The following is a 72089-nucleotide window of genomic DNA, read 5'->3' as shown; positions in this document are numbered from 1 at the left end:
CAGCAGTGACAAGACATGAATCTTCAAGTGGAAATCAATTTTTCATTTCTTCTATTATGAATCCGTTGGGTAATGAGTTGGATGAAATTCCTTTGTTTCATAAAATTTCTTTCAAAAATCACTCGTCCATAAATTGACCTTCTTTATTTTCCAAAGGCCTGCAAAAAAATGAGTGTCTACCTGTAATAAAACATTAAATCATGGAGAAAGAGAGGTGATCAGGCTTCCCTAATCCAAGAATTATGGGAAAAAACAACAATTAGTTACTCTGTATAACAAATCCACTGAGAAAATAACAAAGTAAAAGTTATTTGTCACCTGCGGGAGAGCCGTGGCCAATCATGCTAACCTGCAGTTTTTTAATTACAACTTCTTTGTTTTTCGACCAAATTGAGTGATTCCAAAGCAAAATGAGAGCTAATTCAAATTTTTATCTCCAATAGAAACATGTTTTAAAAATTCAATGATATGATATGTCAATTTTAGTTAAAACAACCTGCGTAACATAGTCATTTTCGATTACCCAGCTTAGACCAATAGTTGATATTTCAAGCATAAATTTTTCGTTTTATGTCGGATTCGAATGATTAAAATTGGAAATGAAAGTAGATTCATTTATTTATTTCCAATAGAAATAGGTTTTGAAGACAATAAGAATTGATAGGTCAAACACTGTAAGGAACAACAGGAAAGACAGAGTTTTAAGAGCACTGATTTACGATAGACAGTCAGTATTTTGATCATAACTTCCCCATAAGATATCAAAAATGAGTGATTCTAATTGCCTTGTAAACTAGATTCATAGGGGAATCTACCATAGAAACATGTTTTAAAAATTCATTCATTTAGGCCTCCAAAAACGGACTGTACCAACTCTGTTCCTGAGCTGCCCGCTAGACACCCTGTCAATGTTTTGGTTCTAACTTTTTCGTTTCAAATCCAAATTGAGTGATTAAAATTGGGTTGGAAAGTAGACATCATGTGCTACTTAGGATAGAAACATGTTTTAAAAATATGCCATTTGGTCCCTCAAAACATGTCTGTCCCGACTGTTTTTCCAGAAATTTCATCAAGCCGCAAGCCAAAAAAAAGATATTCAAGAATTTTTTCATATTGATGATAAAAATGAATATAAGTGTTTGTAGAATTATTATTTTTATTATAAATCATCTACATACATAAATGAATTGAAACATTTATCACCGATGTTGATTTCGATAGCGTGTCGCAACAAAAGAAACAACTATTTTTTCAAAAAAAATAAAAAAAAATGTGTTTGTTTTATTTATTTATTTATTTTATTTTCTCCACTATCCTACTCTTCTTTGAAAATAGAATATGTTTATGTATAAGAGTATTTCCAGTGGAACCATTTTAGAAATAAGGCCTCTAGTATGCACATACCCAAATTTGAAAAATGCATGTTAATGAATATTAGGGGTATGAGAAGCCAACTTCCCTTGAAAAAATGGTGTCAAAAATTGTTGAAGTATGGAGTGATGCTGCAAACAAGTGATGGAGTGAAACCAATCTTCAATATATCCTTTACTTTGTTGATTTCTCGTAGCCATCATACCATGAAGTTCTTGAGCTTTTAAAATGACTTCTTTATGCATACTAAAAGAAACCTCATTTTTTCCCATAACTTCTACAATTTTTGAATTTGTAACATTCTGAATCTCATTGTAAGTTTTCTTTAATGGCGCATGTGAGATAGAATGGGTGGGAAGGGTTGGTAAATTTTGCAGTTCAACATTGTAAGCATGTTGTACTGGTTTGTTATGGTGAGGGTGTGGAATTAGTTGAGCAGGAAAATGTGTAAGGAATGGAGAATTGTCATGATGTGGTTGGTTGGGTTGTGTGGATGGTTTTGATGGGCAAGCAAGATGTTGTGGAAGAGCTGGTGAAAAATATGGAGGATGTGTTTGTGATACAAGATGAGGGAGAGTAGTCATGCAATCATAAGGTGAACCATGCCAAACTTGTAGACAAGATTGGTGGTGGTTATATTGAGATTGACATGGCTGCCCTAATACATGAGGATTCCATAATGGATTATGCAAGTAAGAGAATGGAGAGGAAGTGTTTTGAACCATACCTGTAGGCCATGATTTCCATGGTTTTGACCTTGTTGCAGCTTCCTCATCTCTTTGATATGATACTTTCATCCTAGATAAGAAAGAACAACTATCTATGGTATGCTCCTTTCTGTCATGAGTGAAAAACACTTCATCAAATTCTTGATTTTTATGAACCTGCAAAACATCCAATTTTGCATTTAGAGAGCTAATAAAATCAACTTTAAATTTTTCAAGTAAAACATTGATTTTAGCTCTTATGTCTCCTGATCTTGTAGCGGATTTGGAAAACAAAGAACAAACATATCTAGAATTCTTACCAGCCTTGGAGATTCCTCTTGAATACCTTATGCACAACTCACAAACATCATCATATGATAACTGAAAACATCACCTTTTCCTATCAGATTTAAGATTTCTATAAATTCATCTTTGATTCCTTTAAGAAAGAGTGTTTTTAAGATCTCTTTTTCCAAATACTTATGTTTTAATTTTTGAAGGTTGTATTGAAATCGATCCACATAGTCCTCCAAGCTTTCATCTTCCCCTTGTATCATATTGAAAAAATCTTCATTTGCCTTGCAATAGTCTTCGTACTTCTTCAAGAATATGTTCTTCATGTCCTCCCATGTTTGGATGCAATTCCCACCTAGGCTCATAAACCATCGGAGAGCTGCTCCTTTCAGAGTAAGAGGAAATACTTTCAACCTTTGATCGTTAGTGTAATAATCATATCCTCTACAAAGTATTTCGAACTCAAATAAGAATGTATCTGGATCTTCATTTGTCAAGCCATGAAAATTTGGTAGAGAAGATGGGGGAATTATGTGCATTTGTGTCACTCCTCCTAGATCTTTGATAGGAAATTCAAAAGTAAAAATGTGATCCATTTCTTACCATAATAGAAGATGTTTTTCATGTGTTTCTTCAAGGCTCCTTCTTCAAATGTTCCTGTCAATCGGTTAGTGAAATGGGTGGTGGTTACATCACCACTTGAGTGAAATCATGAGATTTGTGTTTTGAAAATTTCTATTTTTTTGTTTTTTTTTTTTATAATCAATCACACAGAAATTCAAACATTTACCCTAAGTTCTTTGAAAGTTCTGCTGGAAAGCGGGTAGGGGAGCAGGGCTTCTACATTCTCCATACGTAGCTTCTTACCTTCCGTTTTTAATACCCAATTCTTTCCTAACAGGCACTCATCAGATGCACACTACTCTTTAAAAATGGCTACACTCTCCCCGGCAATGGTGCCAAAATGTCGAGCGATAAAAAGGTGTCTTTTAACTCCTAATTATCTTCACATTAATTGTCAACCCAGGGACGACTTTTTATTTCCAGAGTGTACTCAGTCTGAGGCGGCTATTTACTCAAGAGTAATGTTATGAAAGATGTAGTATAGTGCTCAAAATACAAAAGTAAATGAATGCTTGAAAAGAAATCTAACTACAACAACATAAACTCAAATGCTCTAAAATTCAACTATTCACTCAACAAACATCAATCGAGGATATAGTAGCAATAACTCATTCCTCTAGAGATTGATACAATTGAAATCAAACTAGGACAAGACAATCAATATGAGAACAAGGAAGCAGTAACCAATGTTCTCTACAGTTGACAGCCCTGCTGCACACCAAAGCAATCAATAATGTAAATAACAAGAAATGGAACAGCAGCTAGGAAAGGTAACAACAACTGAATTCAATAAGCAACAACACCTTAGTCTACAAGAATAAATGCAACAATCGTGTTCTACAGAAATCAAATTGCAATCCCCTATTTTTAAAGATGAATCGAATAGCACACGGTAAATAGAACAGCACTGATTAATGATAGAATATGGAACAACACTTGAAAGCCAAATACAAATGCATAATAACTTAACACACGACACACCCTAATAGTAACCTGATCTGGTAATCCACTTATCAGTCTTAGTTATAAAGAATACGATTGTATTTTATAATGGAACAACAACGTCAACAGATTCAACAATCGCAAGGAACTATAATCTCTAATATGAATTCAGTAATACCAATTAAAGAGTGTTACAACACGGTTACGCTGTAATTGAATAGCAATAACATTCTGTAAGGATCAACAACGTTATATCAACACTTAAAGGAACAGCAATGCATTGCAAAGTTGATATGATATTTCTTTCTTAGAGAATGAGATTACTCAATAGATCAAACGTAATAGAGCTGTGATGTCAAATAATAGAATATACCATATTATTGATTAAAACTGATAAGCAAAACCATGCACGAACTAAAGACATAATATACAGCAGCAACAGTAGCGTACTCCACTAGAGACTGGGCCCTTAGTCGCCAGCGGATGCTGCTGGGTTACTTCAGGATCAACGATGGAATGGCAACCAGATTTATATTAAAATATCAAAGCAGAGTTACAGTGGATTACAACAAGAAATCTCTCCATCTCTCAGCCATTATCCATTCTCTCTGCCATCCTCAATTCTTAATCTCTTATTCATCCTCAATTCTCCACCATTTTTCCATCATTTTTCCATCCCCCTCTCTGATCTCTATTTTCATTTAAATAGAGAGAGATCAGAGAGAAGTTACAATAAGGATAATACAACATGATTTCTATTACAAAATTGGTTTGCTTCTAACCAATTGATCAACAAGAGCAAGGCGAATTTGGCTTTGTAGCTGAGATTTCAAGGACGGCTGCAACAACAAATCTGAGAAAATCGTGCTCAAAGAACCCTGCGTTTCTCTCAGTACAAGCCAAATTTGGGCAAACCGTTCTTTAATAAAGTTAATTGGGTCCATTTTGGACAAAACCCATGTTCCATATTTTCCAAATTCGTTTTCATTTGCTCAAAATCTCAACCGCAAAACTATCACTTCTTATTCCAGCGAATTTCTGAGTTGGCACATTTAATGATCAAATCTTCAATCTAGAAATTATCTTGGAGGTTTAAAAATGGTGAATGATGTTACAACCAATTTATTGAAACTATCATTGATAAAATCATGCATAATCATCAATTTATTAGAAATAAAGGAGAATAAATAACATTTGTTCATAAGAGCATAAATCATCATAAAATGGATTTATATAATAAATTATAATAAATGATATGAAAAAGAATGGTAGAAATGGGTGGAATAAGCGCTCAAAAGTGATAATAATAATGGCATAACAACGGCCCAACACCATGTTAGATGTTTCTTAATGTTTTTTATTCGTTTGATCTTAGCTTCAAATGAAAATGGTAAACAACTCATCATACATACTAAATTAATGGGATGATATTGCACATAATTTATAGAAATAAACTGTAAATCTCATTCAAACTCTAGCTTTTTACCGCATGTTAAAAACTCTTCCTCTACAATTGACCAGAGCTCTGGCTTGAAACGCATTGGAAGAAACAAAAATGCCGATGTCCAAAATGTACACCCAGAAAGTTGTGTCGTTGTACTCATCGAGTGTAACAACTCCAGTTTTCCTCCTGCGCTCTGCGGCCACTACTCTCCTCCTGTGCTCTGCGGACACTGCGATGCCAAAAGTAATGAGATACCACGCTGTAATCGCGCAAACCGTTTCCCAAACGAATTTGTAACCATTTTGTAACCATCCTGATCGAATGGTTGAAACTTTTGCAATTGTCTAACATAGGATCCTATGGTGTACGAGGATGAAAGGTGGGCAAGGAGGGGAGTTCATTTAAGAGGGAACGCCTTACGGCGTAAATATTTATTTCTTATATTTTATTTTAATTTATTAAGTTTTTATTTAATGAATTTGTAATATAACGTATGTATTTATGGAATATTGAATAACACTTTTAATTTTATTAATAAATATTATTTAGAATATTCTATTGAATCTCTTCTAAATATATGTTTCCAATAAATAAATAAATATAAACATATTTGTATTAAATACTTCTATTATACTTACTAATGGAGATAAACTCCTTAATATCTTCATCTAAATCTTCAAGAAAAAAATGCCTATAATATATTAGCTTGATTGCCCCATAATCATATGAGCATAACTTGATGGATATAGCCAAAGATGCTTATGTAGGTTTATATTGGTAGATCATTGAATAATGATGTAATGTTTTAGGGATGGTGCTTCTCTATTTTAGCTTATTTTCTATGATATAAGAATAAATATTTATTTCTTATATTTTATTTTAATTTATTAAGTTTTTATTTTATGAATTTGTAATATAACATACATATTTATGTATTTATGGAATATTAAGTGATATCTTTAATTTTATTAATAAATATTTTTGAGAAATCTCTTCCAAATATATCTTTCTAATAAATAAATAAATAAAAACATATTTTTATTAAATACCTCTATTATGCTTACTAACACATATAAACTCCTTAATATTTTCATCCAAATATTCAAGAAAAAGAATAACTATAATATATTAACTTGATTGTGTCATAATCATTTATGCATAACTATATGGATATTACCAAAGATGCTTATGTAGGTTTATGTTCATAGATGACTGAAGAATGATGTAACGTTTTGAATGATGATGTAATGTTTTGAGGGAAGGCCCTTCTTTATTTCACTTTATTTTCTATGACATAAGAATAAATATTTATTTTTTATAATTTATTTTATTTTATTAAGTCTTTATTTAAAAAAATTTAATATAACATATGTATTTACCGAATATTGAGTAAGATCTTTAGTTTTATTGTGTAGTGAAGGTTGGCTTCTTCGCGCATTAAGGAAGAGTTTGATTGCGCTCCAGATTCGGAGAGTTGTGTCTCCATGGAATTTAACTGGGTCTCGTCTCTTACTACTATTCGCACCATGATCGCTTGATAGCTTGAACCACCAAAGCCCCGCAGGACTTCGTTAGTTGTATCTAGTTTTTGAGACCACGAGAAAGTCATAGAACTGCTTTGAAATCCTGTGAGGGAGTTTGTTAAAGACGGGTCGCAATATCACAGCTTCAAAACTACACATTTTCCCTTCCTTTGTGAGTCCAAATCAGCATTTGCATCATCTTCTTTTGCTTCCTCCTTGGGCTTCATTTCCATGATATCGACGATATTGCCGACCAAATAAGGAAGTTGTTTGTTCAGTTTGATTTTCTCTTGGTTCTCCTTTGTTGTATCTAACGATTTGTCCTCTGCGCTTCATCCCTGAGAACTCGATTTTCGCTATCCAGCATACGGGCTCCTCTGGTGAGCTCTTCTGTCGTCATTGAGGAAAGCTCGTCCTCTCGTTCAAAAATAGTGTCTTCACTCATTGCCATGGCCATTTTCACAAACAACGACCACAATTGAATTCGAACCCAGACAATCCACCAGAAGCGACTGACTCGATAGTCTCGACGCGCTTCTTCTGGGAGATTTCTGCACTAATTACTTAACTCATTTAGCATAACGCCACCCATTTAAACAGTGATTGAACACAACCCATATCGAGCCATTCCACCATTTCGAGGCATTTCACAGAGCTTCGCCATGAAGCATTCAATAAGAATTAGCTAGATTTATCGTTGTGCCCCATAGGTATTGTTAATGTGAAGGAAACTAATCTCTTCCCCACTTACAGCACTGTCTAGTACCATCTCAGCAGGAACACTGCCCCAGTATCGCCTCTAGATTTCGCTCATCTATCGGTCAGCGGGATTGCTAATTTCTACAAGGAATTTGACATAACAAATAGTATTCGAGCTACAGCAAACTAAGCTTGCATTATCGCTGAGTGTGAAAATGGATCCACCTTGCTAGCTGCAGCCAAGATGTCGTGGCACGTCAGGCCTAATATCAGCCTACAAACAAGCTCAACGTTGGGCCTAATATCAGCCTACAAACAAGCTCAAATACTAATATCAGCCTACAATCACTCACAAACACTAATTACTCTACCTTAAACTCTTTATATACCATATACATTGAGAATAAAGTGAGTAAATAGTTTTAAAAAATGGCTACTGAAATTAATCACCATAAATAATCATAACAAATTATAGGAAGTGAATTTCTAAATAAACATATAGTTTATAAACAAATGTAAATTACTAAACACTATAAACTAAAATGCATACATAACTTTTCTTTTAAACTCATTCTCTGCTTTAATAACATTGGTTAAAAAAAATGAAATTGTTACCAACATCTTTTTATTTTTAAAAAATTTAATTTATGTCGTAATATTATATAATATATTCTAAAATATTTATAATATTATTATATGATATAAACAAATATATTTATTAATTGGTATTACATAATATTTTAACACAAAATTATATTTATTAGTATTATTTTATATATATGTTAATTTCAGTTTTTAATATATTTATAATAATATTTTTCATAAATCAATAATATGACAAAATATTTAGATACAAAAATATTATATATGTGTACATGTTAACAACAAAAATATATTTAATAATTAGTATTACATAATATTCTAACACAAAATTATATTTATTAATATTATTTTATATATATGTTAGTATTATTTTTTAATATATTTATAATAATATTTTTCGTAAATTATACAAAATATTTAGATGCAAAAGTATTATATATGCATACATGTTAACCGCCAAAATTATTTATTGCAAAATATATTTTAAAATTTAAAATTTAAATAACAGATTAATTAATAAACCAAATATAACTTCAAAACACTTACAAACATTTCTCTGAAACTATATTTGAAGTATTAACTAAAGGATTAATCCTTTGAAGTATTAACTAAAGGATTAATCCACACATCAAGTAAAGTTCTAAAAAAAAATATCTCCTTTCATTTAAAATTCATTATTTGTTTTTATATTCATCTATGATTTAGTTTAACCACCTTTTTGAGGTCCAAGATTTAGTGTAACGACTTTTTTGAGGTGCACGGTGAAAATTAATTTATTCTCTTTTAATCACTTAAATGTATAACAATTAAAAATAAATCAATAGAATTCCTAAGAAAATCTCTGAAATTTCATTTAAAAAAGTGAAATGAGTCTAGAGTAAAAATCCCAAATTTATGACGAGTTGATGATAATGAACCTGGAGACGTTGCCCGTGGATAACAAACCTGCCCGTGGATAACAAACTTGCCACAAACTTGCCGCAGAGAAGCTTGAAAAATGAAAACATAAAAATAAAATCCAGTGAACTGAGTTGAAAGTTAAATCCCCAAATTTATGATGAGTTGAGGGTAACGCTCATGAAAACTATCTGACCCAGAGAAATTGCCGGTGGATAACAAACTTGTCACAAAGAAGTTTGAAAAATAAAAACATAAGAAGAAAAATCCAGCCATATAAACACAATTGAACAACCAAAAACCAAAGAGTCAAAGCAACAAACCTATACAAAATAATTCACGAAACAAACTTATACAAAATAATTCAAGAAACACTAATTGGTGGGGCATAAGGTGGCTAATCCTGCCCTACCCTGAGTTGAAGAAGCCGACAATGAAAGCGCATGAAAATTATAACCCCTGGACCATTGCCTGTCGATAACAAACCTGCCACATAGAAGCTTCAGAAAAAAACATAGGAAGATAGTCTAGTGCAATATAAACAGAATTTAACAACCAAAAACCAAATAGAGTCAGAGATTACTTGTTTTCTTTTGTTCGCCATTCAAATAGCATTCGAAATCACTCAAACGAAACAAACCACAAATAAGTCATAGAGCCATTGAAGGCTAAATTGGGATAAGCAATGGTCGTAGGCGATTTTCCTCTTGGTTGCAGAGCAGAGTGGCGACAAACAAAAACCCAACTGGAAAGAAAAATGAGTTTTCCTCTTGGTTGCAAAGCAGAGTGACGGCAAACAAAAACGCAAATGGAAAGAAAAATGAGTTCGAAACAATGGTAGCGTACCCTTTTCCCGCAAACCCTAAGCCTTCATACCGTTAGATCACTCACACCTTCATACGGTTGGATCACTTTGGATGATCCCTAGCGTGCAACCCTACATCACGTGATGAGCAGTGAAGTGGAGGCACGTGTATAGGATCGTATTACAGTTGTCATAAATGAAGGAGTCCTCTAACAATTTAGACAGTTGTGGATCAACGGTGGAGTACATCTGAATCGTCTAACATCAAATCAAATGGACAATAGTGAGACAGCAAAGACAGTAGGGGAGTTCATTTCAAAGGAAACGCCTTAGGACGTAAAAATTTAAATTTAATTATATTATTATTTATATTAGGAAAAAAACATATTATAAAAACATAATATAATTTGAAAAGTATAAATGAGTGTACCATAATGAGTGTACCATACTGAAAAGTATAAATGAGTGTACCATATTGAAAAGAAATTACTTTAATAAAGTTGTACCAGCACATACCTATAACTTAAATCTCAACTCCCAATCACATTTTGCTTGATTTCTCTATCACCATTAACTCATGACATCAAATATGGATTTGATTTCATTATATTATTGCACCATCCATCTTAATAGATTAATTAATGTGACTTCTAATCATGTTCTATTTGGAAAAAATTTCACTAAATTCTCTCTCCTTCATATTAAGTCCCCTCTTTGTACTTTCTTTCTTTATTTATGGACAATATTTAGGTTTGTAAATCTATTTTGTAGTGGTATCATGGGCAAGTGGATGTTAAACAAAATAAAATTTAATATATTTATTATTATAATTTTAATATTGCAAGGTATTGAAGTATTTTTAAAGGATCAAATATTTAAATGTGTATTTTTTTTCTAATTATTTTATTTTATGCAATGTATTATTTTTTTCATAATATTAATACTAATTTATTTTTAATGTTATGGCCAAGCCATATACTAAATTGGTTTATGAGGTTTTTTTGTTTGTGGTACAAGGGATCTATCTCCAATTAACAAATTGAATGTTAAATTTTACTGAGGTATACATACTTTAACTGCAATTGGAGCAGTAGTTGAGCAAGTGTCTACAAGTCTATCAACCTATGAAGATACAAGCTGATTGTAGACAAGGAAATCAAGCTGAAATGGCAAGAGGTCAATGATGCATTTGTACGCACATTTGGGGAGGACCTTGAAGCCACCAAGTTTATGTGAAAATCCACAAGTTCGGCTTGTACTGGATTACATGCAGGTATCTTGTGCTCCCATGCACGGACATGATACATTAGATCATCTCGCACACTGATCCTGAGACGATGACATTGAGCAATGTTAGCGGGATGGAGATTGCTACCTTCAAGGCACAAGATTATGATGATATGTCTCATATGTCGAAGCACATGATCACCATGGAGACTCCCTTCAGCATACCCAGCAGCAATACCAAAACCAGAGACATTTTGAAGAACTGGGTGAAGTAGCCAGCTAAATTCAGGATGACACCCAACCGGGTCTACAAGAAGAATATATTGCGAAAGCTGTATCAATACTTGGTCATCTTTGCATGTCATCTGTATGGCTAGAAAAGCACTGAAACCTTCCCACAGAGTTGGGTGATCGTGTTGGACCAACTGGCCAGAGAAGGCAAAGAATGCAACTGGTTCGACATGTTGGTTCACTGGCTGAAGGAAAAGGTAACAAGGGCTCGACAGCAGTATGCAAGCAGAAATCTACATGTCCGCCTACATCTTGGATGCAATCTGTACCCGTCAGGAGTTCCTGGGCTTGAAGTCGGCATGGACACTGACGGAAACCTCTATGAACACTTATTGTAAGATGTTGTCCGAATGCAGCTTCAGAGGAGTTATCACATAATTGTCCGATCATTTTGTCACCCTGGTTTATAAGATGATATTCGAATAAGGTCCACCCTACATGTTGAAGGCGACAATTGAGGCACTGATCTACATAGTTGATTGGTATGCCTCACCTTCCAGCACCTCCATACGGATGTACAACGCAAAGAAACCTTTGCATGTTCTACCAAAGTTTGCCTTAGACAAGCTCGTCATGCAGGAAGTATCATATCACATCTCGGTAGGATTGATAGCTAGGGTGCACCAGAAGAAGAAGGCACCTTGGACCGCTCTTTCGTTGCGAATCGGGCTATAAGAGATACAAAGTTTCAAGCATGAGGATGTCGAAGCAGAGCAAATGAAGAAATATCCATTCGACCTTCGGAGTTACAATCCATATGACCCACATTGTCTTGTGAAAGATCACTGCGTTAGAGTATAGTTTAACTGGATCCATGGGGCATTTCATTGGGCGGAGGAAGACCCATGGAGATATTGTTACAACTCCTCCAGACTCAATGAACCGGTTGGCCTCGATGTGGAATGGATAGCGAAGCAGCATCTCTGAGAGCACCAGAAGTAGTAGTAACAACAGAGGTGAACATACCAGTGCACGACAAGGGTAAGAGGAAGATTGTCGATCACATGGAGGAAGAGAAAAGCTGCAAGTTTCGAGTAGACCCACCTGTGCAGAAAGCAACTTTGGCAATAGAGGCGAAGAGGCAACATCGCAATAAGAGAAATGTGCAAAGGCAGAGAGAGAAACAGAGAATGGAGGAAACAGAGAAGGAGTTTCATGAGTTGAAGGAGAAACTTCAGAAGGAACAGGAGTTGCACATACATGAGAAGGAAGCGCAGCATGAACAGGTACAAAAAGGGATGCAACTTGTGCAGATAGATGAAACTGCGCCCATACAGATAGTAGACTCATCAGAACAGCTGGCATCGGGCAGATAGGGTGAACCATCGCAGGAGAAGGACTTCGTACACGAGATAGAGAAAGCACTTGAACATATGAATACAAATATGGAGCAACAAGAGTTAGAGCAAGACATCGACCTCATGCCTCACCACCAAGAGGTCAACCCACCAGCTTCATCGCATCCGAAGAAGAGAAAGTCCCAAGCGATGAAGGAGACATTGAAATCCTTAGAGACAATACAGAAGAGGAGATGCACAACATCTCATTCGACGAGTCCCAACATAGAGTTGTGAAATCTTGAAAAGTGTTGAATCCAGATGATCATACATCTCCTGCGTAGTTTGAAGAACGAGTGATCATGTCTGACGTGCACAAACATCCAACATCATTGGCCAATGCTACCAGAGCATATGCCAAACCCACTAACTCGAGTGTTCTGTTCCTGATAGCCTGAGGTTCTCTGATGTAACTCCTTCTCTAATATTAATATATATTAATCTTTTTTCGTACTGATAAAACAAAAAACAACTCAATTTTAATGGTATAGTTTAAGTATTAGTAATGAATTCAATTTTGATTGTATATTTTAAGTATCAATAATTAATTTGTATATTTTTTAGGATTTGACATAACACTAATTTTATAAAAAAAATTACACCAATAAAATCAGAAGGGAAACACTACCAATAAATTCAGATAGTTCTTTTTTATGAATACAATATTGTTTCTCAACATTGTCTTGAAACCTTGTATTCATTGCTATATTACATGTGCATTAATGACAATAATCTACAAGTCGCTAACAATTGATAAAAATACTAAGGAAGATACTAATTTTGGATTGTTGAGATCTCACCAGAAGTTAATAAAAAGACCAAGGAGGATACGGAAATGACAACTTGTATTTATTGAAATAAAATTGTGATAAGAGCGTACATGGAATGTCAATTGTTCCCCACACTTTTTAAGCATAAATTGGTTCAACCATTAATATGGGAGACTTCTCTTCTAATCATAGTAAATGAGGCAATAATGGCATTAAGAAAGAGCAACAAATAATTGTGGCTTATAATTGCTTATATAAATTAGAGACTATCAAATTTTCAACTTAACCCATGAAGAGTAATTAACTCTAGAGTCCCAAACTTATAATTTCCACATAGAGCCAATGAAGGTCCATGACCTTGATCATGTAATTGAGAATTTCTTCATATCTCAATCCTTAATATATAGATTTTGTCGTCATAATAATGAGTAGCAAGGATTGAATAGAAAAAATATTGATGTGGAGGCGCAAGAAAGGAGAAAAGACATAGAAATGCTTGCATCTCCACCTCTAGTAGATCCAAGGTCATCAATTGTGTTATTAATGCATCATGTTCATTATAACCACCGAGTCGAAAAAATGGAATACTGTGAGGGAAACTAAGCTAACCAACATTCATATTCTTGAAGAATATAGATACTTAATTCTTAAGGGAGTGTTAAAGCGAGAGAAAAATGAGCCATAGTGATATTTTCCAATTATTTGATAGAAAATCACAAGGAAAACATTAGTAAAAAAATGGGATAAAAGCTCCATAATAGAAGCAACAATAAATGCAACATACACAATGGTTTATTAAGTGATTAATGAATCTTAAGCTAGATAAAAAAGTTGAATGTAGGTTGACACCTTTGATTTAGAATTCATACACAAAGATTTCATAAGGGTATTGTTTAAGAGGAAGGAACATGAAAAACAAAATAAGGACATCCATGTAGTTGAAGAATATATCTCCACTACTACATGAAGGGCATTTTCAAGACATTTTTTTAAGACAAAAGAAATCTTTTGTCTTAAAAAGTCACTTTTTATTTTAGTTATTTTACATTAAAATTTAATATCAATTGAATTGTCTTAAATATAAAACTTAAGACAAAAACACTTTGAGACAAAAATATTTTAAGACAAAACTTTATATTTAAGACAAAAACAGTGTGAGACAAAAATATTTAAGACAAAATTTTATATTTGAGACAAAAACAGTTTAAGACAAAACTTTATATTTAAGGAAAAAATAGTTTAAGACAAAACTTTACATTTAAGACAAATACAGTTTGAGACAAAAATATTTTAAGACAAAACTTTATATTTAAGACAAAAATAGTTTGAGACAAAAATATTTTAAGACAAAAATTTATATTTAAGACAAAAATAGTTTGAGACAAAAATAGTTTAAGACAAAACTTTATATTTAAGGCAATGACCACTTAAGAAAATGGAAATTAAGACAAAACTCAGTTAAGACAGTGAACATTTAAGGCAAAACCATATCTATTTAAGAGAATATTATCTGACACCTGCAAAATACACTCTGATAGTGCGCCCTAAGTCCACTAGCTTGCACGCTACTATTGTCTCACGCCTATATAGAGGTTTTTATTTCACTTACCATTCACGTTATCTTATATAAAGACAAATATTTGTTGGGCTCTTTGTTTTGTGGTGTAGCCGACTCTGAAGAATGCGACAACTTTTCTTGGCAAGATCTCCAGGACATCAATTCCTCTTATGTCCCTTTGATCTTTGCTAATGCAATTAGAAACAACTTCTCTGTCATTGCATCCAGGAAGTTTCCACAGAGATTCCATGAGTGGGTAGGGGATAATTATATTTATAATTTTTTAAAATAGATATTCGAACCACATGAAAGTTAATCATATCAATTTCTTTAGTTTATATTATATTTTTCTTTTTTCATTAATCCTTTTAAATTAAATATAAAATTAGAATATGCTAATTATATTAATTTTTTAATTAATTATAAAATTAAAATATAACATTTTGAAAAGTTAGAATATTTTTAACTATTTTTTAAGTATTTAATTTAATGTATATTTATTTGAAAATTATATTAAAAATTACATAAAAGTAATAAATTAAAGTTAATTTGATTTCAAAACAATTACAATATATATACCACATTCTAAAAATATAATAAATAAATAGATTATAAAAATAAAAATATTGGTTTCCCTAACTCACGGGGATTTGAACTTTGAATCTAATGCTTTTACATAATACTCCATAACAAAGTGATTGTCAAATGAGTTACAATCCATGAGCTAATTTTTTTTTTCTAAATATATGAAAATTTTTAAATTACTTCAACTAAAACTTTGATATAAATTTGCAAGAAATTAGAAAGTAACTCCTCCTCCAACAATTGAAGGACGTCCTCTAAATAAGTAATATTAGTAATTGATATCATTTCAAACTGGGGAAATAGATTATTAATGAGGTTGAAAGAGTACCTCTAGAATAAACTTTAATTTAACCTAAAAATCCATTGTCATGCCCCTATAGTCACCCACATTGGAGGCCGACTTAGCGCACCAAGATGGCCCGTCATTATATGGTTGTGGTGCATCGTGACTCATTTCATCTCATCGATTTTCTAAATCTGAAACTACCTAATTCCACACTACACCTCACTTTTTATATTTCATAGTTATTAAAATTCATAAGTTTAACACTTATTGAAGTATGTAGATAATCATTCCATTCAATTATGCCTTAGCATAACCAATATAAAAATGATATGAATGAAAGTAATCTTATAGAATCAACAACCCAACTAGCCTAAAATTTGTCAAATATTCAAATGTCTTACAACCAAGTGAACTCTAGTCTCGTAAATCAATTTAAAAATTATATGACGCAGGAGGTTGATGGAATAAGGCTAAAGTCTGATAATAGACTACTGGTTAACTTAATAACCAATCAAATGTGTTATTTCAAATTCTGTACATGGCTTCTTTTTCCCTTGAGGGTCCCACTCGTTCACTAACACCATCGGTACCACTTGACTTTTCCACTAAAGCGAGTACCTCGATCTCTATCGTCAATTTTACTCTTCCAGATCCAACGGCTATCACTTCTTTTGATTGCTAACTAGCCCATAGATTTTCTACCATCGATTTTGTTCCGTCTGATCCAACGGTCGATAACAATATCAGGTGGACCACTTGCATGATGGTTACCCACCTGATAAAGCGGTTTTTCTCTCTCCTCCGGTTGCTACGTGTCAGGCGCTAAGGCTAATCGCTCGGACTCGGGATATTACCACTTACCACTTTTTGATCACCGGATAGACCACTTACGCTCATCAAATACAACCCACATGCTTAAATCTTAACTTTAAGAAAGACGCTTAAATGATGGTTTAGCGCTCTAACTCCAATATTAACCTTAATCACGAATTGGCAGCATTTAACGATAAATCACATAAATACTGATATTTATAAGTAACATATGAAAACAGAGAAATACTCATTAAGGTTTCGAAATGCCGATACACAGATGTAAATGAAATTTTGTACCAGGATTAACTCACAACACCAAACTCATTCAATTTATTCAACAAAATAAGAATTACAGGGTCTTGGCCCTCTTGGCTCAATTACAACAGTTTATTTGACCTCTGTATCAACTTCAAACCCTATCTCTGTCACACCTTTCGCTCACTCACTCAATTCCCTATCGTCTCAGCTAATCCCTCTCTATTACATTTTTTTTCCTTTTATGAGTCAAATCCTATCCTAACTGCATTGACAACTCGATCCCTATTTTAATCAATCTAACGGCTAAATCTCTATTCTCAATCTCTATTACACACCTACACTAACCACTTATATCTTAGTATAAAAATAATACAATATTCCAATTATTACAATAACTGAATACTAAGACAAATTCGAGGGATCCAATCCTCTCTACTAAAACTGATTTTTGACCATAAGGTCAATGAAATTCATCTCTTTTAGCCACAACATGTGAACATACAATCACATTGCTGGCTAAGTCCAGATGCTCCTGCATCAGATTCTCAGGGAAGAAAAGAATCATCCATCAGACTTTCAGGGCTTACTCCATACTTCTGCAACTCTGTTGTTGTCAACCAACTAGCATCCTCCACTGGTTGTCCCTTCCATTTGACTAGATACTGAAAATAAACCTGTCCTTTGGTTCTTTTGGATACTCTTTTTTCTAGCATTGTTTCTACCTCTTTCTTGGCTGTCTTCGGCATTTGTTCTTCCAAGTTCAAAGTTTGAACTTCATCTTCTGTAGCTTCCTTCTGTAGCTCTATCTCTATCTCTTTGTATGGATACAAATTTGCAACATTGAAGATAGTTGATATTCCAATCCCTTTTGGAAATTCAATTTCATAAGCATTAGTGGAAAACTTCCTCACAATTCTGCATGGTCCTATCTTTTTCATCTTTAACTTATTATAAGTCTTAGCAGGAAATCTTTCTTTCCTCAGGTATACCATCACTAAATCTCCCACTTGTAATTCTTTTTCTTTCCTCTTCATATCAACTCTCTGTTTGTATTTGCCACTGCTTTCTTGCAATCTTCCCTTAAAATCTTCTTGTAGTCTTTGCATCTGCTTTGCAAACTCTTCAGCTTTTGCACTTCTTGTCTTCTGTTTACCCAAATTTCTGAGCTCATACACACCTCTTGGATTCATCCCAAATACAATCTGAAATGGACTCATTCTAGTACTTCGGTTTGGAATGTCATTATAAGAAAACTCTGCTTGAGCAAGTGCTAAATCTCATTGTTTAGGATTTTGATACAGTAAGCTTCTCAATATGTTTCCCAAACTTTTGTTTACCACTTCGGTCTATCCATCTATTTGAGGATGGTATGTTGAACTGAAACTAAGGTTAGCACCTATTTTCTTCCAATGGGTTCTCCAGAATTGTCCAACAAACTTTGTATCTCTATCAGACACAATACTTACAGGAAACCCATGTAACCTTACAACTTCTGAAAAACAGATTAGCAATATGTGTTGCATCACTAGTCTTTTTAGATGCAATGAAATGTGCTATTTTGGAAAACCTATCTACCACAACATAAATAGAATCATTCCCTCTTTGGGTTCTAGGTAATCCCAAAACAAATTCCATACTAACTGCATCCCATGGTCGGTCTGGTATTAGCAATGGCTGGTACAATCATGTATTTTGGCTTCTCCCTTTAGCATGCTAACATATCCTCCACTTCTCAACAAATATCTTAACATCAGTTTGCATCTTTGGCCAATAGCAAAAAGCATTTACCTGAGCAAAATTTTTGTCTTGTCCAAAGTGCCCAAATAATCCCCCATTGTGTTTCTCCTTGATTATGTTCTCCCTCATAGAACATTTGGGAATGCACAATTTGTTCTCTTTAAACAGTAAACCTCCTTGGATAAGATAATACAACCACTGGCTTCTATTATGAACTATTGGATTTTGTACAGCTACATAAATATCTTTGAAATCTGCATCATCTTTATGCATATCAACCATTTCTTCAAATCCTACAACATTGACTCTCAATTATTGCACAATGAAACTTACCCTGCTTAGGGCATCAACAACTTTGTTCAACTTACCACTTGTGTGTTTTATCACAAAAGTAAAGATCTGTAAAAGCTCTACCCACTTGGCATGTTTCTAGTTCAATTTTGGCTGGTTGTTTATGAACTACAATGCATGATTGTCAGAATACAGTATAAACTCTTTTGGTAGCAAATAATGTCCCCATTTCTTTAAAGCTTGCACAATAGCATAAAATTCTTTATCATAAGAAGAATACTTCTGATTAGCTTCATTTAGTTTTTCACTAAAGTACATTATTGGTCTTTGTTCGTGAATCAAAACTGCTCCAATTGCAACTCCACTAGCACCTGTTTCAACTTGAAATACCTTTTCAAAATTAGGTAAAGCCATAACTGGTTTCTCTATAGTTTTCCTCTTCAACAACTTAAAATTTATGTCTGCTGCTTCTGTCCACTTGAATGGTTGATTAGTCTCCTTAATTGTTTCAAGAATTGGTGCACAAATCTGACTAAAACCTCTGATAAATTTCCTATAGAAACTTACAAGACCATGAAAGCTTCTTACCTAAAATATGTTCCTTGGAATAGGCTAGTTCCAAATTGCTTGGACTTTCTCTGGATCCATTTTCAAGCCTTCTCTGGAAACTACAAATCTCAAATAGATCAATTCTTCTTTCATGAAACTACATTTCTTTAGATTTATCTGCAGCTTCTCTTTCTGCAGAGTTCTTAAAACCAACTTAAGATGCTCCAGATGTTCTTCTTTGCTTCTACTAAAAACTAAAATATCATCAAGATAAACAATGAAAAACTTGCCTGCATATTCCTTCAAGACTTCATTCATCAATCTCATAAATGTGCTAGGTGCATTAGTGAGTCCAAAAGGCATCACTAACCACTCATACAATCCACTATTTGTTTTAAATGCAGTCTTCCACTCATCTCCCTCTCTAATTCTTATTTGATGATATCCAATCTTTAGATCTATTTTAGTGAAATAATTTGACCCACTCAAACAATCCATCAAATCATCCATGCATGGTAAATGAAATCTATACCTAATTGTGATCTTGTTTATGGTTCCAGAATCATGACACATTCACCATTCACCTCCTTTCTTTGGACCGAGTACTATTGATATAACACATGGACTAAGACTCTCTTTGATTATTCCTTTATCCATCAGTTCTTGCACTTGTCTTCCAACTTCTGCATTCTTTTGAGGAGTTAATTTGTATGCTGCTTTGTTTGGAAAACTTGCTCCTGGTATTAGGTCAATATGATGACTAATACTCCTTATTGGTGGAAATGCATTTGGAAAATCATCCACAATAATATCAGCTAAATAATTCAATAGAGTTTTGATTTCTTCAGGTAAATCATCTAAGTTTTTGGAAGTCAAAATTACCTTACGTCTCCCTATGACAGTAAAATGCATTTCTTTACCTTTTCCAACCTCTTGCAACAACTCCTTTCCACTCATCAGCATAACACTGTTTCAAGTTGTTCCTTTGTTAGCTTCATCCTTTAATGGGAGCAGTGTATGTTTATTTCCATCCTTCTCTAGAGTATAAGTATTTCTTCTCCCATCATGAATAACTTTCCTATCAAATTTCCAAGGTCTTCCCAACAACACATGGCATACATCCATTGGCATCACATCACATAATATCACATCCCTATAAGTACCAATCTGTATCTCTACCTTGCATTGTTCTGTCACAATAATCTGATGTCCTTTTCGCAACCATGATACTTTGTAAGGAGTAGGGTGTATTGTCTTCACTAATCCCAATTTTTCCACCATTTCTATAGAAGCAAGGTTATCATTGCTTCCAATGTCAATTATTACTTTACAACATTTACCTTTGGATTTGCATGTAGTTCTGAATAAACTCTCTCTCTCTTAACTGGTTCTCCAATATCTTTCTCTGCCTTAAGCAATACCCTTTCTAACAACAGGGATTATCCTACTTCAGCGGGTTCGTCCTTATCGGCAATTTAAGTTTTTTCTTCCTTTGCCTCAGCCACATTCACATTCCTCTGACTTGTTGCTTTATTATGAGGACAATCCCATGATCCATGTCCCCATTCTCCACATGTATAACACTGAATGTCTATTCCTCAGCCTCTTCCTCTGGGTGCAAATCTTCCTCTATTAAAGTCTCCTCTCTGTGGTGGTCTACTACTTGAACTTCCTGCTTCACTTTGAGGGTGTTGAAATCTTGGTTTGGTAGTCCCTCTACCTATTACTGAACTTCTTCCTCTATTCCTCTGGTTTTGTTTCCTCAACATCTTCTCTTCTACCTTCAAATTCAGCACTGATCTCATCCTGTATATCATATCTCAAGCCATTAATGTATGTGGCTACCTTCTCCATGTCATCTTCTGCATTTCCTGCTCTAATACTCATCCTATAAAACTCTTCTGTATATTCTTTGACAATCATTCCTTTTTGCCTTAAATTTTGTAATTGTTTGAAAATATTTAATTGATAATCTTTTGGCATAAATTTAGCTTTCATTTTACTTACCATCTTATCCCATTGTTTGATCTTGGACTTTCATTTTCTTACTCTGGACGTTTGTAGTTCATCCCACCAGATAGCTGCATGACCCTTCAATATGGTAACTGCAAATTTCACCATCTTTTTATCATCAACCTCCTCATAGTCAAAATATTTGTCCACTGATCTGATCTAGTCCATCAATTCTTCTGCATTGAGACTCCCCTCATAAAAAGGAATTTCCACCTTTGGTTTTCCTCCTACTTTAGCCAACATCTTCATAACTTTAGTAGTTTTGGTTTCCTCCTCTTCTTCTTCCTCAGAAGATTCTTCTGTAGCACTGGCAATTCCTTCATCAGGTGTCCTCCTCTATGCAGTCTCCATTATGTCCATTCTTGTGTTCAGACTCCAGATCTCATCTAGTAGAACTGCATTTTCTTCAGGTCTTCCTCGATCTATGCCTGCTACTCTCCTCGGTGGCATTTTTACTGCAACAAAACTCAATCTCTGGGCTCCGATACCAAAAATGACGCAAGAGGTTGACAGAATAAGGCTAAAGTTTGATAATAGACTACTGGTTAACTTAATAACCAATCAGATGCGTTATTTCAGATTTTATATGTGACTTCTTTTTCCCTTGAGGGTCCCACTCGTTTACTAACATTGCCGGTCCCACTTGACTTTTCCACTAAAGAGAGTACTTCGATCTCTACCGTCGATTTTACTCTTCCAGATCCAATGGATATCACTTCTTCCAATCGCGAACTAGCCCGTAGATTTTCTACCATCGATTTTGTTCTGTCTGATCCAACAGTCGACAACGATATCAGGTGGACCACTTGCACGATGGTTACTCGCTTGATAAAGTGGTTTTTCTCTCTCCTCTAGTTGCTACATGTCGGGTGCTAAGGCTAATCACTCGAACTTAGGATATTATCACTTACCACTTTTTGATCACCCGATAGACTGCTTCCGCTCATCAAATACAACCCACGTGCTTAAATATTAACTTTAAGAAAGACGCTTAAATGATGGTTTAGCGCTCTAACTCCAATATTAACCTTAATCATGAATTGGTAGCGTTTAACGATAAATCACATAAATACTGAGATTTGTAATTAATATATGAAAACAGAGAAATACCCGTTAAGGTTCCGGAACGCCGATACACAGATGTAAATGAAATTCTGTACTAGGATTAACTCACAACACCAAACTCATTCAATTTATTCAACAAAATAGGAATTACAGGGTCTTGGCCCTCTCGGCTCAATTACAGCAGTTTATTTGACCTTTGTCTCAACTTCAAACCCTATCTCTGTCACACCTTTCGCTCACTCACTCAATTCCCTATCGTCTCATCTAATCCCTCTCTATTACATTTTTTTTCATTTAATGAGTCAAATCCTATGCTAGCTGCATTGTCAACTCGATCCCTATTTTAATCAATCTAACAACTAAATCTCTATTCTCAATCTCTGTTACACACCTACACTAACAACTTATCTCTTAGTCTAAAAGTAATACAATATTCCAATTATTACAATAACTGAATACTAAGACAAATTTGAGGGATCCAATCCTCTCTACTAAAAATGATTTTTGACCATCAGGTCAATGAAATTCATCTCTTTTAGCCACAACATGTGAACATACAATCAAATTTCTGGCTAAGTCCAGATGCTCCTGCATCATTATAAGAGCACATAATTCATACAAACCTATCCTCAAATTTCCTATTTGATTTAATGCCATTGATCGTAACTTTGTCATAGATCAAAAACGTTTTACTTAATAGAAATAGCAAGGACTCTCGTATGCATGTAATGTATGAAGAGTTAAGTTAATTGAAGGAAAGAAAGTTAAATATAATATTAGAAGTCAAGTGAGTCAGGGTGAGGGTTAAAAAGTTAATGCCTTGTCAAAAAAAGCTAAGGAAAATAAAAATGTTCCTTTATGTTTAAGGGAAATTAGAAAAGTTTAGTTAAAGCGTCAAGTCATAGTTTTCATGAGGAAAATAAAGTTAGATTTTGCATGATTCCATATTTAATCATTTTAGTGCTTATATACTCATGGTTGGGTCATTGTAATGTGAAGTAAGAAGAGAGAATAGTAGCAGCTCGGTGGATGTATACGAGAGAATAATTAATGACTAGAACTTCTTTATTCAAGCAGAAGCTTGTGTACTTATTTGTCTTATGTTTGCATGTTTATCTTTGCTTCTACATAACAAGTGTGTTAGAGCAAGGTTTAGCAAGGTTTCAAAGAACCAAAGGATTTAAGAAGGCCATGAACTACTTCCACTAAGAGCCTTGGCTATTGTGAGTATCCCACAAATCAAAGTTTGCATCCATCGATCCATAAGTAGAAACTAGAGCTCGTTGAGAGTTTGTAAACCCAACTACTAAAAGATTAGACTGGGTAGCCTATAGAGCCACCACCATATCAAGAGGAAAGAACCACCGCCACTAACCAAATAATGAGTCTCCATCATAAGTTGTAGCCATGAGCCTCCATAAGAGTCTACGTAGAAGAGCTTAACAAAGTTGCTAGTAGTTGTTGGGAGCCACCGTTAAATTGAAAGTTAGAATGTTTAGTTTTAAAGATAATCAAGTGTATGTGTTATTCATTTATAGAAGGATGACACAATAAAGAAATAAGACAAAATACAAAAGAAAGACAACAGTCATGGGTCACAAATAAAGACTAAAGCAAACCAAGAAAAGAAATTGAAAGGAAGAGCCAAAGTATTTGGATGCATATTTTGCGATATATTTATGTACGACATGTATGGAGAGTACTAGTTGATAGTCAACATTTGCATGCCAAATAGATAAGATGGTAGGGTTATGGGTATTGAGTCGATCATCATTGTGAGCATGGGTGTATTTTTTCTGGCCATTGGTGTATGTTTGCAAGATCAATGGAGGCAAGTAAAGTCTACTAAGGTACACTATGATGAGGATAAACTACCCGGAACGATGATTTATCCCCAACGGAGTCACCAATTTGTTATGTGGAATTTTTCATCTACGGATAAACACAATTTCCCTAGGTGGTTAGCTACACCTAGAACAACAAAATTTAAGAGTTTAACCTTTTCCTATAGAAGATAAATAAGACAAGGGGCCTACTTGTTATCTTTCTCTTTCCCTTTGTCTCCTTTGTATGACTCTCGTCGCTCCTTCTCAAACTTAATCCGCTCGATCAGTACCTGCAATTATAAACAAAGGACAAAAACAAATCAAAGCAAGAGATATATCTACTATAAGCAAATGGAACCAAAACCATTTACACATATAATCATCATACATAAGAAAAGACTATGGGAAAAGGTGTAAACAACTTTATTAATTAGGAGGAAGAGTTACAACCATGAAGTTCAATCCCATGTCACTCATCCACCTTGAGTTCCATCCTTCATCACACCAAAAGCACAACACTCCCACAGCATAACAATACTTGTAATGATCTCAAAACTCACACCAACAGTATCTCCTTACAATTCTTCAAAGTCCAGCCCCTTTGATCACTTAGATGAGTGCTCAATTTATATGAAGATGGAGGTGGTTTTGTCATAAATGAGGGTATTGAATGGCCTTCCATACTTAGAGTTAGTTTCAATGGAGGAAGGGATGAGAGGATAGGAGGTTACTTAACTCATTCCCTATCCAATTTCGAGCTCATAGGATATGATAAGAGTGGAAATCTTCTAGAAGGCTCCAGAAGATAAGAATATTCCCAGAACCCTATGGAGATTTCGCTCAATCTCGCCCAGTGCAGGTCAAAGTGGGCCTAGGTGCTCTGCAGAGCAGGCTTGCATGGGCCTAAGTTCTCTACAGCGCACTTATCCTTGACCAAGGTTGCGCTGGTCCCTCAAGGAGTCATTTCAGGATATCTTCAGGCCATGAAACTTTGAGGGGAGGAGGTATTCAATGTGATGACTTGTCTAGGGCATGTAGTAATTGAATTAGGGTTTGATGAGCCCTAAAAGGATTGATCTAAATGTTGGGAGTGATGTGCCCAAATATATCTGTAACAAGGTTGAGGGTGCACTAGTAAGCCTGTAAGAGGCGAATTGATTGTCCTTCGGTAAAATAGAAGAGGGTGCATGCATGCCTACACCAAAGTTTGAGTTTTTACATTATAACTCTTATTTTTAGTTCTGGTTTATACATATTCTTTAATATCATTCGTTTCAAGTTTCAAATATAGAATAGGTTGCTCCGTTTTGCGAGTATGTTAAAAATTTTCAATTCTACTTGTCAGTGTTTTAATATTGAGTTTGGGAACACAAGTATATTTTTCTAGATTTGGCAGTGTAAGCCATATCGGCGGCCTCGCTAAATTATGCAAGTTTAATCACAGGACATAAACATTAGTTTTTGCAATTAGGGAACTGTTGAACCAAGTATTGGAGACCATACCAGAATAGTTAATGGCATACTCCACCAAAGATATGGAGAAATCATTTTTTCATGAGAAAAGATGATGCCCATTCCTATGTTGTAAATGCAACTCTTTATTGAGTCATGTGCACTATTTTGTAGGACTACGTGCTATGAGTGAATGTCAAAGGAGTTCACTTTGATCCTATGTAATACAGAAAAGAAAGACACATGATTCCATGTGTCAGTTGGATGAGCATTACATGTAAGAGAAATTGGTAGTGTATAACACTATGAGTTATGGTTTTTTCCCAGTTGTTATATAACTGATGAATGCTTGGATCCTAGCAATGATAAACGTAATTAAACTAATTCTTTCATTTAAATATGTATACCTTCAAGTCATTCATGATGTACTTTCAATAACTACAGTTCATCAATTTTTTTCTAAATAATAGAGTGTAAACAAAAAGAAAATACTGAAAAATTGAAGTGTTCTGATCATGGGATCTATACTGAAAGACTGAATCCATATTGAATGAATTGAAAAGAGTTATTGAGTCTGGGAACACAAGGATATAATTCTAGGTTTGGTAGTGTAAGCCATATCGTTGGCCTCCCTAAATTATACAAGTTTAATCACAAGACACAAACAATAATTGTTGCAATTAGGGAACACTTGAACCAAGTTTCGAGACCATACTCACTCCTTCACAACCGAATTTATAATATTATTTTCGTTCCTATGTCCAGGAGATAACTTTTCTATTATTAATAAATCCTTAAACAAGAAGGAGATGCACTGGCTACAATATGCATTCATTTGGCCTGGTTATACGCCTTGATCAAGATGGATGTTTTCATGAATCCGGTAGGTGTATAATATTCTTTTCATTCCTATTTCCAGGACAAAACTTTTCTCTTATTTAGAAATCCTTAAATAGGAATGAGATGTCGGGGCTAATATATGCATTCATTTGGCCTGGTTCTACCCGTTGATCTGGATAGATGTTGTCATGAATCCGGTAGATCTTTCCCATAGAGCGGAGCCAACTATGGAATAATTTTTTTCCAAAGAACCATTCAACTTAACCAGATAAATGGAGCTATATAGACAGATAAATTATAAGCAAGACTAGGCTCATCATGATTGCAAACCTCAACAAGGGAGGATAACCCTCCAAAAGGAAGTTTCCGAAACTCGAAATGACATTTCACCTAAATGTTGAATCAAGTCTATTATCTACGTAGTAGCTGCAAAACCCTTCAAATCCCCCCTACTGAAACTACAATTCATCAATTTTTTTTCTAAATAACAGAGTGCAAACAAAAAGACAAGACCCAAGAAAGAGAGCAAGCTCTTCCAATAAGTAGGTTTATAAGTGTACGTAAGAAAATGAAGATGTAAAATCATTGCTACCCTAGAGTATGGATACAAATTTAAAATTTTCCAACCTGGAGAGAAGACCCTTTGTTTAGTGCTTAATTCGTTGGGAACATAAATTTTAACTTTGTGCGTAAAAGAAAATTCCAAATATTGTACCTGTATGGTAAACATGAATCAGAGAGCGCAATAAAAAGATAGCCAACAACAAACAACAACAGTTGTAGCAACAAACACTGAGTGGAACAATACTGGATGGAACAACAAAGAGATAGCCAGACATAAACACTGTAGGAGGCAGCAACAACTAAATTAACTAACTTGATAACATGAGAGGCGAAAGGTTGTATGTGAAGGCTACGAATCTACAGAAGGTTGTATGTGAAGGCTGTGAATCTCATAGACTGGTATGAGATGAGAACTACATTCAAGGAGTGATAAGCAATAAGCCAGAACCGAGAATTTATACCATACCTAATAACTAATAACTACCAGATCATAACTGGGCCATAACCGGTTCTAATTCAGAGGCAGTCAGATTCGGATGCAGGGGAAAGTTGTCAACTGAGTAATCCTCCTCCTGACCCTCCTCGTCCGACAGGAAACACGTCCCTCCTCGTCCCGCAGGAAACACGACCTTGCTCCTACAACAAACAATGTATTCACGTCTGCCCCTCCTCTGCAGCAAAAGCGGCTATTCGCGACGCACGACAAGTTGGGTAAAGGGTAACCAACAATTAATTAATTATTAATTAACTAATCTTTAATTAAACGTTTTTTAATGTTTTATAATTAAATCCGACAGTAAAATATTGTTTAATCATCTAACAATGGATGTGATGGTCAAAATTAAGACAAAAAGACAGCTAGGGGAGTTGATTTCAGAAAAAAACACCCTGACGGCATAAATATATTTATTCTTTTTTAACTCTTCTAAATAATTTCCTTTACCATTCAATATAAAAATAGTTAAAATAAACCATATATTCATAAACAAAATTACTTTAAAAAAATATAAGAAATATTAATAATTTTCTTTAATCACTTCAAAAATATAAGCAATGCCAATAATTTTCTTTACTATTGAATATCAAAAAATTAAAACAAGATGATGCATTCATAAATGAAATCACTTCAAAAATATAAGTAATGCTAACAATTTCGAGAGAGGAATTTTTATCTTCTTGAGAGAAGAATGCAACCGATCTTTTTTTAAGAAAAAAATACTATTGCAAAATAAGGCCTCAAAATATATCACCTTACATCATTATTAAAATATCAATGTGTTTGTAGAATGTCAATTACCAGATTTAAAGTAGAGTTGACCATACAAACAACCGAGTATATGTGAGGAAACATGAGAAATAGTGCTCTAAGATGGTCTATAGTAGGAATGTTCCTATAAAAAAATCAATCATAACAAATCACAGTATTACCTCCTTTCAAATAATTTCGAAGATCCTAGTGGACTCTACCCGGGCTGTCAACAAAATTATAAAAAAAAAACCATTCGAACGCAACTAATAATGATGTTACGTATTTCTTCCCTCACATATTAACCGGAAAGAGACACATCAATGCCAATAGAAAATTCATCTGTGCAAACCATTCATTGCGATATTTAGATCCATGGATGAAATTACATGGTTTTTATAATTTCCAATAATTTTATAATATTGGAATTTCATAAATGATACATGGATTAGGTTTAGCTAAATATATTTACGTTCAATTCTGGTCAACCTGTAATGTTAGCAATGATTGTGGTTTTTTTTTTTTTTTTTAAATAAGTGAAACTACAATTTTTTTACGTTCAATTCTGGTCAACCTGTAATGTTAGCAATGATTGTGGTTTTTTTTGTTTTAAATAAGTGAAACTACAATTTTTTTTCGCTATTTTCAGGAGAGTAACAATTTTTATGTGTCCTAATTTTTGTTAGGAGTAATGTTTTGTTATTGAGATTGATTTTAATACATTTTTTTTCTATTAGGTAGACAAAGTATCTGATTAAATGAATGATTGATTGTGGGTGAAAACTCATTTATGGCAGTGTTTTATGAAGAGTTTGGTTGAAATTCATTTATTTATTTGGAACTTTTATCAGGAGTTGCTGTGAAAATTCATTTAGAGTAATTCTCTTTTGTTATTAGAATTGACAAGATATGAGAAAAAGTAATAGTCTACCTTGAATATTTAAAAAAAGAGAATTCATGTCGTTATAGACAATGTCACAGTGATTTTTATACTCGTTTGGAATAAACTACTAGAAAAATTCATGTATTAAGAAGCAACGTAAAGTTCATTTTAGACTACATTGGAATAAATTTAGTGTTTTTCAATTATATTGGAGAAGTAAAACAGCTCTAGAAAGTATGCAACAAACAAACTATTGAAAAAAAAAAAAACAACAAAAAGGCAAGATTACCAAATTATCTAAAAACACAAAAGCTCTAATAACACTAATAAGCATTGAATAAATCTAGCCCAAATTATTTTATAAATATGAACCACATATAAATACATTGAGATATATTGAGATATGAACTTTGATTTCCCCTTCAAAAACATTCAATGACTATTCATATTTACAATACATACTATTCACTACAATCTATAAAATTAGGTATCTAACAATACATTTAATTTTAAAATTCCAATTCTAATAGATTAATAAAATAATTAATTTTAATATACTAAATTTCAAATATTTATCTAATTTCAAATAATTTCTTTAAATTACACACTATTTTAAAAATAACATCATCATATTTAAGTAAAGTGCTCTAAAATAAACATGTCTAATAAACCTATATAATAATATATTGTAAATCATTCTCAAAATGAAGAGATAAATTTATAATATTAAATGATAAGATTTATCATTGCACATTAGAGTTAGTATTCTATAGGCTATACATGCTCTCAAGTGGAGATGATAAACCTCTATGTATACAAAGTTTCCGTATAAAGAGAAGATTGAGATATGATAATTTACACCGAGAAATGTTAGGTGGGACTATATATTGCACTTATCATAAAGTAGTTTAAATTTCACTGTGAAGTTATATTGTGGATCTGAATAACTTCTTGCCTTTTAAGATTTGTATTATAATTCAATTTTATAAAGTTAAATTAATCTTAAAAATTCAAAATCATAAGAATATGAAAAGACTTATCTTTGATAGTTAGTTTTTTTTAAGGTAGTTTTATTGAAAGTGCATTGTTAGAAACAAAATACAATAAAGATTTGCATTATAATTTAATTTTATAAAGTTAAATTAATATTCAGAATTCAAAGTTATAAGAATATGAAAAGACTTATTTTGATATCAGTGTTTTAAGGTAGATTTATTAAAAGTGTATGGTTAGAAACAAAATACAATAAAGAGAAGGGATGAAAGCAAAAGAAATTTAAGAATAAGAAATAGAGCAATAGAAAGTAAAGGATTAAGAAGAAGCTTGTTTGAAGATCAAAAGTTGCATTTGAGTTAATATGATGAATAATTTTTATAATGAATAAAAATGAATTACATTCATGATTATGAATGTAAATCTAATATTTATAATACTATCTTGAGTAACATAAAATTTCCCATTAAATTTTGGTTTTCCCACTTGATTTTCCAAGATAAATTTTGTGTCTTGGTTTTAAAAAATCAATGGTTGTGTGTATATTATTCCATGGATTCTTGTTTTGAATATGAAATTAAATTTATTTATGCACACCTAACATTATTCTTGAATTAATTTCTATGAGGTGATATTGAAAGGTATTGATGGTGTTCTCAATTTTAGATTTGCTAAAAAGGAATGATTTGCTTGCTAATTTCTTCATTTTTGAATCACTAAATTGTTAATTTCAATTTCTTTCCTATTTAAGTGTGTTGCCAAAAAGTAAATTGAGGGTTTGAATGATGTTGGGCGCCTTGCTAACATATCTACAACATTGTTGTATGAAATCATTGATGGGTGTATTTACTAGGACATTGTTAATTTCCTCTTCATGGGATCACTCCCACAATCATTGCTTGCATACTCCAACACTATGCATTTGATTTCCACCTATGAAAAATCAATTGTATAGTTTAGAATGGCCAATTAATTTTGAAATAATGACTCTAAGAGAGTAATAGTAGCTATATAATTAATTAAATGAATATTAAAATAGTTTTTGTTATTTAAATCTAAGAGTTAATCATGAATTCTTACCACAATTAGAGTATGTATGTTCATTGAAAGGGGCATTGTTTTTTATTTCATTTACTCTAATGAATATGGAAGTGAAATTCATATATACTCCATTTATTATCATAATTAAAGTTTTGGCATGAATGAATTTCTCGCATATTACTAAAATTGATGCATTCATATTTTCTATGGGTAGATTTACAATTGGTTAAGTGTTGTGTTAGCACATAGGAAAGGAAAAATTGGCTTCCATTCATATCTATGTAGACATATTAATACATAACATTGTGAATGATAAGTGTGTTCTTAATGAAACTCTATGTTGAATAATTTCATTGTTGGTGAGTTGATTACCTAATTAGAAAGATACAAAGGTAATATAATTGCTCCCTGATGGGCATTTGTTTTCCATTACAAATTTAACAAGCTAAGTCATTTAACTAGAACTATAATAGAGACCTCTTAGGCATGATGGAAAATAACAATTAGAGGACAAACTATATATTTTCCTTGAATCTAATCATATTGCAGAGAAAAAAAAATTATTAACATCGTAAGATCCTTGTTTCTCAAACATGTGGATTATAAATATTCATTTATGGATTATATTGGTATTAGAGCAGTTGAATCCATGACTTTGAAATATAGTTGTAGTACCTTGAGAAGAAAGATACTCTAGATAGGTAAGGAATTGAAAAGAGAGAGGATGGAAGAGCTAAGAGGTTTCACTATCCATATCTAATAGAAGAATCAACACTTGAAGGTGATAATATCATAGTGAGAAAATGAGCTTGAAGTATTGGCCAAGTTATAGGTCAATGCCTAAGAGACCAAGGAAGTACAAGCACATCCCATTATTAGTATAAAAGGCAACACCACAATTGAAGTGAACATGGTAATCTTACCCTCCATGAACCTTTCTCAATTTGTTTCTTAAGAACCCTTTGATGATTTTGAAAAGAAAGCCAAAGGCATTGATTCCAAGCTCATTAAACAAATGGGATATAATGTCCAAGGGATCAGAAAGAGAAATCATGGGATTCTAAAATTAATTGTATTTTAACATAGGCCTAAGCATAAAGGCTTAGAATTCAATGGAAAAGAGAGTTTGACATAATCAATGGTCACCAAATAACCTTTTCCAAGGCACAAAGGATCAAAGAATAAGCCATTTCAATTAAAAAAAATAGGTAGTGAAAAATTGAGTGGGAAGAAAACCATTCCAAATTGCTTGTAAAAGCTTGAAGGAGGGCATCCAAGAGATATCTCCACCGTCCAACTATGCAGCCACTCTTGGGAGACCAAGTTAATAAGCACAAGCATAGGCTAAAGAGGTATGCAAGGCATCTTTGGTTTGGTTTTGTTTTGTAAAAGAATTCACAATACTAATGTTTGTTGGCACTCGAGAAATAGTAAGATACCACACAACCCATTCAATATCAAGAACTTTTCCCACTATTGCAAGTAGGAGGATTCATTTGGAGCTTTATCCCAAAATCACTTAAAGAAAAATTTGGAGAGTGAAAGACAAGGGGAAGGAAGAAGGAGAAGTAAGTGCCTAAGAATTATGATAGTAGAAGATGTCATTAGAACCAATGCAGTTGGAAAAAAGATCTTGTCAAAGAAAATCCCTATTCAATGGTTATTTTCCATCTCGTCATAAAATCACCACTTTTTGGAGATCTATCATAAATGAATTAGTGGTGTTTTAAAGAGTCTATAGTAGCCAAGGGACAACTCTAACCTATGTTAGGAGAGGAGACAAGGGAGACTTTTAGGAGCTAAATTTTGCAAATGGGTTAATTTTCCATGTTTTTTCTAAAAGAAATTCACCAATTTCCATTTTTTCTAGAAACGATTCACTCAAATTTTATAAGATAAAATTATTTTACCTTAAAAGTCACCGAAAGTTAAAATAATTATATAAAATCCTTAAAAAATTGTATATTTTTACAAAATTCTAACTAAACATTTTATAGTTTGCATCTTAAAGACTAATAACATTCACCTAATTTTGTATACTTTCCATCTTTAAAATTAGCTAATACTCATATAGTTATAAAAAGAAATTAAAAAATAAGCTCAAATATTTAGGTGCAAAAAACATCTATAGAAATTATAATCTAAACCAAATTTAAATAAACTTTTATTATTTACACTTTGTAATAAAATTTAATTTTCTAGATTTTAAATTAATATAGATAATTAACTTTTTCAAAATAAATAAATATGTATCATTTTCCAATTAATATAATATTTTTTTATATATAAAATTTACATTTATATAATACAAAAATTATTTTAATTTTTATAAATATATTATTTAAATATTGAATATCAAGATATGTACATAAAAGATAAGCATTCTCAATTACAAAGAATTCATCTCCCAATTATAAAGATTAAACACTAAGCACTCAATATTATATCAAAATATATACATGATACATAAGCATTCTCAATTACGAGTTCATCTACCCATTTTAAAGATTAAGCATTGCCCACTCAATATTATTAAAAATATTCTTTAAAACATGACATTTGAACATCACTGCTAAATATATTGTATTATTTTATATTAGAAATAATTTTCAGAGGGGAAATCCCCTTTGAAGAAGCTTTATAATACATCATGATACATCCGAACATATCATGACAGCATCCCAGAAATCCTTACAAATGTTGCGAAAGCGCAACCCGATATGTAGTGCGTGTTTCGAACACGGGTGGGGAGGGCAACAGTGCACCATCCCAACCACCTGGGACAACAACGATACTAGAAATAATTTATTATTAAAATAATATTGTAAAAGTTTTAACAATCTCATAGAAGATTATTTTTTTATTGAAGTAAAATTAGAATTAAATGCCAAAGTTTAAATATAAAAATATTATAAATTACATAATAGAAAGAACAAATTGATAAAATAATGATGCACAAACTACTTGAACAAATTATATATGCATGCAAAGTTCAGATCTCCCGGACAGAGGTTACATGAATTTTCTGGTATCGTGCTAAGTGAGTTCATCACTGTCCATCATCCCGTTCCCAGATGATGGAGTCTCTATAATCTTACACTTTAAAAGTACTTTAATGTCATGTGGAAGCGGCACCAAGCGGTAACAACATCTAATGTCTAGATGCTTCAGATTTGTAAGTTTTCCTATTTCACCAGGCAATGATATCAAAGACACACAATTATAAATACTCAAGAATTGAAGGTGAACAAGATTGCCTATATCTTCAGGAATGCTCTGAATCTGAGTATTCCCTAAGTCAAGAAACTCAAGGTGTATCAATTGCCACAGTGATGCTGGCAATGATTTTAATGGTAATAGAGATAGGTCTAATACCTTCAAATTGGTGAAATTAAGGAAAAAGCCTTGTGGAATTTCTCTCAAATATATATTTTCTCCTAACATTAGAGAAACTACTTTTGGACATATAAATTCATTCGTCGGAGAAGATATAATATTGTTGTTGCGAAGTGATATCCGTTTGCAATCAGCACAGGCCTCCATGTCGGGGAAATGTTGAAACCTGTGACCTACCCTAAATGCATAATTTTCCTCTTTCTCGTCGATATAAATCCGCATATTGCGGAGAACATCGTGAACATAAATATAGGGCACAATAACTTCATCGATTTCATCAACCTCTTCATTCACCAAGGAGCGATCAAGAAGCAACTTTACATACCTGCACCCACTGTCTAGTAAATAGTCGTATTTGCAATCATTGGTCTTGACCAGACCTTCTGAGATCCACATTCGCACCAAACCCTCTACAGGAATTCGTGCATCTTCCTCAAACATGGCACAGTAAAGAAAGTAGTTTTTCAAATCAGCAGAGCGCAAAGCATGATAACTCCATCTCAATTGCTGATACAAATCTTTTTCAATTCTCGGATGACAAATTGGAAAATTTGGGTCCACCTTTTGCATTTGGGTTAAAGCAAACTTCCAGTCATTTATAACTGTGGTTATCTTCATTGTTGAGACTATTACATTTATCGCCAATGGCAAACCTTTACATTTGCTGGCGACTTCTCTGGCAATTTGCTCTATGTCCACTGGAACATGGCCGTCTTTGAAGGCTACTCTGCAAAACAGGGTCCACGCCTCCTCTGTTGGTAGAGGTTGTATTTCTATGGACATTTCTGTGTCCTTTTCTGCAATTAGATATCTATTTCGAGTAGAGAATACAAGTTTGCTACCCTTGCCAGTGCCAAATTCTACCCCTAGTTCTTTCAAATTGAGTCCACTCCACATGTCATCTAAAATCAAAAGAAATCTATTCGTCTTGAGGTAAGCATACAATTTCATCTTCCACACATCACTAGAATAGTTTGCTACATCTAAATGAAGTGCAGAAGCAATATCATTTTGTATTTGTTCAAATGTAAATCGAGCAACTATAACCCAAATCATATGATCAAAAATGTGACTAACCTTGATGGTGTTGTAGACTTTTTTGAGGAACACCGTTTTACCCACACCACCCATGCCGTATACACCAATTGTATGAAGGTGGTCATGGGAAACTCCCGTCAGCCAACCCACAACCTGTATCTCGGTATCTCTAATTTCCAACCCTACCAATCCGGTGTCTGGTTGGTCTTGAAGTAGTACGTCTGCCTGTTGTTGTGCCACCTGCACAATCTGGTAAGCATTTTTCATCACTAAAAGGTCTGACTGAAGGTCATCAAAGAAATCAGAACAAGAAGTTTTCCACTCTCGGATCTGTGTAGACATTCTGGGCTTGCAAACGAGGCAGTCAATACACTGCTGCAGCCAGGGGCGTAGTGAGTTTTGGATCAAGTCTCTGCCCTTTTCAACAACGTCTTGCATCTTTAACAATCGATTATTCAGAGAAATGGGGACCTCCCTCTGCTGATCTTGGAATAAAGCATTAATATAATCTAAGAAGCTCTTCATACACCATAATTACTCCTGTAGAAGCCAAGAATTTTCATCCAAGTGAATTACGTCGTTTATCTATTCGATGAGTTATTGGATGAGTAGAATCATAATAACGCTGCTAATGGTGTTTCCTGCGGTGCCGGTTACAATATCCATGTTGGAAATAATAATCCCAACCGCCTTAATAAACCACCTGACAGAGCAGAATCATAATAACGCTACTAATGGTGTTGCCTGCGGTGCCGGTTACAATATCCATGGTGCCGGTTACAATATCGATGGTTGAAATAATAATCCCAACCACCGCAATAAACTACCTGACAGCAGTCATACATGTCAGAAATTTTTGCAGGTTGCGTCTCAGCTTGAATATAGAAGATCTGAATTCAGACGCAAACCATTCAGAAACGCAGCAAAGGCATTTAAAGAATTTATGTACTTAAGTAAACAGATATGGGAAAGCATTAATTCAACAATGATCACACTCAACAACAACATCAAAATTAATTTCGCTCTGTCATGAATTAAATGTAAAATTGTATGTTAAGTTATATATGAATGTAAAAGTCCTTATGTAGAGATCAAACTGTGTAGAGAGGCTAGAGAGTAAGAGGTAAAGAAAAGAGCGCAAGTCCCTGTGGAGAAAATGGTGGAGCAATTTTTGGTGGGCGCGTGAAAACAACAGTTACTTTTACTGTGTGTTATTCCGCATAAGTTTAAATCTCTGTAAAATTTTATTTTGCTTGGTGAATGAGTCGCAGTCTCATGTAAATGTAATTTTCATGTTTAAGAAATGAATACTAAGTTTTAGTGTGTTTCTCCAAACCTATCCTGTTATTTTTGCTATGAGTATTCATTAAGTGTCTAGAATAATTCCGAGGTGCGCGAAATCCAAGTCTGGGAAATTACCCTCGTGGTGCGCAAAGATAGCTCCGCGAAATCTGCTTCTCATGCGTGGCGAAAGTCACAACTCTCTGCCTCTCCCCTCAGCGAAAATGAAAATTAAATTTTCCAAATATTTCTAACATGGTATCAGAGCAGGTTAAACTTTGTTAGTGTAAAAACAAGTGTTTTTACTAACAGTAAAATTGTTTTTGAGCGCACATTGTTTTTTAGCATATTTACTAGTAGGTAGAAAGTTTGTTTTTATGCTCAGAAATGGCAACATCAAGCACAAGCTTGATTAATCCTCAAATACCTCAGTTTAATGGCAAAAATTATGATTATTGGGCTATTACAATGAAGGCCATGTTTTCTTCTCAAGACATTTGGGATTTGGTGGAGAATGGTTTTCAAGAACCAGCAGATGCAGCAACATACAATGCCTTATCTCAACCAGAAAGAGATGTGTTATGGGGCAACAGGAAGAAGGATTCAAAAGCCCTGTTTTATATCTTTCAAGTAGTTCATGAAAATATTTTCCCAAGGGTTGCAGCAACAACGAAGTCGAAGCAAGCATGGGACACCCTCCAGACAACGTACCAAGCCATGGAAAAAGTCAAGACAACAAAGCTGCAAATGCTGAGGAGAGATTTTGAAACACTTTGTATGAAAGAGTATGATAATATAGACTCGTTTTTTACACATGTAAATGGGTTGGTTACTCAAATCAGGTCTCATGGTGAGACACTTGAGGAAAGAAGAATAGTTGAGAAAGTTTTGAGAAGTCTACCAGCAAGGTTTGAGGGCATTGTTGTGGCCATAGAAGAAACAAAGGATCTCTCACAGTTTACATTGGATGAGCTTAATGCATCACTAATTTCTCATGAACATACATTGAATAAAGCAGCAAGCTCCTCATTAGAGCATGTGTTCAAGACACAAGTATCATTTGGTCAAGGTCGAGGCAGAGGAAGATCATATGTTAGAGGAAGAGGAAGAAGCCCACACAGAGGTGGAAGAAGCAGCCCTTCAAGCTCAAATGGAAGAGGCAGCAAACAAAATCCAAGTCAAGGCCCAAGACAAAATCAAGCACAAAGTCAGAGGTATGATAAATCTCAAGTTCAGTGTCATTACTGTAAGAAGTATGGTCATTATGCAAATGAATGTAGAAAGAAGCAATATGATATTAGTAACAAACCAATTGTAAATTTCACAAGAGAAAATCAGAACCATGATAGCATGTTTTTAGTTTGTAATGTCGCATAAGAAAAACAGAGTGATATATGGTATCTAGATTCAGGGTGTAGCAACCACATGTTAGGAAACATAGAAATGTTTTCTGATTTAGATGAAAGTGTGAAATCTGAAGTGACATTAGGTACTGATGGCAAAGTCTCTGTCATGGGAAAAGGTAGAGTTAATATCCTAACAAAGAAGGGGGAGAAGAAATACATCTCTGATGTTTACTTTGTCCCCGTCTGAAACATAATCTCATGAGCGTTGGACAGCTCATGCAGAAAGGCTACAATGTCTTCTTCAAAAATGATGTGTGCACAATTTTGGATAGGCCTCCAAGCAGACAGCTGATTGTAAAGGTTCAGATGACAGACAATAGAATGTTTCCCCTGAAAATAATATCAGATTTGTAGAAAGAAGGTGCACAAGCACAACTTTCTATGAACTCACAAGAAAATGGAAGAAAAGGGGCAGCTGTCACACAGATAAACTTTCAAGCAGAGGTAAAAGATGAAAACAGGTTATGGCACTTGAGATTTGGACATCTCAAATTTGGAGGTTTGAATTTGCTGCATAGGAAAGGCATGGTGAAGGGTTTACCACTTATAGAAAAACTAGACAACATATGTGAAGGATGTATCTTGGGCAAGCAACATAGAGAGACATTTCCAGCAGGAAAGTCAGTGAGGGCAAAGGCACTTTTGGATATTGTCCACTTAGATTTATGTGGACCAATGCAGACACCATCAATTGGTGGCAGTCACTATGGACTGACCTTCATAGATGACTACACAAGGAAGACATGGGTCTTTCTCCTAAAACAGAAAAGTGAAGTGTTTGAGTGCTTTCGCCAATACAAGGCTCTTGTTGAAAAGTAAAGCGAACATTTCATCAAAGTCCTTAGGACAAACAGAGGTGGATAATACATCTCAAATGACTTCCTTTGATTTTGCAAGGAACATGGAATTCATAAGCAATTTACAACAAGATATACACCGCAGAAAAATGGTGTGGCAAAAAGGAAGAATAGGACCATTATGGAGATGGAAAGGAGTATGTTGAAGGCAAAGCATTTGCCAAATGTCTATTGTGCTGAAGCTGTCGCTTGTGCAGCATATATCTTGAATAGATGTCCAACCAAAAGCGTCCAGAACATTGTTCCTGAAGAGGCATGGAGTGGAAGAAAGCATTGTGTCACTCACATGACAGTTTTTGGATGTGTGGCTTATGCACATGTCCTGGATGAGTTCAGAAAGAATTTGGACAGCAAAGGGGAGAAATGCATATTTGTTGGATACAATGATGAATCCAAGGCATACAAACTCTACAATCCATTAACCAAGAAGGTCATAATCAGCAGAGTTTTGCAATTCATAGAAGAGGAAGCATGGGATGGAAGTTTAGAAAAGACAATCAATGTCAAAGCATGCATACCACATGAGGACGGAGAGAAATTAACAACAGCAAGTAATTCCTCAACAGTGACCCCCTCTACTCCTATTCAAGCGCAACAACACAGGTAGCAAGCAACGCCATCAACAAATAATAGGAAAATTTCACGCAACCAAGCAAGTGCTTCTACAAGCACACCGCGAACCGCGACACCAAGTGACATATCAAGCCCATCTTCAGCAAGCACAAGAAGGCCAAAATTAAGAAATTTAAATGAAATTTATGAGCAAGATGAAGTTGATAGTGGGGCAGGTCTAAATTCCTTATTTGCATTATTTTTCCATGTAGATGACCCAATCCACTTTGAAGATGCAGTCAAAAAATAAAAATGAGTTGCGGCAATGGAGGAAGAAATAGAAGCAATAGAAAGGAATGACACATGGGAATTAGTGAGCCTTCCGAAAGGAAAACATGTTATTGGAGTGAAGTGGGTCTATAAGACCAAAAGTAACATTGAAGGAAAGATTGAAAGACACAAAGCAAGGCTAGTTGTCAAAGGATACAAGCAGCGGCGTGGAAGAGATTACACGGAGACGTTCGCACCAGTCGCACGGATGGAAACAGTGCGTGCAGTTGTGGCGATTGCCGCACATCATAAATGGACAGTGTATCAGATGGACGTAAAGTTAGCGTTCTTGAATGGAGTGCTGAAAGAGGAAGTGTATGTCGCGCAACCGCCTGGTTATGAGATTGGAGGACAAGAAAACAAAATATATCGGTTGAAGAAAGCTCTTTATGGATTGAAGCAATCATCGCACGCATGGTACAGCAGGATAGATTCTTACTTGTTGAAAAATGGTTTCGACAAATGTGACGGTGAACCTACTCTCTACATCAAAGAGAGCGAAGGTAAGATTCTCATTGTCATCTTATATGTAGATGATTTGATCTTTACAGGCAGTGATGATTTCATGGTCACTGATTTTAAACAAGTAATGAAGAGTGAGTTTGAAATGACTGACTTGAGATTGCTAAGATATTTTTTGGGCATAGAAGTGAAGCAAACAGAAAATGGCATTTTTATCTCTCAATCAAAGTATGTGGCAAAAATTTTGGAGAGGTTTAAAATGCAGAACAACAATTCTGCACCAAGTCCAACTGTCACATGGTTGAAGTTGAGCAAAGAATATTGCAGCAACAATGTCAATCCGACATTATACAAAGGCATGATAGGCAGCCTGATGTATTTGACCGCCACTAGGGCAGATATAATGTATGCAGTAAGTTTGGTGTCAAGGTTCATGGAGACACCCAAGGAGACACATTGGCAAGCAGCGAAAAGGATTTTGATGTATGTCAATGGGACAAAACAGTATGGCGTTTTGTACACAGCAACCAGTGATTTCACGCTGGTTGGTTACACTGACAGTGATTGGGCAGGCATTGTCGATGAAAGAAAAAGCACGTCAGGATATGTTTTTCATTTGGGTTCCAGAGCCATTTCATGGGCCTCCAAGAAGCAGCCAATAGTGTCACTGTCAATAGCGGAAGCTGAATATGTTGCAGCAACAGCAAGAGCGTGTTAGGTAGTTTGAATGAGAAGGATGTTGAGGGATCTTCGTTATGACCAAGAGGGCGCGACAACTATTTTCTGCGACAACACCTCAATAATTGCATTGTCAAAGAATTTTGTCTTTCACAAAAGGATCAAGCATATTGATGCTAAATATCATTTTATTAGAGAGTTGGTTAACAATGATGAAATTGTGTTGTAGCACTGCAGGTCACAAGAACAACTTGCTGATATTTTCACAAAGCCATTGGCAGGAGAAAATTTCGTTTATCTCAGAAACTGTTTGGGAATTGTCAATGGCGGAAGTTGTGATTAAGGGGGAGTGTTGGAAATAATAATCCCAACCACCGCAATAAACAGTTTGACAGCAGCCATACATGTCAGACACTTTTGTAGCCATACATGTCAGACATTTTTGCAGGTTGCGTCTCAGCGTGAAGATACAAGGTTTGAAGTCAAACGCAAACCATTTAGAAACCCAACAAAGGCATTTAAAGAATTTATGTACTTAGGTAAACAGATATGGGCAAGCATTAATTCAACAACCTTTCCCACACTCCAGAAACACCTACGCAACTCTTATCACACTCAACAACAACATCAAAATTAATTTTGCTATGTCATGAATTAAATGTAAAATTGTATGTTGAGTTATATATGAATGTAAAAGTCATTTTGTAGATGTCAGAGTGTGTAGAGAGGTTAGAAAGTAAGAGGTAAAGAAAAGAGCGCAAGTCTCTGTGGAGAAAATGGTGGAGCAATTTTTGGTGGGCGCGTGAAAACAACCGTTACTCTGTTTTACTGTGTGTAATTCCCCGTAAGTTTAAATCTTTGTAAAATTTTATTTTGCTTGGTGAATGAGCCGCAGTTTAATGTAAATGTAATTTTCATGTTTAAGAAATGAATACTAAGTTTTAGTGTGTTGCTCCAAACCTATCTTGTTATTTTTGTTGTGAGTATTCATTAAGTCTCTGGAATAGTTATGAGATGTGCGAAATCCAAGTCCGTGAAATTACCCTAGCAGCGCACGAAGGTAGCTCCGCGAAATCTGCTTCTCGTGCACGAACCTAGTTTTGCGAAAGTCACAACTCTCCGCCTCTCCCCTCCGCGAAAACGAAAATTAAATTCGCCAAATATTTTTAACAATCCATTGCTTGCACCAACAATAAATGAGATAAGAGGAGGACAGCGAAAAAGATTGGCACAGAATACCCAATAAGGGAATCAAAGTACAAAAATAAGAATCACCAAGACGCGCCAACAGCGAAATGGATAGTAGAGGAAATGGAACGGAATAGACAATAACGGAAGCAGAGTATAGAGAATATAATAACAACCAGAGTATGAATATGATATGAGTAGAAGGGTATTGATATACAAAGCAAAGTACGGAAGGAAGGAAAGAGAACATTTACATGATTCCTCAATAAAGTCGACTGTAAAACAATTGACTCATAGTAAGTCATCTTTATTTCGATTGTTGGAAATTTCCAGGAATCAAGTCAAAATATCTTTGTTTTGATTATTAGAAGCCAGGACAGTTTAGGAGTCCAAGAAATACGTTAGTCTTCATCTTATTTTGGAATAGAAATGGAAAATTAGTCTGGTCATATTCTGGCGGAGTGACGTACTACGTTTCCGTGATTCTTAAAATTTTTAAAAATAGTAAAATAATAAAAAATAAATAAATATTAAAGCATAATTTTAATTCAGGATATACTGATTTTTTCTTCATAAAAATATAAAAAAAATAAATATTAAAACATAATTTTATTATAATTTTAAATATTAAATAAATAAATTATTAATTAATTGTTTTTTCAATTTTTTATTTCTTAAATAAAATTATTAATGTGTTGTTTTTAGATTTTTTATTTTTTAAATAAAATTATTAGTTTATTATCGTTTTTATTTCTATTTCTATTTCTATTTATTATATTAAAATAATATTAACAAACAGTGAACCAATCATTCTTGGAAATAATCTTCAATTATTATAATATTTACCTAGTCATAATTATGAACTTGATTCCATTATGCTAATGTATCACTGTATTAATAACTTACTATGATTGGAAAAGTTTTTATTACACTTTTATGCAACCAACTGCAGTGTCCCGTGTGGAGAGTGATTTATGTTGACACAATGCCATATCTCGATGTGGTCGCAAGCGCAATATAAAGAGGACCACAATTTAATATATTCATCACTGTCACTCTATTGTCCGACATTTCAATGTCTCGATGTCTCGCATCTTTTACATGTCACTTTTGAGGATTAAATTTTTAATTATTATCTTTTATTTCTCACTCGATAGGATTAAAATAAATAAATGAATATGTAAAATTAAATAAATGAAGGAGGTGTTATTGTTTTTTTTTAATTGGTTTTAATAATATTTAACAAAAATAATTATAGTCTGGAAAAATATTTATTTCGTATATTTAATATAGAGTATATGTTAAATATTATTTTTTATTAAAGATTTTTTTAAAGGTAATAACTTAGTAGAAATAACTTTTACATGTAAAATAGGTTGTACATTTAGTATAGCCATTTGAAATTCTGTTGTAGTGGATGTAAAGTCATAAAAATTATTTAATTCAAGTAACGAATTTGTATATTTATTAATAAATTAACATAAAGTTTATTTCACGGGATTTTTTTTGTAAAATTATAACAAGAAGGACGAAAGCACTATTAGGTTGAAATATTTTTTTTTATTTATTTTTATGAATGTAATATTGTTGTCAAACATTCTTGTATCATGTGTATAATGATGCAATATTGCTGCCCAAAATAGCCTCTAAGACCCCATATTCATTCATATATCATGTGTATGATGATGTGAATCCTATAAAAATTGTTGGCATTTAATAGAAGGATGAGGGATAAAGGCACTTAGGTTTTAATGTTAAGATCTCAGGTATTCACAAGGTGATGGCCAAAGAGGAATTATTTCCGTGTACAGATGTGCTGCAGAATGCTAATACTTCCACTCACACATTAAATTCACAAAGTCGTGATAAGATTGGGTGATTCAACATTGCTTATATCAAAGAATGGACAAGTTCCTAACCCCCACAACATTTATTGGAGAGTGGTTGCAAGATTTGGGAAATTGAATGATGTCCAAAACATTGTGAAAGAGTGGCACTGACTACTACCTAATCTTTTCAAAGTAGCCACATGCAAGGTATAGTTAGTTAGAAATGTACAAGGGGAAATATGAAACCTAGTGGTGTTCATGAACCACTTGTATGAAAAACAAGATACCCAATGCACATGATTGAGTTGAATCCTAATCATGTATGAGGTCCTCAAGCATGAAATTTTTTTAACTAGCCAAATATCATATCCAACAACCTTGCTTGGTGCAGTCTAGAAACCAAAACACCATAAAACAATATCATACCCAAATTTTATACAACACCCCACCTTATGGATTGTATGTGCATGAGCACAAATTTCTTCGCTTTTAGGACCACTTGGAAGAATAAATTTGTACCATTGCACTTACGGAAAACTACAAATAAAGAAAAAGATTCTAACATATGTGACTTTGTCTTGACTCCCTTGTACCATAGGATCTATGGTCATAAGTGCTCAAACACATTCTTCATTATAGACCATTGATGTTTTGAGGCAAATGCACAATTGATATTTGTTGGAATGAAGTTGCAACATAAAGGTATATGGGGTATTAACTATTCCCCACACTTTACCTAAGAATTTGTTAGTCAATTGCTAATGCAAGATATAACCTTTTAGACATGGGGTTATAATGATTTTCAAAATAAGAAAGAAAGAATCGTGGCCTAATATGTGCATAAAAATTGAAGGTTATCAAATCTTCAACTTATCTAGCATGAGGAATTAACTTTGGACTATGAAACTTATAATTCTCATGCATAGCTAGTCCAGGACGATGACCTATATAGGATATGTCATTAAAAGAATAAACATGAAAAATTGTATAGAAGCGCTACATATTATGTACAGCTGGAAATGAGAAGGAGCAAGCACATATAAGTGTTGGCAGCTCTATGTCTAAGGTCATCAACCGAGCCCCTTATGACATTTGACATCATATTACAACTACTAACTAGTTGGAGAAAAGATCCAAATTTGAGAAGGAAGTATCTATAATTGATATAACAATAAATTTGTGAGAAACTAATAACATGAGGGAAATTGAACTAATTGACATTCATATTCCCAAAGAATTTCGATACTTAATCACCAAGAAATATTCAAAAAAAAAAAAAAATATCGCAAACCATAGTTATCATCTTCAATTATGTGATGAGAAACACACAAATAAGTGAAACGCCAATAACAAATAAAATTAAGGAAACATAATAGAAGTAATAAGGAATACGCTGGGATTGACACAATAGTTCATAAAGTAGCTAATAAATCTTAACCCAAATAAAAAAAATGAATATTAATTTAACACTTTTGTTTTTTTTGATAAAAAAAATAGAATAAAAATTAAACTAAAAAATATACTCGATATATAAACAATCCACATCCTTTAACTATAAAAATATCACTCCTAAAACCAATAACAACCTTTTACGTAACATAAACATGATCTATATAATTTATGATTTCTATAATTATCAATGCAAATATAATAGCCTCCATTTTACAAATATTATTAAATGCTAACTTAATAAATTTTAAACTTGTACTAGTTATATAAGTTTAGTTTAACCTTGTTCGAGAGAAAAATGATGAAGATAAAAGAGATGCGAAATTTGTCAATAATGTATAGCCTGGATGGTTGAGAGAGTTTAATGATAACGTGAAACGTAATTTTGGTTCTCGTTCCTCTAACAAATGCCACAAAAGTTGCTACCTCCGAAGTCTCCCAGTTTAACAGTAGGTTAACGTATTTTTGTTTCTCCTTCCTCTCACAAATGCCGCAAAAGTTGCTGCCTCCGAAGTCTCTCAGTTGACTAGTAGCTCTCGCTGCCTCTGCAATGATGTGTACTCTTGCCTTTATCAAAAGTCTGTGGGCCCGTGGTGTCTCCTGCACGCGGATTCCGCGCATTCTACATTTTGTCGACTTCCTCCCAAAGTGGGTCGTCGAGCGTCAAACTCTATTTTTTTATACCCGATTTTATTGGTTGTTATCATTGTATCTCATTAATGGATGCGGAATTTCCGGGGTGAAAACAAAGTTTCAATGGTTCTGTCAAATTCATTCTGGGCAGACATTCCATTAGTGTTTATATATTTCAAGATCTAAATAGCTTTGGAGGATGTTCTTTGTTTTAAATTGTAGTTATAAAAATATATATATATATAAAATGTGTTCAGCGACCATGGAAGGAGTTCCATATTTTTTATAAAAAAATTTTATTTTTTAATGTCATGTATTTTGAAATTTAGTTTGAATGGTTAGGTATTTTTAATAAATATTCAATTTTTTTTTTCAACTGAATATATAAAATATATTGGGACAAATTATTGTTTTTTATAATGATGTTATTGTTAAAGGTGATCACTCAATTATCATGGGAAGGAAATTCTAAATTCTAAATTTTATATGATTTTCTATTAAATTTATTATAATGTAAAAATTAAAAATAATATATAAAATTTAAATTTAATTATATTATTATTTATATTTATAATTATATCATATATATATTATATGAATGGGCATAATATAACATCAATAATCTAAATGAGTGTACCATATTGAAAAGACACTGCTTTAATAAAGTTGTAGCAACATCTACTTATAACTTAAATCTGGACTCCCAATCACATTTTACTCATGACATCAAACATGGATTTGATTTCATTATATTATTGCACCATCCATCTTAATAGATTATTTAATGTTGACTACAATCATGTTCTATTTGGAAAAAAATTCACTAAACTCTCTCTTCCTCATATTAAGTCTTTGTACTTACTTACTTTCTTTATGGACAATATTTAGGTTTGTAAATCTATTTTGTAGTGGTCTCATGGGCAAGTGGACTTTAAACAAAGTCAAATTTAATATATTTATTATTATAATTTTAATATTCTAGGGTATTGAATTATTTTTAAAGGATCAAATATTTTAATGTGTATTTTTTTCTAATTATTTAATTTTATGTAATGTATTAATTTTTCCATAATATTAATAATAATTTATTTTTAATGTTATGGCTAAGTCATATATTAAATTGGTCTATGAGTCTTTTTGTTTGTGGTACAAAGGACCTATCTCTAAGTGATAATTTGATTGCTAAATTTTACTGAGGTATACATACTTTACCTCAGTTGAAGTTGCTATTTGATTCTTCACAATGCCTAATAGATCCTAGTTTAAGATGTATCTATGCTACATAACATCTTGCAGTATTGGATTGTAGAGTGATTTGATTCTTCACAATGCCTAATAGATCCTAGTTTAAGATGTATCTATGCTACATAACATCTTGTAGTATTAGATTGTAGAGTACATCACTCCTTTCAATGTAGTATACTCATAATAATGTTTTCATTATTGCATTATAAAGATTATATTTTCCTTGTAAATGATTAAACAATAAAGAGTTGTTTAAATACCTATTTTTCTTTGTCCTTTTTTACTCCAAGGGAAAAAGTTCAACAATTCTATTATATAAACAAAATTACAAAGATAGGTGTTTGTTAGGATTCCAATTTTCCTTTACAAGGCTCTAGAATTAATCTAAAGACTATCCCCTATTAATCATAACAAAATTTTCTCTCCAAAAATAGATCATCTTAATCTTTTGTCTTCATTAATAAACATCATATACAATCCTCCTTAAAATTTTAAAAAATACATATAGCCTGCTTTATACAAGTAATAAAATCCATTTCCTCCTACCAAGAGACAAAAATCCACGCAATCTAAGACTAACGAAATTTGTTAAAACCAAAAATCACGAAGTTATTCCAAAGAGTGTGCATGAGAGTTTTCAATGATCTTCTAAGTCCCTTTCTCCATTAGAACTCCTTTAGATAATGGGTCCCTTAATTCTTCCTATTATGGTAAGAATGCATAAAATAAATGTTTGAGATGGATGATTTTGAACCCAAAATGTCATCAAATAAAGTTTTACACGTTGAATTTTCCTTTTATATATTGAATTATAATAAAAAAAATCTCCAAAAATGTGAATTTCAACAACTCCATTTTCCTTTATATATTGAATTACAAGCAAAGAATCTACAAAGATTTTAACTGGCTTAATTCCATTTTCTTAAGCAAACATTAAGACCATTTTAGTTCCATTAGTTTGCATAACCTATTAATTTCACTACCCAACCTAGCCTTAAAAGAGATATAGTGAGTCGGAATGAAATAGTAGTTCCAAGTCCCTCCTTTGAAGGGTTTCCATGAGAGGCTCCATTAGAGAAATCCTTAAACTAGGGGAAGGTAAAAAGAATGCTCAGACTTTGAATAAAACATTTCAACAATAGAGTATCCTTATCTTTGAAAAGTTTGGAATTTTAGGTTACCATACTCTCTAAACTATGGTTAAAGGAAAAGATCTATCTCTCTTTATTTCTTGCTTCATACACTCATTTATTAGGAATTATTCAATGGAGTCTCCTCTCCCAGCATTGTTCAAGCTAGTCAATTAGTTATCATTTTTCAAAACTTCCTTAATAATAGTAGAAGACATTATAGGATGAGAATTAGTTTCTAAGTCAACTTAACAAAGACAACACTAACCAAGGACTTTCAACTTCATTTCTAAAGGATATATTAGGTTAGGGCCTTATTGTTCAACATGAGGGATGCACATTTATTTTATTTTGATGGGCATGTGAGCTTCCAAAGGATTCTCAACCACAAAATATATGGGTTATCATTACCACTCACAACAAGGGATTCACACCAATTATTGGTTCATAGGAACTTCTCAAAGGTCTTACTCATATTTTAGACTTATGAAGCAAATTCTTATATTTTATATTCATTGAAAATTAAAAAAAAAAACACTCAAAATTAAAAAAATTATATAAAATCCTTAAAAATTTGTATATTTTTAAGAAATTATAACAAAACATTTTATATTTTGCATCTTAGGGACTAATAAGATTCACCTAATTTTATATACTTTCCATCCTTAAAATTAGCTAATAAGCATATAGTTATCCAAAAATATAAAAAATTAAACTCAAAAATTTAGGCAGAGAAAACTTTTATAGAAAGGTTAATCTAAACCAAATTTAAATAAATTTTTATTATTTAAATTTTATAATAAAATTTAATTTTCCAGATTTTAAATTAATATAAATAATTAACTTTACAAAATAAATATATATGTATTATTTTACAATTAATATAATTTTTTATATAAAAAATGACATTTATATAAAAAAAATCTTTTAACTGTTATGAATATATCATTTAAATATTTAATATCAAAATATATACATGAAAGATAAGCATTAGGAGTTCATCTCCCCATTTTAAAGATTAAACACTCCCCACTCAATATTATTAAAAATATTTTATAAAGATTAAACACTCCCGACTCAGTATTATTAAAAATATTTTATAAAACACGACCTTTGCACATCATTACTAAATATATTGTATTATTTTATACGAGAAATAATTTATTATTAAAATAATATAGTAAAAGTTTTAAAAATCTGATATAAGATTATTTTTGTATTAAAGTAAAATTAGAATTAAATGCCAAATTTTAAATATAAAAATATTATAAATTATATAATAGAACGAACAAATTGATAAAACCACGAGTCTTTCCCATGCACAGATTACTTGAACAAATTATATACCCATGCAAAGTTCAGATCTTCCCTACAGAGATTACATGAATTTTCTGGCATCGTGCTAAGTGAGTTCATCACTGTCCACCATCCGACTCCCGGATGATGGAGTCTCTATAATTTTGCACTTTAAAAGTACTTTAATGTCGTGTGGAAGCGGCACCAAGCGGTAACAGCACCTAATATCTAGATGCTTCAGATTTGTAAGTTTCCCTATTTCACTCGGCAATGATATCAAAGAGGCACAGTTACAAATACTCAAGAATTGAAGGCGAACAAGATTGCCTATGTCTTCAGGAATGCTCTGAATCTGAGTATTCCCTAAGTCAAGAAACTCAAGGTGTATCAATTGCCACAGTGATGCTGTCAATGATTTTAACGGTAATAGAGATAGGTCTAATACCTTCAAATTGATGAAATTAAGGAAAAAGCCTTGTGGAACTTCTCTCAAATATATATTTTCTCCTAAGAGAAACTAATTTTGGACATCTAAATTCATTCGTCGGAAAAGATGTAATATTGTTGTTGCGAAGTGATATCCGTGTGCAATCGGCACATGCCTCCATGTCGGGGAAACGTTGAAGCCTGTGACCTGCCCTAAATGCATAATTTTCCTCACTCTCACCGATATAAATCCCCATATCGCGGAGAACATCGTGAACATAAATATAGCGCACATTAAGTTCATCGATTTCATCAACCTCTTCATTCACCAAGGAACGATCGAGAAGCAACTTTACATACCTGCACCCAGTGTCCAGTAAATAGTCGTAGTCCCCATCGTTGGTCTTGACCAGACCTTCTGAGATCCACATTCGCACCAAACCCTCTACAGGAATTCGTGCATCTTCCTCAAACATGGCACAGTAAAGAAAGCAGTTTTTCAAATCAGCAGAGCGCAAAGCATCATAACTCCATCTCAATCGCCGATACAAATCTTTTCAATTCTCGGATGACAAATTGGAAAATTTGGGTCCACCTTTTGCATTTGGGTTAAAGCAAATTTCCAGTCATTTACAGCTGTGGTTCTCTTCATTGTTGAGGCTATTACATTTATCGCCAATGGCAAACCTTTACATTCGCTGGAGACTTCTCTGGCAATTTGCTCTATGTCCACTGGAACATGGCCGTCTTTGAAGGCTACTCTGCAAAACAGGTCCCACGCCTCGTCTGTTGGTAGAGGCCGTATTTCTATGGACATTTCTGCGTCCATTTCTGCAATCAGATCTCTATTTCGAGTAGAGAATACAAGTTTGCTACCCTTGCCAGTGCCAACTTCTACCCCTAGTTCTTTCAAATTGAGTCCACTCCACATGTCATCTAAAATCAGAAGAAATCTATTCGTCTTGAGGTAGGCAGACAATTTCATCTTCCGCACATCAGTAGAATAGTTTGCTACATCTAAATGAAGTGCAGAAGCAATATCATTTTGTATCTGTTCAATTGGAAATCGAGCAACTGTAACCCAAATCATATGATCAAAAATGTGACTAACCTTGATGGTGTTGTAGACTTTAAAAGGAACGCCGTTTTACCCACACCACCCATGCCGTATACACCAATTGTATGAAGTTGGGCGTGGGAAGCTCCCGTCAGCCAACCCAAAACCTGTATCTCGGCATCTCTAATTTCCAACCCTACCAATCCGGTGTCTGGTTGGTCTTGAAGTAGTACGTCTGCCTGTTGTTGTGCCGCCTGCACAATCTGGTAAGCATTGTTCATCATTAAAAGGTCTGCCTGAAGGTCATCAAAGAAATCAGAACAAGTCGTTTTCCACTCTCGTATCTGTGTAGACATTCTGGGCTTGCAAACGAGGCAGTCAATACACTGCTGCGGCCAGGGGCGTAGTGATCGCTGGATCAACTCTTTGCCCTTTTCAACAGCGGCTTGCATCCTTAGCAATCGATTATTCAGAGAAATGGGGACCTCCCTCTGCTGATCTCGGTATAGAGCATTAATATAATCTAAAAAGCTCTTCATACGCCATAACTGCTCCTGGAGAAGCCGAGAATTTTCATCCAAGTGAATTACGTCGTTTATCTGTTGGATGAGTTGTTGGATGACAAGAATGATAATAACGCTGCTAATGGTGTTGCCTGCGGTGCCGGTTACAATATCCATTGCCTGCGCCAACACTGAGTGAGATCAGAGCAGGACAGCGAAGAAGATTGGCACAGAATACCCAATAAGGGAATGACAGTATGAAACTGCGCCAACACTGAGTGAGATCAGAGCAGGACAGCGAAGAAGATTGGCACAGAATACCCAATAAGGGAATGACAGTATGAAAATAAGAATAAGCAGGACGCGCCAACAGCGAAATGGATAGCAGAGGAAATGGAACGGAATATCCAATAAGGGAAGCAGAGTATTACAGAGTATAGAGAATATAATAACAACCAGAGTGTGAATATAATACGGATATACACCGGAGAAAAGTACGGAAGGAAGGAAAGAAAGCAGACATTTTTACTGTGAGAATAATGAAGAAATAGGATTAGTTAGTTAGTTATGAGTTGAACAGAATAGTTGGTTGAACATAATAGTTAGTTGAACAGAATAAGTAGTTATTGAACAGAATTGAGTTTCCTATATAAGTGAAATGTAATTGAGTAAATTATGAATAAAGTTAGTGAGTTTTATATTTTAAGTTGGTATCAGAGCTCAGGGTTTGAGCTGGGGTGAGAGGGCAGGTGAGGAAGGCGTGTTGTTTGTGCCACCTGCGTGGAGCCCAGCAGAACCGGTCTTCTTTGCTGCGTGTGAGTTTGTTGGGGCAGCATCTTTTCAGAACCGCTTGCTGGTGAGTGCTGTCGAAGTCCGTTGAGAGAACTCAGAACCGCTTGTTGCTGGTGGACGCACTGTTGTTGGTGCGGTGCTGTCGAGAACGGGCACCGTTGTGCGTATGTGCGGTAGAAGTTGAAGGAGCCTGGAAGGAGTGCTGTCGAGACGGAGCAGTGGTGCATTTGTGTGCCGAGGATTGCTGTGTAAGTTTGCTGTTGTGTTAACGGAACTCGATTGTTGTGCAAGCTTTCTGTTTTAATTAAGCCGTGGCTGTGTGTTGGCGTGTGGAACGTGTTGGCGTGTGGAACCTGAGCCGTGAGGCGGAGTGTTGGTGTGTGAAGCCGAGTTGCGCTGCGTGTTGGTGCAGCGTGAGAGCCGTGAGAAGCTGTGAATGGAAACCGTTGAGCGTGCAGAAATTGTTGTGTTGTTGTGCGTGGAGGTCTGGAGGTAATCTCAGAAACTGAACTGTTGTGTCGTGGTTTCATACCATCTTTGCAGAAACTGTTGTGTTCTTTGCAGAAACTGTTGTGCCGTGGTCATATTCTTTTTCAGTCGGCCCGGTTTTTCTTTGCAGAGAGAGGCGGTAGAAAATGCGTTTTGTTTGAAGTGTGATAAAGCTAACTGATATGTCTATTTTTTTAGACTTTTTTGACGATGATCCTTTTAATGATCATTTTCTTATGAACCCATTTGGGATTAGCAGTATTTTTGAGTCCATTGACAAAGAGTTTCATGTTGTTGAAGATCATGTCCCTGAAGAAATCACTCATGTTGTTGAGGATCATGCTGCTGAAGAAATCACTCATGTTGTTGAGGATCATGCTGTTGAAGAAATCACTCATGGTGTTGAGGATGTTGAAGAAATCACTCATGTTGTTGAGGTTGTTGAAGAAATCACTCATGTTGTTGAGGATCAAGCTGTTGAAGACATCACTGAGATTAAAACTTGCCCGGTTGTTAGAAGTTTTATTGGATCTACTTTCAAGATGACTCCTACTTTGGAGGATACTACCATGGATGACTGCATTTTGGTGACTCCTTCGTTGGTTCCTCATGGAAAGTGGGGAGAACATGAATTAAATTACCTCGTTCGAGATCTTGCATTGCCTCTCAATCCAAAAGAGGTTGTTGACGTTAAGTATGTACGCAAGGAGCAAAGGAATTTCATAAGGAAACCCAAAAAGGTGAAGATGAAACTGCATCAGCAATGGAAAAGGAACAAGCATGGACCTTTTAATAAGAAGACAAAAATGAAATGTTTTGTTGTAAGCCTAGCTGAGACTTAGACCAGCAGGCAAGATAAAGTTTAAGTTGTCATCATTAAGAATATATATATAGTTTGTTATATAGTTGGAATTAAGGGGGAGTGGTAAAAAGGTATTAATCCCAACTACCCTCTGTTAATGCAGTAGTTAGATCAATCTAGAGAATACAGCAGATGTTCAAAGTACAAGTTCTAGAAGTCAGTTAGGTATGGTAGAAAATCCATTTCTCCATTAAGGGAGGATGTGAGAATAATGAAGAAATAGGATTAGTTAGTTAGTTATGAGTTGAACAGAATAGTTGGTTGAACAGAATAGTTAGTTGAACAGAATAAGTAGTTATTGAACAGAATTGAGTTTCCTATATAAGTGAAATGTAATTGAGTAAATTATGAATAAAGTTAGTGAGTTTTATATTTTAAGTTTTACATGATTCCTCGATAAAGTCGATTGTAAAACAATTTACTCGTAGTAAGTCATCTTGATTTCGATTGTTGGGAATTTTCAGGAATCAAATCAAAATGTCGAGGACATTTTTACATGATTCCTCAATAAAGTCGATGGTAAAACAATTTACTCATAGTAAGTAAGTCATTTTTATTTCGATGGATGGAATTTCCAGGAATTAAGTTAAAATATTATGATTATTAGGACACTTTAGGAGTCCGATAAATACGTTTAGTTTTTATTTTATCTGGGAATGTGTAGTTTAATTAGATTTATTTTGAAAATTATAGAAATTTTGGTTATATTTTAATAAAATTCAGTAAGAATTTTTCTAAATCCAAATTATAGCTGTTAAATTTCAATATTTTAAGTGTTTTAGAGGTTTTTGGATGGTGCTGAATCTATTTCCACCATCAAAAACAAGATTCAAACACTGCAAGTTTTTTTGAATTTTTTTTGCCTAAATTCCGACATCTTTTTGCGGTTAAGACAATTCCCCCGTAGACACTGTAACACATAGAAATAAAAATTCAGTTTGATCATATTCTAACTAAATTATGTATTGACTTTTCCTTGATTCTTAAAAATAATAAAAATGATAGAAAAAAATTAAATATTAAAACATAATTTTAATTCAAAATTTTATTATAATTTTAAAATATATATTAATTTTTCTTTCATATAAAAAATAAATTAAATATTAAAACATAATTTTAAATATTAAATAAGTGAATTATAATTTTATAAATTTTTTTTAATGTTTTATTTTTAAAATAAATTTATTAATTTATTATTATTTCTATTTATATTTATTATATGAAAATAATATAAAAATATACAAAAAATAATATGAAAATATCATTCATGCCACGAATCTTCATTTATTATAATATTTGCCTGATCACAATTATGAACTTGATTCCATTATGCTAATGTATCGACCATATTAATAACTTATTCATTTCCAATTATGGGTTAGAAAAGCTTTTATTACATTTTTACGCCACCAACTGCAGTGTCCCGTGTAGACAGTGATTTATGCTGACCCAATCCCAAATCTCGATGTGGTCACGAGTGCAATATAAAGAGAACCACAATTTAATATATTCATCATTGTCGCTCTATTATCCAGCGTTTCAATGTCTCGCACATTATCTTATGCATGAATGATTTCAAAATGATGTTCTATCATTTTTGAATTATTACATCAGGATTATCTTTTACAAGTCACTTGTGAGGATTAAACGTTTACTTATTATATTTTACTTCTATTTCTTATTTTATAGGATTAAAATAAATAAATAAATATGTAATTTTTAAGAATGAGTTAAAATTGAAGAAATGAAGGAGGGTTATTTTTTTTGAAATTTGTTCAAATAATTTTTAACAATTGAAAATATATTTATTTTGTACATTTAGTATAGAGTACATGTTGAATATTATTTTTTTATTAAAATTTTTTAAAGGTGGAAATAATCCTTACATGTAAGATAGGTTGTACATTTAGCATAGCTATTTGAGATTATGTTTTAGTGGATGTAAAGTGATAAAAGTGACAAAGTTTATCTTATTGATTTTTCTTCTGTAAAATTATAACAAGAGGGAAGAAAACACCACTACTATGTTTAAATAGTTTTTTTTATGAATATAATATTGTTGCCCAACATTCCTGTATCATGGGTACAATGATGCAATATCATTTCCTAACATAACCTCTAAGACCAAATATTCATTCCTATATCATGTGTATGATGATGTCAATCCTATAAAAATAATAGAACGATGAGGGATAAGAACACTGAGGTTTTAATGTCAAGATCTCAGGTATTCACAAGGTGATGGCCAAAGAGGAATTATTTCCATGTAGAGATGCACTGCAAAATGTTAATAATTTCACTCACACATTAAATTCACAAAGTCGTGATATGATTGGGTGATTCAACATTGCTTATATCAAGGAATGGACAAGTTCCTAACCCGCACAACATTTATGGGAGTGTGATTGCAAGATTTTGGAAAGTGAATGACGTCCAAAACATTGTGAAAGAGTGGGATTGGCTATACCTAAGCCTTTCAAAATAGCCACTTGCAAGGTATAGTTGGTTATAAATCTACAAGGCAAAATATGAAACCTAGTGGTGCTCATGAACCACTTGTACGAAAAAACAGATACCCAATGCACATGGTTGAGTTGAATCCTAATCATGTATGAGGTCCTCAAGCATGGAATTTCTTTAACGAGCCAAATATCATATCCGACAACCTTTCTTGGTGAAATCAAGAACCCAAAACACCCTAAAACAATATCACACCCAAAATTTATACAACACCCCACCTTATGGATTGTATGTACATGTGCACAAATTTCTTCGCTTTAGGACCGCTTGGAAGAATAAATTTGTACCATTACATGCCTACATGGAAGGCTTACGAAAAACTAGAAAAAAAATAAAAAATTTCTGACATATGTGACTTTGTCTTGGTCCCCTTTTACCATTGGATCTATGGTCGGAAGTACTCAACCACATTCTTCATTAGAGACCATTGAGGTTTTAAGGCAAATTCAAAATTGATATTTGTTGGAATGAAGTTGCAAGATAAAGGTATATGGGGTGTTAACTATTCCCCATACTTTATCTAAGAATTTTTTAGTTCAATTGCTAATACAAGATATAGCCTTTTAGACATGGGGTTATAATGGTTTTCAAAATAAGAAAGAAAGAATCGTGGCCTAAGATGTGTATAAAAATTGAAGTTTATCAAATCTGCAACTTATCTCGCATGAGGAGTTAACTTTGCACTGTGAAACTTCCAACTCTCATGCATAGCCAGTCCAGGTCAACGACCTTCTATATAGGCTACATCATTAAAAGAATGAACATGAAGAATTGTGTAGAAGAGCTACATATTATGTAGAGGTGGAAATGAGAAGGAGCAAGCACATATAAGTGTTGGCATCTCTATGTCTAAGATCATCAACCAAGTCCTTTATGACATTTGGCATCATATTCATTACAACTAATAACTAGTTGGAGGAAAGATCGAAATTTGGAAAGGAAATATGTACAATTGATATAACAATAAATTTGTCAAAAACTAGTAGAACTAATTAACATTTATAATCCCAAAGAATTTGGATACTTAATCCCAAAGAGTATTATATATATATATATATATATATATATATATATATATATATCTCACAAACTATAGTGATCATCTTCAATTATGTGATGAGGAACATAAAAATAAGTGAAGCGTCAATAACAAATAAAATTATGAGGACATAATAGAAAAAAAAAAAATGTATAAGGATTGGCACAATAGTTCATAAAATCGGTAATAAATCTTAAACCAAATAAAAAAATTAAATATTAATTTCACATTTTTAATTTTTTTTTAAATTATAAAAATTGACTAAGAAAATATAAAAACCATAAAATTTAACAAATAAATCTATTTTGAAATTCCATCTCACAAATACGGCAAAAGTTGCTACTTCCAAAGTCTCTCAGTTGACTACTAGCTCTCGCTGCTACCTCCGAAGTCTCTCAGTCGACTAGTAGCTCTAGCTGCCTCTGCAATGATGCGTACTCTTGCCTTTATCAAAAGTCTGTGGGTCCGTTGTGTCTCCTGCACGCGGATTCCGCGCATTCCACATTTTGTCGACTTCCTCACATTTTATTGGTTGTTATCATTGGATGTGATTAATGGATGCGGAATTTCCGGAGTGAAACAAAAGATTCAATAGTTCTGTAATATTTTAAGATAATCTAAATTTTAAAAATAATAAATCACATCTAAAATTATTTTTCAGTGTCAAATTCATTTTGGGGAGACGCTCAATTAGTGTTTATATATTTCAAGATCTAAATAGCTTTGGAGGAGGTTATTTGTTTTAAATTGTAGTTAATATATATATATACACACACTATGGATGGAGTTCCATATCTTTTAATGTTTTTTTACTGTGTTTTGAAATTTAGTTTGAATGGTTAGGTGTTTTTAATAAATATTCAAATTTCTTTCTCAATTGAATGTATAAAAAAGTGAATAATATCTTGAGATATATCACTGTTTTTAATAATTGATGTTATTTTTAAAAGTGATATCTTAATTATGAATTTTAAAGGTAAGAAAAATTGTAAACTATTAATTTTATAATTATTTTTTAATAAATTTATTATAATTTTAAAATTTAAAATAATATATAAAATTTAAATTTAATTATATTATTATTTATATCTATACTTATATTAGAAAAAAAACATATTATAATTTGAAAAGTATAATGAGTGTACCATATTGAAAAGAAATTATATTATAGTTCCACAGGGGTAGGCGAGTTTGTAATCACAATGTGGTGAAGTTCCTTAGAAAGACGGGCTCTGTACTGAAGGTCATGAGTTCAAATCCCCAGACTAGCCTGGAGCTGTGGAGAGGGGCGGGAGCAGTTCCTAGGGGTTATAGTGGTAGCGGTCAGAATCGACCCCGTGTTACGTGAGTTGTGAGGTTGCTCCAATTGTTGATTCCTCTATAATTAGAAAAACGAAGAAAAGAAATTATATTATAAAAACGTACTATAACATGAAAAATATAAATGAGTGTACCATATTGAAAAGAAACTACTTTAATAAAGTTGTACCAACACATACCTATAACTTAAATCTCCATTCCCAATCACATTTGTTTGATTGCTCTATCACCAATCACCATTAACTAATGCCATCAAAGATAGATTTGATTTCATTATATTATTGCACCATTCATCTTAATAGATTATTTAATGTGATTAGTCATCTCCAATCATGTTCTATTTGGAATGAAATTCACTAAATTCTCTCTCCTTCATATTAAGTCCCCTCTTTGCACTTACTTTCTTTCTTTATGGGCAATATTTAGGTTTATAAATCTATTTTGGTCTCATGGGCAAGTGGATGTTAAACAAAATAAAATTTAATATATTTATTGTTATAATTTTAATATTCCAAGGTATTGAAGTATTTTTAAAGGATCAAATATTTAAATGTGTATTATTTTATTTTATTTTATGCATTATTTTTTTCATAATATTAATACTAATCTTTTTTTAATGTTATGCCAAGTCATATATTAAATTGGTTTATGAGTTTTTTTGTTTGTGGTACAAGGGATCTATCTTCAAGTAACAAATTGATTGTTAAATTTTACTGAGGTATACATACTTTACCTCCCTCTGGATTTGAAGTTATGATTTGATTCTTCACAATGTCTAATAGATCTTAGTTTAAGATGTATCTATGCTACATAACATCTTCACAATGCCTAATAGATCCCAGTTTAAGATGTAACTATGCTACATAAAATCTTGCAGTATTGGATTGTAGAGTACATCATTACTCTCAATGCAGTATACTCATAATAATGTTTTCATTATTGCATTATAAAGATTATATTTCCTTGTAAATGATTAAATAATAAAGAGTTGGTTTTACCTATTTTTCTGTGTCTTTTTTTACTCCAAGGGAAAAAATTCATTAATTCTATTATATAAACAAAATTACAAAGATAGGTGTTTATTAGGATTCCAATTTTCCTTTACAAGTCTCTAGAATTAATCTAGGACTATTCCTTGTTAAACATAACAAAATTTTCTCTCCAAAAATAGATCATCCTAATATTTTGTCTCCATTAATAAACATCATATACAATCCTCCTTCAAATTTTCAAAAATACATATAGCCTACTTTATACAAGTAATAAAATCCATTTCCTCCTACCAAGAGACAAAAATCCAAGCAATCTAAGACTAAGGAAATTTGTTAAAACCAAAAATCATGAAGTTATTCCAAAGAGTGTGCATGAGAGTTTTCAACGATCTTCTAAGTCCCTTTCTCAATTAGAACTCCTTTAGATAATCGGTCCCTTAATTCTTCCTATTCTGGTTTGAATGCATAAAATAAATGTTTGAGATGGATGATTTTGAACCCAAAATGTCATCAAATAAAGTTTTACATGTTGAATTTTCCTTTTATATATTGAATTATAATAAAAAAATCTCCAAAGATGTGAATTTAACCAACTCCATTTTCCTTTATATATTGAATTACAAGCAAAGAATCTACAAAGATTTGAACTTGCTTAATTCCATTTTCTTAAGCAAACATTAAGACCATTTTAGTTCCATTAGTTTGTATAACCTATTAGTTTCACTACCCAACTTAGCCTTAAAAGAGATATAGTGAGTCGAGGAAAGAAATAGTAGTCCTAAGTCCCTCCTTTGGAGGGTTTCCATGAGAGGCTCCATTAAAGAAATCCTTAAACAAGGGAAAGGTAAAAAAAATGCTCAGACTTTGAATGACACATTTCAACAATATAGTATCCTTATCCTTGAAAAGTTTGGAATTTTAGGTTACCATACTCTCTAAACTATGTTTAAAGGAAAAGATCTATATCTCTCTCTTTATTTCTTGCTTCGTACACCCATTTATTAGGAATTATTCAATGCAGTCTCCTCTCCAAGCATTGTTCAAGCTAGTCAATTAGTTATCCTTTTTCAAAACTTCCATAATGAGAGTAGAAGACATTATAGGATGAGAATTAGTTTCTAAGTCAACTTAACAAAGACAACACTAACCAAGGACTCTCAACTTCATTTCTAGAGGATATATTAGGCTAGGGTCTTATGTTTCAACATGAGGCATGCACAGTTATTTTATTTGGATGGGCATATGAGCTTCCAAAGGATTCTCAGCCACCAAATATATGGGTTATCATTACAAAAGACAACAAGGGCTTCACATCCAATTATTGGTTCATAGGAACTTATCAAAGGTCATACTCATATTTTAGACTTATGAAGCAAATTCTTAGGTTGTATATTCACTGAAAATTAAAAAAAACCATTGAAAATCTAAAAAATTATATAAAATCCTTAAAAAAATTTGTATATTTTACAAAATTATAACAAAACATTTTATATTTTGCATCTTAGGGACTAATAAGATTCACCTAATTTTATATACTTTCCATCCTTAATTTTAGCTAATAAGCATACAGTTATCCAAAAAGATAAAAAATTAAGCTAAAAAATTTAGGCAGAAAAAACCTTTATAGAAAGTTTAATCTAAACCAAAATCCAAGCAATCTAAGACTAAGAAAATTGTTAAAACAAAAAATCAAGAAATTATTCCAAAGAGTGTGCATGAGATTTTTGAACAATCTTCCAAATCCCTTTCTCCATTGGAACTCCTTTAGATAATCGGACCCTTCATTCTTCCTCTTCTTGTAAGCATGCATAAAATAAATGATTGAGATGGATGATTTTGAACCCAAAATTTCATCTAATAAAGTTTTTATAAAATAAAGTTTTACATGTTGAATTTTCCTTTTATACATTGACTTATAACAAACAAATCTCCAAAGATGTGAATTTCAACAACTCCATTTTCCTTTATATATTGAATTACAAGCAAAGAATCTACAAAGATTTGAACTTACTTAATTCCATTTTCTTAATCAAACATTAAGACCATTTTAGTTTCATTAGTTTGCATAACCTATTAGTTTCACTACCCAACCTAGCCTTAAAAGAGATATAGTAGGTCGAGGAAAGAAATAGTAGTCCCCAAGTCCCTCCTTTGGAGAGTTTCCATCGTATTTCTTTTTTTGTTGCTTCTTTAGAGGTTTGTTTTGTAGATCTTACTTCCTTAAATGAGGGGAAGGTAAAAAGAATGTTCAAACTTTGAATAACACATTTCAACAGTAGAGTATCCTTATCCTTGAAAAGTTTGGAATTTTAGGTTAGCCATACTCTCTAAACTATGGTTAAAGGAAGAGATCTATATCTCTCTCTTTATTTCTTGCTTCATACACTAATTGATTAGGAATTATTCAATGGAGTTTCCTCTCCAAGCATTGTCAAAGCTAGTCAATTGGTTAGCCTTTTTCAAAACTTCCATAATAAGAGTAGAAAAAATTATAAGAGGAGAATTAGTTCTGAGTCAACTTAACAAAGACAACACTAACCAAGGACTTTCAACTTCATTTCTAGAGGATATATTAGGTTAGGGCCTTATTGTTCAACATGACACATGCAAATTTATTTTATTTGGATGGGAATATGAGCTTCCAAAAGATTCTCAACCACCAAATATATTACTACAGACAACAAGGGCTTCACATCCTATTATTGTTTCATTGGAACTTACAAAATTCAAGGACCCAATTAGACGGTCTTACTCATATTTTAGACTTACTAAGCGAATTCTTATGTTGTGAGCATCTTTGTTCCATGTTTTTTCATCCTCCTTCCTAGGATCAATCTCATCCCAAGAAATCCATTACTGTTGCCTACCCATTTCTCTATTTCCCTTGCAATTTTCATCAATATATGATAAATTATATTATCTCAATATAGAATTAGACATGTGAGACTTAGTATGCATCATGAATTTCAATCTAATGATTGAGGCCAATATAAATGTTATCTCCTCTTCTAATTCTCCATACCAAAAAATTTCTTATTAGAGGAAATGTTCGAGAAACTACTTTCCATATTATTTTTGTGTTCTACAAATCTTAAGATCCTATCCACCTTGAGATTTTGAAACAGCTAGTTGTTTTTGTAGGAATTGTTGTAGCGGCTACAACCACCCTCCAAAATTTTTCCTTAGTTTCGTTTTGAAGCCTCCCTACCAACCTTTCGCAGCAGCATGTCTTTCCTTGTCAAGTACACAAGCTTAAGTGATTTTATAGCAGATTTCCAGCCTGTGCATCAGAGCTTGTTGCATCCCCTTCACAGGTTGTTTCTTCGAACTTGGTCCAGCTACAAGTTGAACAACTCCCTCAATAAATTGCACAATCCTGGAGGGGAACCATCCTTCCCTCCAAAAATTGCACAATTCTATCTTGCAACCTGTTGGGCTCCAGAATTGAGCAAATATGTGAGTCAAGCTTCACTGAGAAAATTGTGCAATTCCTCCCAGCAGGGCTGCTCAGCCCAGAAATTGTGCAACTCTGGGCAGAAGTTAGTTGCTCAGCCCAAAAATTGCACAAACCTTCTAGGCAGTCAACCCACCACCCTCCCAAAAATGCGCATTTTTCCCTCAGCTGAGCAGGCTGTTGCATGTGCCATTGAGTTGAATGGTTCCACCTGGGACCGAGAAAACTTGACTTGCATGCATGGGTTTATTTTTCCTGGAATAGCAAAAAGCAACATGAAAAAAGCATCCCTAGATTTTAGGGAGCTATTTTTAGCAATTGGTGGTTACACGCAGAGATCATTTTAGAATCTTTCCTCCAAGCGTCACTTTTTCGTAGATTTGTGGATGCGCATCATGAGCGTCAACTTATTTATTCGATGCTTCAGAGCTCACTTATTCACATCGATATTGGAGCTCTGACATCCCACAACACATCCAAGAGTCTTCTACACATCCAACTCAACTATTCACTGGTAAGTCATCTTAACTTGTCTTTTGCAACATTTCTGTCGCTTTTTATGTTTTGGCTTGTGTGAGTGTTTTTTGCTTGATTATGTGAATGCTTGATATATTTTACATGCATACTACCTTGTACTAGCACTGTTTCAGTTTTCGTTAGCATCTCACTGCTGTCGCATGCATGAAATTGTTTTGCACGAACAGTCACTGATTTAGCGACTTGCTTCACCCACATGCATGTTGTTCCGTTTTCTGAATCTTCCATTCATCGTTTGCATGCCCGATCATTCACTCCTACTTACACTCAGTATCGCCATGCATCCACATTCACATTTTCTTTCAGTTGCCCGTTGGTGGGTCTGGGTTGCCTTGGCCCAGACTCTGCCTCACCAAGACAACATTGCGTAATCTTAAGAAGGAAGGCTCTGTCTTCCCCTCAAGAAATGTGAATTTCTGCCTAGTGGCTGTCCTCTAGTCTTGCATTACTTAATTCTAAGGGACAGTGACTGCTCGCCCATAAAATTGTGCAATCATAGCTGCTGGCTCATCCATCTCTGCCGACTCATCCATAGCTGCTAACTCATCCATCTCTTTAAACTTCTGCATTACACTATCGAAGCCCAATATGCCCAATAACATTACCATAATGCTATATCGGAGTTTTGACTTATTGGAACTTTTACTCTTAAATACATTACAAAACAACAAGTTTCGATGTCCTTGACCCCTTTTGTTTAGCCCCTTTCTATTTTTCTCCATGGGACTAAGGGCCATGACCCGCCGCTTAGAATTGATGTGCTAGATCATTTAGACTCCTGTCGAGGGTTCATTTTTCCCTTGTAAAGTGCTTTGTGCCCCTAGTTCTTTAAGTTCTTCTATACCACGGGCTAGCCAAATATCAAATCCCCTCACATCAGAAGTTTCTAATCATAGGATTCGCATTGGAGTTATGATATTCTACACTTCTGATATGCGACCTCTGATATGAAATCATCTCTTTCACATGGCACTTCCTTAGTGGTGACATGTGTCACCCGGAGTTTCCCCCTTAGGCCCCTCAAAATGCCGAAGTCACCTACCACGTGTCCTGCCATACGACCACGTCATGTTGACATTAGATGCCATTGTAGCTTTATCAGAACCATTCATATGCTACCACTTGTCTTTATTGGAGCCAATCATATGCCGCTAAGTGTAGCTTATCGGAACCAATCATATGATTCCATGTTTCTCACTAGAGGAGAGAGAAAAGGGCCCATCCACCTTTGGTTTTGTGATGAAATCCTTTGTAAACCTTTATCGGAATTCCCCAATGGTTTTAAACACTATCAAAAATTTTCCCATATCACAACTTTTAAAATGTTTCACTTTCAGAAGTTTCGATATGCGATTTTCGATGTTGCAATATGCTTGATGCTCTTATGTTTGATCATCTATATGCCTGACTGTGATGTCCCTATCCTTCAATATGTGATCGTCGATATCTCCAAACCTTCGATATTGCAATCTCTGATATTCTGGTATGCCTTCACAAGGCTTCAATCGTTCAAACTTCAAAAGACCATACCTTTTGATCCAGGAGTCCATTTTTGGACTTCCACGTATCGTTGCAAAGCTTGTTCATAACAATTTCCAATGGAGAGGGTATGATTTGGGCTTTGAGTCCTTTTGAGGCTTAGAATATGACTACAAACGTCTTTGCTCATTTACTCTCTAGACAGCTAAAAACACATTTTACAGTAGGTGACAACATTGGCTCCAACTGGGGACAATGCCTTACTGGCAAGATGCTGAGAACCTGCAAACTAGTAGCTTTCACCATTGGGCATGGAGTCAAAAACATATGGAACCTATAAAACCAGAAAATATCCATGGAACTTTAATTGTTGGGATTCCTTTCCTCATAATATTGAAATGTAGAAATAGAAACTCTAACAAATAGAAATTAAATCCTCAACCAGTGAGCTTATTTATATACAACTCCTACTTATGTATAGGGTTCAATTCACCCAAGTGAGGTCAACCTTCCAATGGTACCGGGTTAGCATTTGGGTGCTAAACGTAATGCCTCTATGCTGCTGAAATTTAAAAATCAAAACAAGCATGCACGATGAAAAATCTTCAATCAACAGACTTGACACATACCCCAGAAACAACATCTAGTGCTGACCTAGGAATGTTGTCATGTAGTCAGCTACATGGTCATAGAACGGATGAGAAAAAATTGCAGCTACCTCATTTTCTTGAAAATTCTGCTGACCAATATGTTCTTGGTTAGGAAAACCACAAATATTGTTCAACTCTTCAAGTTTGGGCTCCTCTTGAAGAAGTTGATGTTGGTAGTATTCTCCCCACTCGCTAGTAAGTAGATCCATTTGACAATCTACAACCATCTCATCCTCCTCTGAATCATATGAATCATAAACCAGAGAATATTCATCAACTTTAATATCATCTTCCTGAACTTGTTCTCCATTTGAAGGATGCGGATTTTAAATTGGAGCCTCCTTATTAACCTCATGGTCGACCTCCTCTTTTTGTGCATCTTCCCATGACTAGGATTGTTGTAGTCCTGCATTTCCCAACATCCCATCGGATTCATACAAATCATAAGAAGGAGAATCATACAATTCGGCAGAATAATATCTGCGAGGGTTTGTTTGCAGCTCGATGATGTCTCCTTCTTCTCTTTCTTTATCACTGGGTGATGCTTCTTGTTGCGAGTAGATATCTTCTTGGAGTGGAGCCCCACAAATATCTTCAGCAAGATCGTTATCCTCATAAATATTTTCAACATTAAAATGTGCAAAACAATCTTCGAACAGAGCACCCAATGGATATAATCTTTTGCAAAAGAGATTAAATGCTATGTGCAATCTCTTTAAGTAAGATATGCTACCATGAGTTATTGTTCTATACCAAACTATAACATCTTCATCTACAAAATACATGAACAATTTCATTTTCACATATTCAAAAACAATACCATGTTGTTCCATGCATTCATGAAAATCCTTGAGGTGTTGGTTTGACCTTGTATCTATGTTTCCACTGAATATATGAAAATAGGTATACCATTCATGAACTGAAGGGACATGATGGGGATAACCAACAATAGAAGAAAAATCCATTGGGGAAAATTTGTTGGCCAAGAATGTAGGAACAACCATTTTGAAAACCCCTTCAGGTGAGGAATCTCGAGATCAGATGTAGTGGAAGTTTTTGCTGTTTAGAATCAAAGCGAGTATGAGGCCTCTTGAAAGCCAGGATGGTGAAATAAAGATATAGACAATGGAGCCACCAGGGTGTTTACAATAAGATTCAAATAGTGGAGTCACCAAGATGTTTACAATAGATTCAAATAGTGGAGTCACCAAGGTGAGAGATCTTCAACCCACACTTCCCTTACTCGCCTGATAGAAGGAATGTAAAAATTGTCGTACCCAGGGAAAAATATTCTGATCCGTTACTTGGCAACGGTGCCAGAAAGATGTTGTAGTTTTTTCTATCACCTGTTACACAATTTCTTCAGAAGATATAAAAGCCTCATAGAGACAACCTTTGGGTTGATAAGAGACTAGTGCCTAGGGAATCTAAGAGGAATCCTTTTGAAGATTATTAGTAGGGCTTCCTACTGCACTCCATATGTCACATAGTTTGAAAAGAGATAATTCAAGGGCTTGGTTCAGTAGTCCTTCATCAATTTAAACTCCAAAAAACACATAGATCTAAATACTCAAGGGGTAAATATGGCTAATCTCAAAGAGGAATGTCTTGGTTCTAGTGGCTGACACACAATAATAGGAAAATTAACATTTTTGTTGTAGGATAGGAGAACAGGAGGAAGGAAAGGAAGGAAATCGATGCAGAGGCTTAGACATAACACATAATCCTAAGAAACAATATCTAGTAGAAATGTGGAAGAGTGAGGAGGTGAAAATGCAGAAAAAGTGGAGCACAAATTAAGGTCTCAAGCTCTATGACTCATTAATATAGTTGTCACAAATTAGAACAAGTAAATCTGTGTTTACATATAGGTATGATAGGTATTAAATAACACAATTAAATACGTAATTAACATAGGTACTATTACTACTTATCAGCAAACATACAACCATAAATGACAATGAAACCAATAGCTTCATTACACGATTTCAGAAGAGGAAAGACATACATGAAGTGGTACACAAAGGGGAAAAAATACTGCGCATTTCTCTAATTGGAATTAACAAAACAATTTCATTAATCCTTCAAGATGTAGTCCAAATCACCAGTCCGTTACATTTAGTAATTGTAATACTCAAGTCCCTCATGAACAATTAAATTGAACCAAAATGGAACCACATAATTCTGGCCTCTTGGGTGCATAATTCCAGAACATCTGTTAAGTCTTTCTTCCGTATTTTTATAAGGATACAGAGAGATTGAAAAACAGTTACAAAAAATATCTTAGCCGAGTTCCAACTATTTGATCAACTAGCTGTCTCAGCGTGCGAAGGCTCTGCTGCCAAAATCATTGCAATCATATTTGATTCCATTCTTTAAAATACAAAAAATACAGAATAATAGAAAATAAGGAAAAAAGAATGATGGTTGAGGAAATATCTCTCTGCCATTCTTGTGATGCCCCTGATCAGGCCACAATGTTCTTCTTCAGCTACTCAGCTGATTCTCCTATCACTTTTTGCTTAATTTCTTGAATTCCCCACTCTTTGAAGCCAGGAGCGATGAGTTGTGGTAGCCTTGATGGTGTTCAAGAATCATAGCTGTCGACCCATCCATCTCTTTAAACTTCTGCTTTACACTATTGGAGCCCAATATGCCCAGTAACATTTCCATAATGCTATATCAGAGCTTTGACTTATTGAATCTTTTACTCTTAAAGACATTACAAAATAGCAAGTTCTAATGTCCTTGGCCCCTTTTTTTTAGCCCCTTTCTATTTTCCTCCATGGGATTGAGGGCCATGACCTGATGCTCTAGCATTGAGGGGCTAGAGCGTTTAGAATCCTGTTAGGGTTGTTTTTCCTTTGTAAAGTGCTTTACGCCCATGGTTCTTTAAGTTCTTCTAGACCACACGCTAGCCAAATATCGGAGCCCCTCAAATCAAAAGTTTCTAATCAGATGGTTAACATTGGAGTTGCGATATTCTGCATATCCAATATGTCACCTATGATATGAAATCATCTCTTCTATGTGGCTCTTTCTAAGTGGTGACATGTGTCACCAAAATTCCCCCCTTTGGCCCCTCAAAACACAAAAATTGCCTTCCATGTGTCCTGCTGTATCGCCACATCATGCTAACATCAGATTCCACTCTAGCTTTATCAGAACCAATCATATGTTGCCACATGTCTTTATCAGAGCCAATCATATGTCGCCACGTGTGGCTTATTAGATTCAATCATATGCTGCCATGTGTCTCGCTAGAGGAGAGAGAAAAAGGCCCACCCACCTTTGGTTTTTAGATGAAATCCTTTGTAAGCATTTATTAGTGTTCCCTAGTGGTTTTAAATGCTATTGAAAGTTTTCCCATATTGCAACTTTTAAAAGGTTTCACTTTTAGAAGTTTCGTTATGCGATTGTCGATGTTGCGATATGCTTGATGCTCCAATGTGCGATCACTGATATGCCTGACCGCAATGTCTTTTTCCTTCGATATGTGATCGTCGACATCTCCAGACCTTCGATATTGCAATCTTTGATATTTTGATATGCCTTCACAAGGCTTCAATCCTTGAAACTTCATAAGACCATAACATTTCATCCAAGAGTCCATTTTTGGACTTCCACATATCGTTGGAAATATTGTTCAAAGCACTTTCCAATGCAGAGGGTCTAATTTGGGATTTGAGTTCTTTTAATGCTTGGAAGATGACTGCAAACGTCTCTGCTAATTTACTCTTTGGATAGCCGAAAACAAATTTTACAGTAAGTGACAACATCTCCTAAGATAACCCACCAATAGATGACTTGACTCATGGAAACAAATGCAACAAAATGGAAAACCCTAATAGTTAAGAATATGTTGGGAAGAACATGGTCGCTAGAATACGTCAATATTAGCCATAAGACCCCCTGTAAAATTCTTTTTGACTAGAACCCAAGCAATACACTTTTCGAGGCCGCTCAAACTACCTTCCTCTAGGTAACTACACCTATTCGATTGGAATCAAATAAATTTTGTCCCTATTGTTACAAGCATACCATTCATATAATTTATCAATTTTGTTAGCAATGGTTGTGATGGCCTCCTTAGTCTATAGCTCCAGTGGTAAACCTAAGAGCTTGACCTAGAGAATATTATGTCAAGGAGGTTCTTTTTTTTTCGGTCAAAACCAAATTTACACCTCTGTAGAGAAAGGAAACTCCTTCCTTTTACCCATAGCGTTGTAGAAATGTGGGTCACATCTTCATGACTCAAAAAATGGAAAGAAAACCAATTTGTTTGTAGCATGCTAACCCATGATATTTACTTCAGTAAGTGAAACCACAAAGTCTCCACCCATCCCTTCATTTTTTCACTAACCATCCTTTCAAAGATCCACCTACCCATTATAGCTTTATATTTCAGGCTAAATGATTTTATATCCATAAGGTGAATCAGAATAGATAGAAGCGTGAGTCACATGCATATTTTGGTAAAGGTACGGATGGACATTTGGATATAAAATCTCAATTACACTTTTTGAATATTTATTAAATTGTAAAATGCACAATATTAAGGATTGATATAAATTTTAACTCTTTTTTTTTGTAAGAAAGGAGGAACTGGTTTACATTGTGTTAAACTGAAGATTACAATCACTTGTCAACTCGATTGGTCGGTCAGAGTCTAGACCCAACCACTGACAAAAAATATCCTTCCTGGGATTTTTGCCTTTATAAAATATATATTTCATCCTGGGATATTTGTTTTTAGAAAACATGAATTTCATCCAGGCTTCAGACCAGTGAGTGTTGATCGTAGTTGATACATAAAAGGTGACAAATTTGGTAGAACCATAGACTTTTAAAATTTTTATGAGAGTTGTACCCTGTGCATGGTGACCCTTACTCTTGTTTATTACATAATTTTTTACACAGTAGAAACAAAACCAAAAATAATTGGTCAATAAGGCCCAGAACCAATACATAAGGGATTCATAGTGCATCAGATCAATTAGTTTTTTGGGTCCTCTTCCATCAGAATTGGCTTGATGGTGGGCATGCTATCTCCTCCAGCCTGCATCATCACCATCCTTATTTTGAGCGGGGCATAGTGCGGGGAATCCTTGGTAACAAACTGCTTATGGTGGACTATGTCCACGAAGATTATAAAATTTTCATTAAGTATGTCCAACTTATCCTCCAGATTTTTGTTGGCTTGACTGTTTTCCTGGAGGGCCAAGGCCATAATTGTTTTTAAATGCCACGAAAGATTGATGGTTTGATTATAAATATTTTTCCTAGCCCCGGTGAACCCCAGGTCGGGAATCCATTAAAATTGAGCATCAATGTCCTCAGTGTTAGTTCATCACCGACGAAACCTAGCCTGATTCTCCATCTCTAAGATGTGATCCTGAGCCTCTTGGGTGAAAATGTTGTTGTAATTGAGGGCATCCTTCCTAGTCATCGCCTCAACTCTTGTTCTTCATTACATGCTGGCTTGATTCCACCTTTCCCTATTCCTTCCTCTACAACAATTAGTGGAGGGAGAATTTCTTTATTGAGGGGACATACCTATGGGCAAGGTGATATGGGTCTTGCAAATAGAATTGGGAAGAAGGCATAGACCATGTTAGGAATCATGATTACTATTCAAAAAAACCAATAGGTGTTAGTCAATGAT

At 33.9% G+C, this 72089-nt stretch overlaps 1 protein-coding gene and 1 pseudogene across 1 annotated transcript; both read right to left on the bottom strand.

The window, feature by feature from the left end:
• Window positions 1-34202: 34202 nt before the first annotated feature.
• LOC149150480 (putative disease resistance protein At5g63020) lies at window positions 34203-36737 on the bottom strand. Its single transcript, XM_089442812.1, has 3 exons — window positions 36672-36737; window positions 34977-36445; window positions 34203-34311 (listed from the first exon to the last, which is right to left on the bottom strand). The coding sequence occupies exons 1-3, from the start codon at window positions 36735-36737 to the stop codon at window positions 34203-34205; spliced, it is 1644 nt and encodes a 547-aa protein (XP_089298938.1).
• A 13673-nt stretch (window positions 36738-50410) lies between these two features.
• Window positions 50411-51857, bottom strand: LOC149150479 (putative disease resistance protein At5g63020; annotated as a pseudogene).
• Window positions 51858-72089: the final 20232 nt, after the last annotated feature.

This window comes from Pinus tabuliformis, chromosome 9 (genome assembly GCF_031772625.1).
Source record: "Pinus tabuliformis cultivar Carrire ecotype Pingquan chromosome 9, CPIR1, whole genome shotgun sequence".
Classification (NCBI taxonomy): Eukaryota; Viridiplantae; Streptophyta; class Pinopsida; order Pinales; family Pinaceae; genus Pinus; species Pinus tabuliformis.
This window is presented reverse-complemented; position numbering and strand designations above follow the sequence as displayed.

What these genes read in the sequence shown, in the direction of transcription:
- LOC149150480 (XM_089442812.1), bottom strand. Translation starts at nt 36,737, where the DNA reads ATGGATATTGTAACCGGCACCGCAGGCAACACCATTAGTAGCGTTATT. An exon ending in TTATGATTCTGCTCTGTCAG is followed by an intron (nt 36,446 to 36,671) that starts GTGGTTTATTAA and finishes CAAGATCAGCAG; the next exon opens with AGGGAGGTCCCCATTTCTCT. An exon ending in CCAAAAGTAGTTTCTCTAAT is followed by an intron (nt 34,312 to 34,976) that starts GTTAGGAGAAAA and finishes TTGTTGTCCCAG; the next exon opens with GTGGTTGGGATGGTGCACTG.